Below are 72,089 nucleotides of genomic sequence, written 5' to 3' on the forward strand. Positions count from 1 at the left end.
AACATTGATTTTCATATGTTGGATGCTGTCGGGTTTGTTAAGAATATATCTGAGTACTTTGAGAGGAGCAGAAATGATGCAAAGTTTCAATCTTATTTAGTTGGTGCGATGTAGTGCCATCAGTATTAGATATGGATGATCCACTGATAGGTAATACAGTGCAAATTCGAAGTCGAAAGAAGACAGTTGCAGTACGAGGCAGAGGATGAAGCTATTGAAGATCCACAAACAAGATATGAAATAGATTTTTATTACAAAGTTCTAGACGTAATTTTGTTAATTTTGAGAAACGTTTGAGCAACTTACACATCACAGCGAGTATATCATTTTTCTTTACGATATAAGTACTCTTAAAGAAATGCCATCTGAACTTTTATCCGAGGAGTGTACTAAACTTGCCACCATTTTAACACACGAAGAATTAACTCCCATGATTTGAAAGACTAATTGAAAGTGTTAAAAGCTATAATTAAACCTAAAAGTTCACGAAAAGAGACTTTAAGAAACATGACTTTACTCCCAATGTCAATGTTACACTTACGATTTTCTTAACCTTACCGGAAACAGTGGTAAGTGGAGAAAGAAGTGTTTCGACATTCTTCCATGTCTGAAACGCGCTTGAGTGGCCTAGCGATGCTATCAATAGAACACGAACTGGCTGAAACATTAGACTACGCGAATGTGATAAAAAGTATTTGCTTATATCAAAGCAAGAAAATTTTCTTTCAATTAAGGTATGTTAAATTTGTCTTTATTGTGGTTTAGTACATTAAGACTCAGGCTCATCACTTGGTTTTGCCGTAATGTCTGATTCACTAATATAATTTTCATTCTCCATACTCTATTGGAAACACCTTTTGATATAAAATAAGCTTAAAAATTAAAATTCTTAGTCGTGACTAAAGCATATTTTTAAAAATTTTATTTTCAGTTTGCTCTGCTGTATATCACAAATATACCGCGAAATCCAGCATACTGAATATTGTGTCATGTATGGAGTTGCTTAAATATTACGTAAGCATTCGAGAGAGGTAGTTCAATTTTTTTTGTTTCCTTTTTCATTTCATACATGTTTTTAAATGGGCATCTTACTTTTTCGTGATACTTGAACGTCTTCTGTCAAAATAAAGTTTGCGGATTAAATGGGCAGCATGTGAAAGTACTGCCCAGGGCGGCAAAACTGCTGGCACCGGCCCTGATCTAGTACCTTGTGTCGTAGTCTTACCCACTTATTCTTATTGCGTGTCTTGTTCGGGCGTACCTGAGAGCCATTTTGCAATAGTAACCCAACGTTCTTGTGCGCGAGAACACGGGCGCCCCTGGCGGTGGGACGCGTCCCCCCACTATTTTGAAGTACAAAATATTCAATATTTTATTCGAATTTAATTTATTTACTAACGACAGAATATCATATAAATAATAAGAATAATATTTATTTGGAATATATTATTCAGGCTGTGAAACGATTGTAATCGAAAAATAAAATGAAATGAAATCTTTGAGTTTTACGTCCTATGGTTATGCTAGTGAGGCTAAAGGAGATGGTGATGATGAGTAATGAATGAAATGGTGGAATGAAAAAGTGGGAGAAAACGGGAGAACCCCGAGGAAACCCACGCACACGGTGTTTGTCAACCACAAAGGTCACTTTGCAGGGGGTGAGATCGAACCCGGGACCACAAGCACCAGAGGTGAACGCTCGACCACTGAGCCACGGCAGCCCCTACGATTGTAATTGAGTTCTTGATATACGGTACCTTAGGAGGTCCGTGAAGTTAAGCAGAAATGTAAGAAATAGAATCGAAGTTAATAAACAGGTTGGGCTAGGTAGTACCTTTTAAACCACTTTCTTTGATGTCCCCCCCCGAAATTTTACATGCAAGAGACGCCAGTGCGCGGGAACATACTATAACCAAATCTTTTTCATGCGCAGCAACAATTAACATATGTAAAACAACATATAAAATTGATGACAATTTGAAATGTATATGCATAATTTAAATTAACTCACCACATGGTTGAAGTGGAAGCACTGTAATATTTGGCGTTTCTATTCCGAAATGGACACAAAAATCGAATCAGCCAAAGAACAACAAAAGCAGAAGGGACGCAAGAGAAAGTAAAATTGTGAACTATGGCAAAGAATTGTCTGAAAAGGCCCTCACTTTGAGGGCCCTGAAATGGTGGGAAATCTGTGCGAAAAAGACGTTTGTTTTCAGTTTTATTTGTTTTTGACAATGTTACCATAACTTTCAGGCTCAGAAAAAATATATGTTATTCCTAAGGGTATAACAATTTTTTAACCAAAAAGTCAGGAACGTGTCCCCCCAAAAAAATTTTCTACAATTTTTTGAAATTGTCAACACGCAAAAAAGAAGAAAATATGCATCGATAGTTTTGAAAACAAATTCCACATTTGCATCAAAATAGTATCTACAATCTGTGAAACTTTCAAAATTTTTGGACCACCCCACTAAAATTAAAAGTATTCAATTTTGCGCATGTATGATACGATAATTCGGTAAGGGGTGGAGGTCAAACTTTCTTGAGGTAGTTTTAGGTCAAGGGTAACCTTTTGGGTCAATAGCAACCCAATTTGGATCAAGGGCCGATTTTACTATCCTAGGAAAGACCCTTTAACACGATACAAAAGACTACACGATACACACTATAACACTACATCTTTTCCTTCTATTTACAAAGAGCAAGGCGAAGAAAACAGCTTTTACAAAATAACATTACTATCGTAGGTTTTATGTAATTGCCCACGTGGTATAGCTAAAACTTACCTCTTCTTTAATTATAGGGTCTATATTTCTTCGTATAAGACGATGAACAATTACACTAGTTGCGTTCTCCTACTACAAACATAACTTCTATTTGATTTCACTTTTGGAATTAATTTGCTATATACATGCAAGCAATTATGAAGTAATAGAAACAAGGCATAGTGCATTGTGTATACTCTACATTTACGAGAATTACACGAATTTAAATTTATGGCTTGTCATCAGGAACAAGAATGGAATGCGAATATATGATTTTCCTGAAATATATGAAATTTGTAATACAGTAACTACTCCTGAGTGTCAAGTATAAAGTCGAATATTTAAGTGAAAAGCCATAAAAGTACACGAAAGTTTGTCGCATCTCTAGCACGATCGTATACTTAAGAAACAAAAATTTAGATAAAAAGAAGTTTCACTTTATATGATTTGACTATTTGCGTAAATCTGACATTTTCTGTGCAGCCAATGGAAGTTAACTTAAATTCAGACGTCGATTATTCCGATACCCTGTAAACAATTATTTGATTAGACATACTGTATCGTTATTTTATCTGACTTCTTGTTTATTTGAATATATATTTCCAAGACGACTTACTGCTTTTATCATCACAGTTACGAAAAAAAAGTTATTGTTGTACAATCTTTGAGGCACAATTGGAATATTGTTTTAACCACTTTCTTTGGTTTTAATCTGTAATATTTACATATTATACAACGTTAAGTTTATTTCAAATTTAGAATATAATTTGTTCCTTCTCAATTTCACTTCTCATTTAATGCATCAGAAGACTACAAATATGATCCATAATATTATCCCCAAACTTTATGATATTATTTTTACTTTTTTTTTTTAAAAAAAATGTATAAATATTATTACATTCTAAGAGGACTTGGCTGGTGTCAGCAGGTTTAACCCGAACTTATTGCACTATAAATCAAACTCACATATCCACTCCTATATAGATGTAGAAGCTTTTATTCTTCCTTTAAATCAAACCTTTGATCTCTAATCTCTTGACAATAATCTCCTTGAATATTTCCCAATTCATATACTTATATAACATTTCAAATCTTTGTCCTTAAGACATATGTTCAGTATCTTCATTACAACTTACTTATCTTAAGAACCTCTTGTCAATCTTAGCAACCCACAGACTAACTACTATTAACTTAAAGCGATATCGGCATGTACATTTTTTCGTGACCCTTCCTCCAACAATTGTCTGTCCTATTAACGTTTTGTACACACGAGTGTTGGAAATAACTCACGTATTTTGAAAGCATATGTGTTTTTCTTAGAGAGTATGTTGTGTTGACATTACATTTTCTGATTGGTTTAATCGAATAGTTATACGTATGTCGCTCAAACTAGTACATATTGAACATTCCATTTGTTCAATATACACGAAATGGTATATTCCAGAGCGCAGAGATGAATTTGGATAAAAAGTTGAGGTTCCTTGATCTTTCATGGAGCGTAGAACTTGTCTGATATTTGGAGGTATATCGTTATTGTTTATATTTCTTCAATAAAAAACTATTTCTTCTAAAACCTCTAGAATTGAAGAACATTACTATTATTATCGTTTTGTGTTTTTCTTTCTCCGAAGCTCTTTCTGAATTGCGATCCACATTATACTTTTGACTTCTTTGTTGTCTTATTCATATTTCTGTTACCCGGCGGGAGCTCATGTGGTTCGGATTCCACGCTAATCAGTAGGTCCACGTTTCATATAGCCTCGCTGTTGAACGGGGCGTTAAACTCAAAATCAACTCAACTCATATTTCTGTCACTACAAGAATTTAATAGCAAAATGGAATAATCTTTATTATCTTCTTTTCCTTCAACCAGATATAATAACGTACTTGGTATTGTGTTTTTGTAAGATGAATGATGCCAGGAATCAGCTCTCTTGTGAACATCAATATGAGTTAATTTTCTTTATAGACATGAATTCAATGGTCCAAATTTTGTTAATATATATATATATATATATATATATATATATATATATATATATATATATATATATATATATATATATATCCTTTTCCTTCTCAATTGTTAATATTATGTTGTTGAAATAAATTTGTTCAAATGTTCCTAAAATTAAATTAATGCATCCCTTCTATGTAGGCAAACTTCAAATCCATTATCTACTTATCACAGCAAAAAATTTACATTTAATTGGACTACTGCTAAGATCTTTTAAATAAAGGATTATATAGAAACCGGCGAGAATTGGTAACAAAATGATTCAATACTTACATCATTAATCTCTTTATATAATTGTAGGTATATTAAAATATGTGGATGTTAAAACAAATTTAAACATACTTCGTGGATTCATTGACAAAATATTTTCTGAGAAGAGCAAATATGTGTTTAAGAGTTACTTTGTTAAATAAAGACTATACATGCAACTAAAAATCTCTTCGTCTTTCAACATCGCATAATGTACAAGTTTACATAATATTGAAGACACACAGTCAGATATCTTGTTAGTTTGCACCTAGACGTGTTTATAGTACTGCCAATTTGTCCGTGTTGACTTTCACTTTATGTATTCTTAGATGTCCATATAATTGATAAGGCACATTATTGTAGCGAGTGATTTTATTTTTGATATCTTTAGGAAGATAACTGTTGAATAATTGTAGTAACACATTTTTGGTCTTCTTCATGACATTATATTAAGCTGTAGATGACACACTATATCTTTTGTGTTTTAAGATTTTAAGGCTTGCCTTTGTTTTACACATATATATCTTATTTATTTTTCTTTGTATTTAAAGTGATATTTAGCGCTAAAATATGCTCCTAATCAGGAAATCTTTATACAATTACCGGTAATAAAAGGCCTTAGCAAAACTTAAATCATATTTTTCTCTTCGATATGTAGATCATACATTTGTACTTTGTCTAGATGAAGGACATACGTTAATTAATTTTCAAAATCATGTGAAATGCTTACATTCCAACATATCATTAACAAAGAAGATTGGAAAAAGAAGAGAACACTATGATCTTGAAGCTTTGCTGGCGTCTACTATTAATCCAATGTTCTCGGGATTGCTGCCAGAGTGAGTGTTGCTGTGCTGAGCTTTCGTTACCATACAGCGGCAACATCTTCAGAGCTATGTGTTGGAGTGTGCTGGTCGTACAATTTATATTGTTGTCTTTAAGAATAGCTGTGTTTCTATTGGTTGTTCTTGTTGGCCAATGGCGTGCTCTGATTTTGCTGGTGGAAACTGCTCTCTGATTGGCTTATGGTTCTTTTCGTACTGAGAAGCTGAATCCAGATGTCAGGTACATGATAACCTTCGTCTCTGTTGATGGATGGCTTGTATGTACGGATGAATAGAGATTCATGTATTTTCCTGTCCCAGAACTGTTTGCTTTTCTTTAGTACTTCAATTTGGTCCCACATGGCCGTATGATTGTATTGTATGCAGTGTTCGGCTATTGCAGATTTTTCAGGTTGTTTAAGTCTGGTGTGTCGCTGGTGTTCTTTCATTCTGTCTTCAATGTTTCTACCCGTTTCACCTATGTAAGTGGCGTTACATTCACAGGTGATCCTATAGATGCCTGGTGTCTTTAATCCCAATGAGTCTTTTGCAGTTGGTAGTAAACTCCTGATCTTCGGTGGAGGGCAGTGTACAGTCTTGATGTTGAATTTCTTCAATAGTCTTGCTAGTTGGTTCGAGGTTTTTCCCATATATGGAATAACTGCAATATTTTCCTTGTCTGTCGTGTTGTCCACTTTTGTGGTGCAACTTCTGCTACTGTATTTTCTCATGGCTGTCTTGATCTGTTTCGACGAATAACCATTGAATTTGAATACCGTTTCCAGGTGAGACAGTTCTGTGTTTATATTATCTGGATCTGATATTTGATAAGCTCTGTGTATTAGAGTATTTAACACCCCCATCTTCTGTGCAGGATGATGAAAACTTGTCGCATCGAGGTAGAGATCAGTGTGCGTGGGTTTCCTGTAGATTGAATGGCCTAGACTTCCATCTGGTTTCTTGTATACGAGTACGTCCAGGAACGGGAGTCTTCCTTCTGTTTCTGTTTCCATTGTGAACTGGATGTTGCGGTGTATAGAATTCAGATGCTGCAGGAATTCGTCGAGTTTCTGTCTGCCATGGGGCCATATGACGAATGTGTCGTCTACATATCTGTAGAATACTGTAGGTTTGTATGTTGCTGTTTCTAGCGCTTTGTGTTCAAAATACTCCATATAGAAGTTCGCTATAACTGGAGAGAGAGGAGAGCCCATTGCCACACCATCGCTTTGTTCAAAGAAATTGTCTTGGTAACTGAAGTAGGTAGACGTTAGGGTGTGTCTGAAGAGATGTACTATATCCTTGCTGAAGTGCGATTCCAGGAGTTTAATAGAATCTTCTAGTGGTACCCTCGTAAAGAGAGAAACCACATCAAAGCTGACTAGTATGTCATCCCGAGAACATTGGATTAATAGTAGACGCCAGCAAAGCTTCAAGATCATATTGACAAACCTCTACGGGGAGGACATTTACAGGAAGATAAACAGACTCCAGACACTCCGCCGAACAAAAGGGAAGTTGTTATCTCGATTGGCCTTCCTACTACGATGCAGAGACCAAGGTATCATTCCAGATTTCGCCAAAGTAACCAGTCACATCAAGTCACAGAAGGCACAACGGGTCCTTATCAGGGCCAGCCACGCTCTAGTCAGAGAACAGATACAGGAACTTCACAGAAGACTAGACCAGCACGACAGGGAAATGAAGCATCTACTTCTGTATCTACCAACAGTGCTCCACACCTGGGACTGGGAATGGGTAGATTCCATCACGTATACATATGGTAGCAGGCAGCATGAATTACACACAGTTCATCTTAAGAAGAAATTCGAAAAGCTTAACCGAAGACAAAACCCGGAACCATCTCATCCGAGCAGAGAAAAAGCAGTGGTGAATCTCTCCAGCAAAAGACTAAGTGAAGCAGCTACAAGTCTTCTATGCAAAGGCCTGAAATTCGCTCCAACACCAAAACACATTCCCATCACGGAAACTGTAAGCGGAATAGAACAAGCAATAAAACACTTAGACCAAGAAGCAGCAGACCACATACGCACACAAGCCGTTACGGCCCTTATGAGGGCCAAGCAGCAGAAGCCGAAATACAACCTATCCAGAGAAGAAAGGAAAGCCCTCAATGACCTACGAGCAGATGACAGCATCATAATATTACCAGCAGACAAGGGGAACGCGACCGTCATTCTCAACAGGGAAGACTACCACTCCAAATTGACATGCCTACTGGAAGATCCAGCATATAGAAAAATTGACAGAGATCCAACCAAGGCCATCGAAAAGAAAACCTCCAAATTAATACAAAGTTCCAGTCTGAATGAAGAAGAAAAGAAGAGGCTTAAACCTTCCGGTTCAATACCACCAAGGATCTATGGCCTTCCGAAGATACACAAGAAAGAAGTTCCATTACGACCCATAGTTAACACCATAGGAGGCCCCACGTACAACCTGGCCAAGAAATTAACAGGACTGCTACAGCCACTAACAGGAGAGTGTACACACCATATCAGGAACTCCAGCCATTTTGTACAGCTACTACACAGCATCAAGACAAACTCAGATGACATACTAGTCAGCTTTGATGTGGTTTCTCTCTTTACGAGGGTACCACTAGAAGATTCTATTAAACTCCTGGAATCGCACTTCAGCAAGGATATAGTACATCTCTTCAGACACACCCTAACGTCTACCTACTTCAGTTACCAAGACAATTTCTTTGAACAAAGCGATGGTGTGGCAATGGGCTCTCCTCTCTCTCCAGTTATAGCGAACTTCTATATGGAGTATTTTGAACACAAAGCGCTAGAAACAGCAACATACAAACCTACAGTATTCTACAGATATGTAGACGACACATTCGTCATATGGCCCCATGGCAGACAGAAACTCGACGAATTCCTGCAGCATCTGAATTCTATACACCGCAACATCCAGTTCACAATGGAAACAGAAACAGAAGGAAGACTCCCGTTCCTGGACGTACTCGTATACAAGAAACCAGATGGAAGTCTAGGCCATTCAATCTACAGGAAACCCACGCACACTGATCTCTACCTCGATGCGACAAGTTTTCATCATCCTGCACAGAAGATGGGGGTGTTAAATACTCTAATACACAGAGCTTATCAAATATCAGATCCAGATAATATAAACACAGAACTGTCTCACCTGGAAACGGTATTCAAATTCAATGGTTATTCGTCGAAACAGATCAAGACAGCCATGAGAAAATACAGTAGCAGAAGTTGCACCACAAAAGTGGACAACACGACAGACAAGGAAAATATTGCAGTTATTCCATATATGGGAAAAACCTCGAACCAACTAGCAAGACTATTGAAGAAATTCAACATCAAGACTGTACACTGCCCTCCACCGAAGATCAGGAGTTTACTACCAACTGCAAAAGACTCATTGGGATTAAAGACACCAGGCATCTATAGGATCACCTGTGAATGTAACGCCACTTACATAGGTGAAACGGGTAGAAACATTGAAGACAGAATGAAAGAACACCAGCGACACACCAGACTTAAACAACCTGAAAAATCTGCAATAGCCGAACACTGCATACAATACAATCATACGGCCATGTGGGACCAAATTGAAGTACTAAAGAAAAGCAAACAGTTCTGGGACAGGAAAATACATGAATCTCTATTCATCCGTACATACAAGCCATCCATCAACAGAGACGAAGGTTATCATGTACCTGACATCTGGATTCAGCTTCTCAGTACGAAAAGAACCATAAGCCAATCAGAGAGCAGTTTCCACCAGCAAAATCAGAGCACGCCATTGGCCAACAAGAACAACCAATAGAAACACAGCTATTCTTAAAGACAACAATATAAATTGTACGACCAGCACACTCCAACACATAGCTCTGAAGATGTTGCCGCTGTATGGTAACGAAAGCTCAGCACAGCAACACTCACTCTGGCAGCAATCCCGAGAACATTGGATTAATAGAAGAGAACACTGTTTCTTGATATATTAAGGAAGAACAGAAGTTTGGAATAATTCAGTTATGGCGTAAAAAATACCAAACCAGACTCATCTCCGCTTAAGAGATAAATCCTATCATCACTCATCTCACAAAAGGGCAATAATATATTATTGAACGGGGCTATATTTATATATAATAAAAGCCACGTACAAGAACAAATACGTGATAACAATTGCGTTTTCTTACTGAATGGTTATACTGAAATAAGTGTCAAAAGTATTAGAAAGGCAACATAATAAGTGCAATGCAATTTAGAAAAAAAAAACACTGGGAGAAAAAATAATAAATGGATCAGAAAACTCAGATATACCATAATATACACTGAAACATGTGTAGTGATCTTTTGTAATAAGTGAATTATTATCATGAAAGCACATGTTTATTAAAAGATAAAGAGATGCACAACTTTGTCAATACCAATAAATGAATGGGTCAAACGAAACCCAATACATTTATGGTCAGAAAAACTTGACGTCACTTCAGCGTTCAACATTAAAAATATCATTCTAGATTCTTCTGTGTTGTTGCAGGTACCATTATGGTGAAATAAAATAAATTTCTCACGCTTTTTGTGAGAGGTGTGTTTGGTTGTTTATTTATCGGACATCAGCGTATCCTTTAAGCATCAAGACTGTACGACACGTTGATCTACAATATAAAGTGGAATGCGTACCACTGTCAAGTGTAAATATTTCGACACTTTGCTGCTGGGAATCCAACCGAACCCGGAAGTGTCTGCACCAAAAGCGCGCAGTTTAGCTACTAGTTTAGTGTTGTTCCGCAGAGTACCATGTATAGTATACAAAAGTACACGACCTGCAAGATAACACTATACGAACATTTAATTGATATAAGAGAATAGTCATAAGGAATGAGTATTATGACGAAACGGAAAGCAGCATCTCGTTCCTAATTAAAAACGACAGTCAAAAAATATATGCCGCATGCCCACCTTCCACTTTAAAAAATTAGTGATATTCAAAATGGTAGACTTTAAGATGACAGTCGTGCTGGTTAAGTGTGTTTTAGATTTTCCCACCCCATTCAACATATATGGACAATACGGATCTCTAGCTCAACAGATATTTCTGTTACAGGACTGTCACTTGAATTTTGGGTAACCTTTTAGATATTTTCTTTTATAATACACTTATAATTCAAGTTTTATAGTCTAGATGACAAAGTGCCCACTTATTCTAATCATAAGCGTGTGAAAGGGAAGTGTGTTGCCAGATTTTGACACTTGACAACTTTATACAGAAATTTTGGCAGGGTCAATTGAAAATATGTAACTTCTTAAGGGGACGGAAATTATTGTTGTGCTTTACGACTCTTATTAATAAAATTTGTTGGTTGTAATTTCGTAATCCTTTTGTTCAGTTTTAACTCAATATATTTTCCGTACATTGATTGATTTGATACATACATATATATATATATATATATATATATATATATATATATATATATATATATATAAATATATTCTGACCACCAGTTGAGTTAGAGACAGTAGGACATTTGACAAAACCACCCATTACAGGCTCTACCAGCATATGAAACACATCGCGCGTATACTGCCGAAGTGTGCTTCCTCTCTCGGTATCCGTGTCTGCGCAATGTGTGGTGGACAAGACGAAGGATCTGAGTGCGTTTGCCCGTGGTGAACTCGTAGCGGACAGAGGACTTGGCGATTCAATTTCAAAAATGTCTGCCCCAGTCGGTTTTTCAAAGGAAACTGTATCGAGGGTGTATCGTGGGTACCTGACTTCCATTGTAACCGCATCCACAAGGGCAAACTACCGCAGTCAGGGGCGTGTCAACTACAAGAGTAGGCGTCCAGAAACTTTTCGACGACTGACCCGCATCATAAGAGCCGAAGACGGGCCACAGTGCGTCAAATCGCAAAGTGGTTCAATACAGGACAACAATGCTGTGTTAGTAGTCACACAATCAATAACTGCTAACGCGCTATGGGGTACATAAGAAATCGGGCCACACGAGTACTTCTTCTAAACGCACAACACATGAAACGATGAGCAAAGGAACAAAGCCACTGGACCGTAGAAATGTGGAAAAAGATTGTCTGCACAGATGAGTCACGTTTCAGATTGGTGCATGCCGATGGACGGGTACGGGTGCGTCGCCAACAGCAAGAGGCAATGGATCCATTGTGTCAGTAGGGAACTGTGAACGCTGGTGGAGGTATTCTCGTCTGGGATATGTTTACGTGGACTGAAATCGGTCCCCTAAAACGTGTAACGAGGTCCTTCACAGGTGAACGCTACCGCGATTTTCTCGATGATCATCTCCTGTCATTTGCTCGGCTACAACATCCGAATAGTGACCTCATCTTTCAGCAGGACAAAGTGCCGGAACATCGATCTAGGATGGCCGCAGACTGCTTTGATGAGCACTCTCGTGATGTGGCCACATTTTTTCGCCCTTCACGGATACAGGAGCTCGATTGAGATCCACAACGCTTCAGGCGCCTCGTGGAGTTCATGTCGTGGCGGAAAACCACTGTTATCAACAGTGTTAGTGCTACACGGTATTAGGATGGTATTTCAAAGTCAACTGGTGATCAGTATATATATATATATATATATATATATATATATATATATATATATATATATATATAGAAGAGTGTATGTGCCGTAATGACATACATGAGAAGAGATGAGCTGACAAATATGTTTTCGTCTCGATTTTCGAAAATGTTTCTCGCCTCATTTTCTAAATTTATGTACTTTAGTTTCGGAAGTATTCTTTGTGCGATTTTTCAATTAAAAATTGGAAGAGAATATTATCTAGGGAGGGATAACTGTCGAATTAAGTATAAACGAGGGGACATGGATGATTTAGTGATATAGCGCTTATCTGTGATGCATAATGTCCCTCTTTCCATCCCAGTTCGTTTCAAATGAACTTAGTGGGGTGCCAGAAACATGTGGTGTGGGTTTTCTTGGGCTTTTCTCTCCAACTTTCTTCATTGCACTATTTTTGTTATTCTCGGATACCCTTAGTTGGACCTACCTTCAGTAGTTGTTTTTATACACCAGGTGCCATATATATATATATATATATATATATATATATATATATATATATATATATATATATATATATATATATATATATTACAGTTAATTGTAAAGGTTATCGTGTGTCATTGATGCGAGATCTAGTTATGTGCAATAGGTGAAACTCTATCTATAACGATAGGGAGGAATGCATGATATTACTAGAGTACATAGATTATTATTTATTTTATCAAGTGTGCTGATTTTCATAGGAGCAAGTATGTGTAGATATAAGGATTTTATTGGGAAATCTGAATCGAAAATGAACAAAAAATTTGGATTCAGGAACAGACGAAGAATATTGAATGCGATAGATAACTAAAATCATAGAAATGATGGTAACTGAAAGGAAGGAGAAGCTTTAGCAACGACAAAAGTTAAAGGGGAAAAATAAGTGACATAGCTCAAATTAAACAGCTAGATAGTACTGATAGCGAAGACTAACGGAAATGGAAAAGAAAGTGAGAACAAAAATGACAAAATAGATCTTTAAGAATGAAAGCGCGTTTTGTAGATAACTAAATTAAGAACTAATAAAGAAGTCTAATCGAATGCTTAGTGTAGTAGTGTACTGTACAAAACAGCAACTTGGACATTATCATAAAGCCAGTAAGTAAAGAAATAAAGCAACTAGAGGGTGGCAAAATGTCTAGGTGAAGAAGGACTAAGAAAATAGATTGGCCGAATAGCAAGTCAATGAGGAAAAATGAAATCTTGTCAGTTTAACATTCCATCATTGTGCACTTTAGGCTAAGGGGCACGAGTGATTAAGGCTATTGAATGAAGACGGAAGAGTTCAAAATGTGGGAGAAGACGGGAGTATTCCGAGAAAATCCACGGACACGATATTATCTACCATAAGCTTACTTGACCAGATATCGAACTAGGGACCCCACGCACCAAAGCTAAGTGCTTTATCACTTAGCCACTTTAAACCCCAAAGATCAATAACTAAATGTTAGGGGTAGTAAGAAAGCAGGAACAAATGTTGAATGTAAATTAAAAAATTAGGAACAGGTCAGGGCATTGTTTGGGGGAAAAGATCCTAAAAATTTGATAGATGATATGATGCAAGTACAAGAACGAGATGAAACACCAGTTTATAAATAGTATGAACATAGATAACACCTAGGCCAGGAGAAAACTTCAGCGAGCACTAGTTTCGTTTATTAAAGCTTATATATTCTCTATACTTTTTCCATTGCATAAACTTAAGTTGCTTGCCAGAAAAAGGCACATTACAGGTACGTACGTAGAAATTTATTTCGCAAGGTTTTAATTTTAATATAAGGATGACTTATATTAAAATTTATAAAATTAACATAAATTAGATTAAATTTACAGAAAAATTTGGATTTGGGAGGATCCAAATGCCTAGGATCCATTCCTTGCGTACGTCTCTACAGACTACATACGATGTTAATCAATGGTGTTACACAAACTTCTTTACATATTTTTATTTGTTATTAATTTTATTTTTGTATGATTACTTGTCACTAACCCTGTAAACGCTATAAAGTTTTAATTTTAATATCAAATAGTTTGTATATTATGTAATTTCATATTCGTGTTTTATATATTATTTATATCGCTGACTTGGATTGCAAGTGTGTACACTTTGAATAATTTCTTCATTGGATAAACTTAACTAATTTAAGTAAATTTCTTATATATTCTCTGGCATGTTGTCAGAACACATTCACGGTTTCGTGGACTTACTCTGGATACACTGTCAAACTGACATCATCCACATATAAGTAACTGTTTCAATCCATTTGTGATTTACAAATTCCCGAATCTCGTGTTGTAAACCGAAGATAATCATGTTAAAAGAACGTTTTTCTGTGCTATAAGAATATTTGACAATACCTTGTAATCAATCTCCCTCAGCTTCGGAACATTAAAGTGGGACGTTGCACTAAAATAAATCTTTTTAGCATTGAACAAAAATAACTTCAAGATATTGAGATTGAAAGTAGAGAAAGCTGGTTGACAAATATATATAAGGAAAACATATCTGGGAAGCTAGACAAGGAAACTAATGAAAGTGTTAATTAAAAAGAGAAATCAATCTATAACGAAATCAAAAATACATTTTATTTATGTATTAATATAGTAGAACATATGTGGAAGAGCAGGAACTATTTAAGATTGAATAAAATGATTCAAGAAAAATTATCCTTTGTACACATACTTTTCTCGTGTACTTAGTTCGTGGTTCTTTACTATATTTAAAGAATATTTCATTTGAAAACCAAGAAGATATAAACAATCCCTTGATCTTTCCATATACATCGGAGATTTTTGTCTGTAGGGTCTAGCTGAAACAAAGAAAAGAATAAAGGGTCCACACTAACCAACTACTCTATGGAGTTGAGCTGCCAACTTGGCAAGGAAATCAGTAACACAAAAATGCTTGATCGTGTAGCAAGTTTTGTTTTTCGTAGTGTACATTTCTGTTTAGTACTTTGTTTAGGTGCCAATTCTTCGATATCTATACATATTAGCATTGTACCATATTATGCATTGTGCAATAGTAACTTAGATTTTGAGAGATTTACGTCGTTTTTTTTATAAAGTATAAAATTCATTCCCTGTTTGTCAATTTCATTGTATGTATGTCGCGGTTACCAAAAGGGGATTTAGAAATTAGCGATAAAAGTTTGGAAAGATTTCTCTTTTTTATTTATAACATACTTTTTATTTTTTCTTGAAATATCTTATTGTTAATATGTGTTTTGTTCTACATATTTCCAAGAAGACGTACGCAATTTTCTGTCGTAAGATAGTAAGGTATATTTATGTAATCTTTACACACATACGACACAAATTTTGAACATTAGTTTACACTGGTTGTTTCCGACTCAAGAGATCTCATAAACAAATTTTACTATATAATATTCGTAATTCGTATTCCACTTTCGTATTAAGTTTGAACCTCGATAATCGAGGTGCTTCATGTGGTTGTGAAATTAAAATTTAAGACGTCACAAAATTTTACTTTTATTCCCGTAATGGTAACGGTTATTATACAATTGTGGTATACAATTCTATACTACATACGTTTATGTGTGAAATTCAATTTACATTACAATTAATTTTTGCTTAGGATGTTCTACATTTCATAGTATATCAGAAACGATGTAATACAATCTTCATAAAAATAGAATAGCTGCTCTGGTAGTTACAGAAATCTAATCATTGCATGAAACTTACAAAGCACATACCAAATATATGTTTTACAAAAGTCGTTTCTTATGAAATAATAATGGATTTTCCTAACGATAAAAGTGAAAAGATATAAATAAGATTCTCTGATATCGTAAAGCAAATTCCGAAATTACTTTACACTAACATATGGCAATTGAGGTGTATCATATGCAGAGTGGCCACAAGGTTCTATTACCCCTGAAAATAAGTAACAGAAACCACTAAATGTATGTAAATAGTATAAAGAAAGAACTGAATAACATGAACAACAATGCTTTCGAGAAGTTTTGTTGTGAAGGGAAGTGTCCAAAGGATCGGTCCGTCAGCCGTCATTCTCGTGACAAAGGAGAATGCGTAGCCAGGGTCTGTGCGATATTTTGCGGAGCATTGCACGGGTAACTTGATTGAAACCTTGTCTCGCACCTTATGGCAGTTCGGCAGTAGTATTACTATGGTTCTTTCGCAACGACGCTCTGTATGAACTCCCATAGAGCATTATTACAGGTGGTGGGGTCTGGGCTTCGTGGTTTCTCTCACGTACGCAAGTTGCAATAATACGTTCTTCAATTCCATAACTAGAGGTATAAGCCACCGTTAAAGTACGGAAAACTTTACATTACCATTTATATACGGGTAACGGGAAAACTTACATTACCGCTTATCAAGGGGTAAGGGAAAACTTACATTAGCGCTTATCAAGGGGTAAGGGAAAACTTACATTAGCATTTATCAAGGGGTAATAGAGCTCTGTGGTCTCCCTGACATTAACTTATAGTGTTCATAAAATACCAGTAAAAAATAAATTAACAATTACTTAAAATTACATCGAAAGAATAATTTCGATTTCCAAATAAATTACTAGACTTATCTAGTGATGGGCAATGGTAATATTCCCGGTGCGAAGGAATTTAAAAAATGGGAATATTCCGGGTTTCTTCCCTGACATATAAGTTCCCGGGAAGGAATTTATTTTCATTTCTTTACTTTATCTTCCAAATTATAAGAACCATATGACTAATTACTTTATTTTAATATATTATGTTTTACTTCTAGGTTTTAATGAATTTAAAGTTTAAAAAATTCAAAATTCTTTGCCTACTTTGTATAACTAATAATATGATTTTTTAAGTTCCATTTCCATTTGCACTAAAAAGTAGGGTAATTGTTTAGTATTGGGGGCCAAAACTAGCAAAAAGTAGGATGATTCACGGAAGAATTGAGTTGATAGTGGTGTTCGAGCAATCACGAAAGTATCAAACACATTTCGTAGGGCAGTAGGGAAATTGTAGAAACCGTAAAGGTAAGTGGAAGTGATTTATATGAGAAAAGAAAGTGAATTGTTGGTAACGAAGATAGAAAACAACGTACCCTGCGTAGCTCAACCCGCCTTCACTCGCTTACGCTCGCTTTGCAATGCTGTCTGAACTTAATGTTGCTAACGTAATTTAAGGTATGAAACCATAAAACAACCGCATGGGAATAGAATATCGCAAAAAAGTAGCTGCAAAATCTGGCCCTGCAAAGCTAAACAATAACCAAAAGTAACAGTGTTAATTTACAAATGATGAAAAGGATCCATTTTGTAAAATAATCTAGAATTATGTAAAAAATAGAGATGAACTGCTATTAATAAACCCTGAACCACCGTTTGTAATAGACGTCGGTCTGTCTCCCCTCTCTGACTCGAATTTCTGAAAGGTACTCGGACTTCTTTTACATGTGAATTAAGGCATGAAATTTCGAGAAATGGGCAGGAAGAAAGGTTGTGTGTTGCAAAGTTACATGCAAAATTATGAAGATAGGAAAGTATCTTGTAAATATTGTGAACATACATATTTATGTTCAAATGTTGACAAAATGGTGGGACATGAGTCATCTGGCAGTTACCCAACGTAATTTGTCTATAATATTTAAAAATTTAATATGTTTATAATATCAGTATTAGATTCAAGTTTAGAAAATCCACTTACATATAAATTTAAACTGTTTAGTGATATAAAAGTATGTGGACTTACTATACCATTTTTGAAACAGATTTACTTTTATAGAACATTATAAATAAATATTCATTTATGCGTACTTTCTAAATATAATAAAATATTAATAAAATAACATCGTTCAGAATATACATTTTAAAGACTCCTCTAGGGACAAAAGTAATATTTATACTGTGATATAAAAACGAATTTAACTTTGAAATTATAATATAGTAATAGAATGCAATTTTCTTTGTGATTGTACATAAATTCCCGGAAAATTCCCGAAAAATACCTTCCCAGGAATTTACCCATCACTAGGCTATCTTAATTACATTGTAATGTAAATTATTTACCATAAATTTCAAAACATATATATGTTCGTGGAAAATCTTTAAGTGAATCATTGAAGAAAGCGGCTAATCACATTCCTCTCTAATATATCATTTTTCACCTGTGTGAATTAACATATGGTTTTTAAGATATCCTAAATGTTTAAAGGATTTGGAACACTCACTACAAATATATTCCCTCGTAACTCTATGAGTTGCAATATGGCGAATCAACTTTGATATTTGGCGAAACGATTTACTACAAATATTACAAGAATGTGGTCTGAAATTCTTATGAGTCATTAAATGTGATTCCAACCTACCCTTGAAAAGAAATGCTTTTCCACATGTTTCACAAATAAAACGCTTTACACCTGTATGATTTAACATGTGAGTCCTAAGTGTTTCTCTACTTTTTAATAATTTTCCACATTCTTTACAGGAATAGTTCTTCTCATTGTTATGACTTAATACATGATACTTTAAACCTTGCAACTGACGGAATGATCTACTGCATATTTCACAAGAATACGGTTTTATGTTCTTGTGTATCAGTAAATGCGATTGGAGGTTTGACTTAGTAAGAAATGCTTTTCCACATTCTTTACATGAGTAACGGGGTTCACCTGAATGAATTAGTAAGTGGTGTTTTAACTGATGGTTTAAAAGAAATGATGCTCCGCACTCTGTGCAGGGATAGGGTTTTACTTCCAAATGAGTCTTTAGATGAGAATTCAAGAACTTTTGTCGAATGAATGATTTACCACACTTATCGCATACATACGAACAATGATTACCATGACTTTTCGTATATAAAATATGTTGTCTTAGTAGCTTCTTATCAGTAAATACTTTGCCACAAATATCGCAATAATACTTGGCGACTTCTGCGTCTTCTAGTGTATTTCTGTGCTTTAAAATATGTTTCTCCAAACTAAACAGGTCCACAAATCTCTTTTTGCATTCCGCACAACGATATAATTTAACATTCAAATGAGATAATCGATGATTTTTTAACGTCCACTTCGTACTGAAGCTTTTTCCACATTGCTTACAACAATACGGATGTTTTTCTGCGTGTGTAGATAGTATGTGAGCTTTTAGATTGTATTTGGACTTATACGACTTTTCACACATCTCACAAGAATACGGGTACACATTTTCGTGTGATAATATATGTTCCTTTAGTGACCATTTGGTTTTAAATGTCTTTGAACATCTCTCGCACGAATACGGTCTGTCACTTGAATGTACTACTAAATGACATAGTAACACAGCCTTTGATTTATATGATTTTCCACATTCCTTACAAGAATACAACCTCACGGTGTTATGTGTCATTAAATGTTGCTTTAAGTAAAGATTAGTTGTAAATGACTTAGAACATTTCTCACAAGAATACAGTCTTTGAGCTGAATGTAATATTAAATGCCTTTTCAAACATAGTTTTAATTTAAATAATTTTCCGCATTTTTCACAAGAAAACGGTTTTCCATAAGCATGTGTTATCATATGGGATCCTAAATTTTTTTTTGAATTAAACACCTTATTACATTTGTCACACACAAATGATATTATATTCTTCCTAGTTAATTCGTTTTGTATACCGCTGTCTTCAATTGATCCCTCAACATTTTGTTGGTTGTTAGAAACATTCACAACTGTACTCACAATCGTTCGTACTTCTTTTTCTGAAGTATTCCTAAAATAAAGAAAAAGTACAAGTTATCTAAATAATATATATATATATATATATATATATATATATATATATATATATATATATATGTGTGTGTGTGTGTGTGTGTATGTGTGTGTGTGTGTGTTTAAATAGTTTTATATTATCATAAAATCTTACTGACCTTTACACAGTTTAATACCTGAAACCATCCCAGAGTTTGAAAAAAAAAAAAAAAAAAAAACGTATGTAGACCTATAGTACTGGAAACGACGTAGTTCTGGAAATTTTTGAGTTTCGTCTACAACATTTGGAACAACAAGATTTTAGTAGCTTTAAATACAAGTAGTTATCGCAAATATAAAATAATAAGACGAGCCACTAATTTAACAATGTTCATGACATCTGTAAAATGATTTGAGATACGAAACTACTGTACACGGCATTATGCTTCCTAGATTTTTTGCCAGCCATCTGTGTGATAGGACGTGAAACTTTCTGAGCATTTTTCGAAATAAAAGTCTGGGAAAAGAGAAGTTCTAAATTCCTTGCAACTGATTTTAAGCCCACGAAGTAGAAACGATTTGGAAGGATTGGAAAAATATGCTATATTCCACAAAGGAGAAAGGAATATTTTTTATATTTAATCTTCACACTCAAATAGACGCTGACTGTATCATAATGGGAATGAGACTAAATCGTTTAAAATGAAATTTTGGACATGTTTACAACTGGGCAGGGTATGAAATTCTGTAATGTCACTTTTATTGAAATGAAAATCTTGAATGGGGGGCAATAGGGTAAAAAATGTATACCAAAAATGCATAACGATGGCGAAGTTAACAGGAAGAACTTGTAATATAACCACGTTATTAAACGTAAGTAAACATTCCAAGCATTTAAAACGACCCGCTTCTATGGCCGGAGGAGAATGAGTAAGTTCAATAATACTTCCTCGTTATAAGTATGATATTGATTTGCTATGTATCGTAATTATGGGAAAATACTTTAATCTTACGAAATGTGTATCGAGGCATAGTTAACATTAGGATAAATTAGTCTTATAGTTTCATTTAGATTTAAATATACAGCGTAAGAAGATCAAATACACTTTAAAATACTTCCTGTAAATGTATTCTTCCCTTGCGAACAACGAGCATTTTAAAATTGATATTTGTTGAAGACTACAACTTATATAGAAAGGGAGACTAAATTTTGTTTATTCAATCCAATGTGCTGAAAAAAAAACATTATATAAACTTGATATATCTTGTGATACTTTACACTCATGCGTGCGTATTCTTTGTTAATGTTAGATTATTTGGAAACTCGCATATGTGTTTGGTGCGAAATCTTTGTGAAAAGGAACTTTTCTGGCAGTAGAACGAAAAGTACAGAATATAAGTTTTATTTTACAACATTGTAGTTAAAAATTGATGCAGGTTTTGAGTTGCATTAGGGAGTTTCATAACAAGATATTCTACCAGGTAACTGGCAAATATATCAACGAAGAAATAAATGTATAGTTTAACGTTCTTGTCAGAGTAAACAAATCTTTTGTTATACAATTTCAAGTTTGTTATATTTATCAGTTAGTGTGTTTAATTCTTATATGTATGCTTTAGAGTTGAACCGTTTTATTTGATGTCTTATTTTCTTTCTTCATATTTTTTTCTTTTTTGCTTCTACTTCTCTCCTTCTCCTTGATAGTATGCGATTTAATGCATTTTATAAATATTATTGACAGGTGATTTTCGTTGGGATGTTTCAATGCCAATAGACCACAATACATTACTACAAAGAAGCGAATTATATTAAAACAGATTTCAGTTGATTACAAAGTGTTTGAAAGAAATGTTCCGTAATTTAAGAAATGCCTGGCTATAGACTATGCATAAAGTTGTTTTTATCTCTAGGCAATCATGGCGTATCGTTTACTAGTTAACTTTCTTCAAGACATATATAAGTCGCAGCTCTGTATTTTCTTAACTGAAGGACAATAATGTTAAACCTCTTGTTTTCTATATATGACAACCCTAGTGTAACAAAGATATTCCACTTTCCATCTACATTAATATTGAATTCTCCCACAGACTAACGTTTGAAGTCTGCTCAGTATGATGACCATGATTAAATTTCTAAGGTTACTTTGTTTACAGATTGTTTTCTTTAGGAAACCGTTTACGAAGTATTTTTTTTTTTAAAAAAGTTCAAATTAATTATCCTTTTTACTTTCTGCATCTGTAAAACTTTTACGTATGACAGTCAAATATTGTCAATTCACCGCTAGGCAAAAATCTCTCCTGGTTACTCCATAACAACACATCTTCGGTAATTCTTTTGCTGGTAGCTCTGCAGTGCTTAGATTTCCTCACAACACCTAAAATGAAGACACATACTAGGTCGTTACTTGTCGATATCTGACTTTCCAGTAATCTTTATGATCCATGTAATCCTTTTCCTATCGTTAGGATAATACATAACATATATCTCTCCACGTTTCGCTGGATGCTCTGGAAACAGTGAATGTCTTATTTTGTTAGTATCTACTCTAAGATCCATATGTTCAAACGGATAAATTATACTTAGTGAAATTTTACACTTTAGACACAACAGGATTTGAATTTTCAAAATAAAGCTCTGGCTTTCGTATTGGATTCTCGCCTTATTTAATGCGACTATTAACTGCTTCTTTAATGTCACCATTCATGAGTTTTATAAGAGAGATTTAGGTATACATTTTTTCTAATTACATCGTCTTTTCCAACTCAGTTTTTCACATCAGTTCCAGAATACCTTGCAAACATTCTTGAACATTCTTTTATATTTTCCATATTTATTTTCAACCGAATCTCTTATTTTCTTTAAATTAAGGTTTTATATTATATCTGAGTTGATGTTTGAGAAGAGAGATCGCACAAAACGAAGCAAAGATGATTCGGAATATATACATGAATTCAGGGGAAATGATTAAATGCTCCAAAGCTTCCATTATTTTGCAGTGAGAGATTTTTTCTGAAAGAAAGCTCGTTAATGAATTCATACAGCAACGCGAAACACTACAACAACCACAAGTTATATGCAAGGCATCATAATTCCCATGTAATATGTACTGACCTCCTATGGCCCACGAAAGAGACCTTCGGGTATACCGAGAAGAACTAACGACGTTGAAAATAAAACATCTTGAAGGGATGAGCTATAATCTATTATTCGGAAGGTGAGCACACTTTCTCAAAAACCGATTAAAAGTTTTCAAGTTTTCGAAGTCTGTTATTATTACAAAGTTTTTCAGGTTCGGAGAAACACTTATTCAATATAATTTTCTGCTCAATGTCCAGTACTTACGAAAGAAAATTGAAGACAATTATTTTTATAAATATAGTACATATTCTTTCCTTTTGTCTCTAACTAGGAACTTTAGTCATGCTCTAGTTGAGACAGGTTAATTTTCTATCTCTCTCAAAGGAAATACAATTTTGCCGATGTACAGAGGAAGTTTGTCTCTGTAACATATAGGTAGTTTCCCATCAGAAGAGAAAATTTCCCGTTGCTCTGAAGCAATTTGATTAAAAATGGACTTCCTTTTATTTTTGCATAATAATAATATTACACATAAATAACACGAGCATGTAGTAGTAATATTAATAATAAATCCAATTACTACAATATTCATAGAATCAACCGTTAAATAATTCGAATTGCACTAGTGGAAAAAATCGAAACCATTGACTCAAAGACTATGCTACAATGAAGATACAATATTGTAGTTTATTAAAAGCAGGTGAACGCTACAGCACTTGCCGAAGAAATTGTGGCTATTATGCTGATCTGCATTTTTACAATCCACAGAGAATGTATGGAAGACGTGAAACACGTATTTAAATGCATTTACGAAATCTTGAAATTAAATCTTTGGGTTTTACGTTCCACGAAATGTCAGTTAGGCTAAAGGAGATGATGATGATGAGAAATGAATGAAATGGTAGAATGAAGAAAGCGGGAGGAAACGGGAGAACCCCGAGGAAACCCACGCACAGGGTGCTTGTCCCCCACAAGGTTAACTTGACGCGAGCGGGGATCGAAACAGGGACCCCTCGGAACGCTCAACCAGTGAGCCACCGCGGCCTCCAAATACATTTAGGAAACTTTGCTTGTATAATGGAGAAGTGTCAATTTAGTTAATATAATAAATGTATTCGTGTTACATATATTTAACAGCCGAACACAATTTATAATTCTCTTACATTCGTACATAGTTCCTTATTCATGAAACGGTGATTTCAAAAAAAAAAAAAAAAAAATGAAGGACAAAACTTCATATATTACGTATGTCGTGCATGCATTAGTCAATGGTTCTCTCATTCTTGTCTCTTTAGATATTGGTTCTCATGTATTATCTACAGGGCTCCAGAATTTCTCACAAACTACATTTTTTTTCTTATTTCTCATGACTGATAACTATAGGGAAATTATAAATTATCGCGTTGGAAAAGCGAACTGTCTTGCTTAAACAGCGTAATCATTTCGCTGACATCGCGATAAGTGGGCTTTGTGGTGAACAAAGATCGTATGCATTGTTTTCGTGGGAATCTTCCGTTTCCTCCTTCTTTCTTTATTCCACCATTTTATTCCTTTCTCATCATCACCATCTCCTTGTCACAACTGTCCTACACCATAAAAAGATTGACTATTTATAAATTTTGAGTTCGTTTCTCACCCTGATTTCGTAGTTGTTTTCTTCGGTCAACGAGCTGCCTAAGGATAGAAGATTAATTATCATGATTACCATCTTAGGTTCATATTCGTTATTATAGTTTACAAAATCTAGTTAGAGATAGGAGTCATTTCGTCAATTCACATAGCAACACTATCCATGGTTTTGGATTGGATATTATAACAACGAAACACTGACCAAAGCTTCAAAACACACTGTACTCTAAACTATAATGTGTTACGATTTCAGACATCTAACCTGTCCTTCATCAGACACTCTTTTGTTTCAATTGACATGTGTGACAAATTAAGGTTTTTTTTTTATCATGGCATATTAAATATATATCTTTATTGGCAGCAATAGCAACAACTGAAATCTGACAAACGTATTGCTTAACAAAATAATTTTTTCTAGCTTGTCAATTAGTGATGTGGGTTTCTCTTACTCCTCCTTTTGAGTGAACATTAAATAGTGACCAAGACGAATATTATGTGACCAGAAGGTATACTTCGTACACTTCAGAAACTCAAAGAATTAACTCCAAGTGGCGCTTTTGAGAGTGAAAATGTACCCAAACATTAATAAAAAATACCTGATTTTTATTTCAGCGCCCTTGCAGCAAAGAGGCTATATGAGCGGTGAAGTTGCAGCTAACATGAGATCCGAACCATGAGTTTCTGCCAGAACTCATGTTGAAACCGAACCCGGGTCTCCCACACCAAAAGCGCATCCGCTAAATGTTTAGCCACAAGGAAGCTCAAATCAATAAAAATGTCCATTATGTTGAATTTGGAAACGTTTTTTGTTCAAAATTATTGTAAATATTACTGATAATGATGAAGCAATAAATTATATATCATTTAGAAATGTCAGTGAAATGAACTCAAACTCATAATTATAGGAAGAGATATGCGGATGTGGACAAAACACAAGTTTCCTACGTGCAATACGTTGTGAATACAGGTCAATGAGAGCGGATTCCCTTCTGAAGGCCACCTCACGGATTATCAATTAAAATTCCGCTGTTACTGTAGCAAATTGCACAGAATGGTTATTTGCACATATGCGAATCCAAATGTCGGTAGATGAGGATAGTGAAATCTTAAAAGAAAAACCAAGTTCAATCTTACATGCTAAGCCAAATATTGTTTATGCGTTACCCGCAAGTCCATGGAGACTGATAATTGACAAATGCATATATATATATATATATATATATATATATATATATATATATATATATATATATATATATATATATATATATATAGGGTGTTTAGAAACCACACCGACAAACTTTGGAAAGTGATTCCTGACACACCAAAGCAATACAAAAAGTATAGACCAACCTGATGCACAAATGCTTCGTTTCGGAGCTATAGGCTACCGAGTACATGAAAAAGTGAAATTTATGAACTCAAAACTATGTAATCCACCGGAGTCGGATCAAGACTTTACTAAGGAAATAATATGTTCCCTATCCAAATAACCATGTTTCAGAATCCTGCGTTACTTCCACAACAGTTCTTATAAACGTAGTTTGATGAGTACTTCAAATTATATTCCCGTAGCCGAACTACCTCTGTAGGAATCGTTGCGTGAGCACTTTAGGATTCTGTAAAGTGGATTTTTGGATAGGGCAAATATTAGTTCCTAAGTGAAGTCTTGATCACACTGTGGTTGTTCCCATACTTTTGGAGCTATAAACCGTTGAATTTCATTATTTCAAGTATCCTAAAGGAAGCATTTGTTTGTCTATAATTTTTGTCTTATCTTGGTATCAGGAATCACCTGTCAAACGTTGTCGATGTCATTGTGAAACATTACATATATATATATAATTGTGTTTACGTATACAGTTTCCGATCAAAACGCCACACGCGGAATTTACGCGAACTAAAAATTAATACATTTTTCATATTTCGTATGTTTTATGGCTACCAGTTCACTTTCTTCAAGCTAGTTTTTCTTTGTTATTTTGAATATGAGGAATAATATTTAAATTGACGACCGTATAAGTTTACTGTAGACAGGTGGTGGCTGAAGTCTGAAGAGTAGAAAAAGCATGGAAAATAATATGACAACCGTATACGATCATCATAAAAGGGTGGATGCCGCATTAAACGTAAATATAAGGGTTCTACAAGGACAACAGATTATATATATACACACAGAGGGTTGATTAATTCGTGTGTCAATTTCATTTGTTCACTGTGCAAAAGTGGTAGAAGGTAAAACTGTGCAGTTTGATGTAACTTTAGACGAAGGACATAAGTTTTGTTTCGCCATATAAGCATGTCACTTGTACTAAAGATTGAAGGGATGTAGGGTCAAAGGTTAAATTTCGATTTTTTCTTCTTCTTCTTATCTTTTACTGCAATGGTAAATTCTGAAAGTGTCTGAAAGAAACGTAAATCGAAGTGATAACAAAGAGAAAGCTGTTTGGTATGATAATACGTCGGAAACGGACAAAATATGCGCCAATCAAGTGTCAAGGTCAGAGGTCACCTTGAGAACCCATTTGAATACACTGAAAACAAAGCAATGTCCGTATCAAATCATGTTAAACATCAAAATGAAGCAGCGGAACAAGCAAGAAACACTCATATTAGTATGAGGTCAAAGGTCACAGCAAATACAAGGTCAAAGGTCAACCACAAAAATCAATAGTCGTTGGGAAAACAGCAGTTGTTATAATAAAAGGGGATGTTGAAGGACGAAAGAAAACAGCTGAACAACCAAGTCCAACACCTCTGTTTGTCGTACGATAAAGTTGCAAGTGTGATGGACGAGCTACAAGCAGGATGGCACCACGAGGTACCTTGACAATAGTAGGAGTGGCAGCCTCAGCCGCTGATAGAGAACACCATTTGTACATAGTCTTACTGTTAGAGACGCCACTCCTGTTAATATTAATCAGTCAAGTGCATTTGAAGTCGAATAAGGACAAAACACGAGAGAGACATTTTGTGTCTACACTCGAAGTGCATCGGTTTATTAATTGGTTTGGTCGTAACTCTGACATGCGTGCGTATCCACAATGACTTCTTTATCGGTAGAACAAAGAGGAGATTTACTGGTATTGGTGGAGTGGCATTGTGGTAAATCTGCTTCAGCTACACGACGAAGAGCTCATGCAGAATTGAACGTTGTCATAACGAACACCCAGATATATCGTCTCTATAAATAGTTTCGCAGTAACTGTTTCCATACACGCAATAGCTGTATCTATTCTTCAATCCCCTAAAAAGTCTCTGATCCGTCGTAGTCTTGCAGTTGGTCTTTATAGGTCAACGTTAAGTAAACTGTTAAAAAGAATGGAATTAAAACCATAGATCATCTGGGAAATTCAGGAACTGCGAAAAAGACTACGGTGAGCGTGTGTTCTTTTGTAATTGGTTAGTTGATAAGTTGAATGAAAACCCCATGTTCTTATTCCAATTACTTGTGACAGATGAAGCAAACTTTTTTGTTAATGGTTCCGTTTCGTCTACTCATGCTCGAAGTTGGGATCGTTCTCAACCACGTGTTCGCAGTGAACGTTCCATTGATCAGACTAGTGTAATTGTGTGGATGGATATCACAGCAACGCAAATAATTGGTCCCTTCTTCTTCGACGCAAATGACACAAGCATATTATTAGCGGATTTTACGTGAGTTTCTTTTCCCGGAGTTGGATTGTATGAACATGAACGAGAATGATGAAATTTGGTATCAACAAGATGGTGTGCATCGTACGAATGCAACTATGACTGTTCTGAGGGAACGGTCTGGACAGTGTGTGATCTCTATGGGAAGTGAGGTGCAATGGCCCACAAGAAGTCCCGACTTGTCGCCGTGTGACTTTTTCTTTGCGTTTTTTTGAAACAGGTGGTGTATAGAAACAGACTCACATCTGGTGAACAACTAAGGCAAGAAATCGAACGTAGTCCTGAGTACATCACTCGCATCATGCTTCAGAAAGTGTTCACTAAGCAGCTGATTTACAGAAATACTGTGGGGGATAGCTGATTCACGGTGGCGGACATGTAGAATAAGTAAAATACTGTTTAGCCAAGTAACATTAAATCCTCAAGATGGATCGTTGACGCTCATGCTAAATAAACCCAGTGCATTTCCGAGACCATAAATAACGCAGTGTTAAGCACACCCACATTATGCTCACGTCTCGTTTAGAAATAAATTTGATATTTGTTGTTCACCTTTGGCCTTGTAATTGCCTGTGACCTTTGACCTCAGCGTAGTGCGGATTGTTTTTAGATTGTTCAGCTGTTTTCTTTCGTCCTTCAACATCCCCTTTTATTATAACAAATGCTGTTTTCTCAGCGACTATCGATTATTGTGGTTGACCTTTGACCTTGTGTTTGCCTGTGACCTTTGATCTCATACTGAGTGTTCCTTGCTTGTTCCGCTGCTTCATTTTGATGTTTAACATGATTTAATACAGACATTACGTTGTTCTCAGTGTATTCAAATGGGTTCTCAAGGTGGCCTGTGACCTTGATCTGACCGTGACATTTGATTGACGCATATTTTGTCGGCCTGCGACGTAGAATCATACCATATAGCATTTTCTTTGTTATCACTTCGATTTACGTTTTTCTTAGTCTCTTTCAGAATTTACCATTGCAGTCCCATAAGGAAAAAATCGAAATTTGACCTTTGACCCTATATCTCTTCAATCTTTAGTACAAATGACATGCTTCTATGGCGAAACAAAACTTATGTCCTTCGTCTAAAGTTACATCAAATTGCACAGCTTTACCTTCTACCACTTTTGCACAGTGAACAAATGAAATTGACACACGAATTAATCAACCCTCTATATATATATATTTATATATATATATATATATATATATATATATATATATATATATATATATATATGTGTGTGTGTGTTTGTAGTAAAACTGAATTAGAAGCAAGAGTTAACTTGCTGATGGGAACTGCTCCATTTCGTTAAAAGAATTGGATGCATTTTGGGAATATGTTACATTCTGGAACCACTGGTACAAAAAGGTTGTCCTGGAAGTACTTTTAGTTAAAGAAGGGAAAATTTCCTTTGTATGACAAACTAATGTTCTGTAGCCCTTTCACTGAAATATAGAAGATTTTAAGATTCAAGTTTACAAGAAATGAACGGTCGAAAACACAAATTTGCTAAAATGCGGTATAGATTTGTTTGTCAGACATGCTACACTCCCGGTTAATGGATTATAATAAATGAACAATTATTAGAAAGTAAAGCTCGCTCTTGGTTTCTCCAGTACATGGCATGTAAACCTGATAGGTATCGACACAGGTTTTGGCTGGCTCTTGAAAATGAATCCAAATATATCACAAATGAATTTTCATACCTTGGGAAGATCAATAATGTAACAGATCGGAAAGTTTTAGTTCCTTCGTTTCAGAGAAACTAATAAAATTGTTCATAATTATGCTTAAAATTGGTAATGTTCAAAAATAAATTTAAAATACAAATTACATTAAAATGCTTCCCAAGACGACATTAGTTATACATAATTATTGACTATAAAGAAAAATAAAGAATAAGTACCTATTCTGTAAATGCAATTTTGATTTTAATATATTTCTTATAGAATAGAATTTTTAGCTTATAGTAAACATAAAAGACCATAACTTACAAAGAATGAAAAGTGACTTGATTGGAGACCGAGACTCGAATCCGGGATCTCCGGCATACCGTGCCGAAGCGAACTCCGCTTCCCAGAACAGCAAAACACTCTCTCATTCCTGCAGTCAGTGCTCTCCATTCAGACCACTGTATGGTTATCACTGTAACCAACCCATTGGTGAACATTTGTCGATCTAATGATTTGATCAACAGCTCCTTCGCCACATTTGGAACTTCTTAAATCAGAAGGGCACAAATATACAGATAATAAATTAAGAGCAATGATCTGAACGAAACGCACTCTCTCATACCGCGTTCCCATATCGGTTAACCTTTGATGTGACTGAAATGAGTGTCCCAATATGGCCTCTTAGTTAGAACTCCATCTTTCATATACAGGGAGTATCAGACCACACGTCCCGGGCATTTTTCTCGTCTCATAATGCAAGTAGACATTTCAAACAAAAAGTTGAATGATTAAATCGTGCGTGAGCAATCTAAAGGTGATGCTTTTATATCCGATGGCGTAGCGGGAATACCTCCACGTTGGATCAACTCCAAAATTTCAAATGGAAAGTGGTACATATTTCGATTTTTTAGAAGTATTATTGAAAAAGAAATAACTTTTATAGTAAAAACCTTTTCGTTAAATTCTACGGTTTGCCATCTAAATCTGTTATTTGTTGTTGAGTTGTTACTATCAGACCACCCGTTCCACGTAATTTTCTCGGCTCGTAGTGAATGTACACACTTCAAACAAGGAACAGAATGTCAAGTCGTACGTGAGGAATCAAGTGGTGATGTTTCGTAGCGTAACGGGAATACTTCTACGGGGTTCAACTCCAAAATTTCAAATGCAAAGTGCTATCAATTTTAATTTCTTCGGAAACATAATTCAAAAAGAAACAACCTTTAGTAAGACTGTTCAAACTTACGGACATCTCACAAGTGCTTTTGATCTGTGGAGAGGAAATATAGCTTTACAACTTTTCTTTCCTGCTGTCATATCAAAGTGCATGTTGTCCAAAAATGTACCCGAATGAGCTCTTCAAAAATATTATTTATTATTTTGAGGACAGGTACTGTAACCATAATCAAAATGTGCATTTTTTCTATTTTACAGGTGTTCAATACCGAATTTTTTCTTGTGAATGATATAATATTTACTGTACTTTGCACCTGTGATCAGTTTAGATGTTTTTAATAATTTGTAACACTGTATTTCAATGCTAAATAAAGCTTTTCATTAAAAATCTTGGAATCTGAAACTAAATCAGTAAAAAATGTACTGCGGTAGTCAATATCCCCACTTCGTATAATAAAGTTGTCCAAAAGCAAGCTAACGGGAGGGTTAACGAAAAGACTTTCCTACAAAAGTTGTTTCTTTTTCAATAACGCTTCCTATAATACCACTTTTCGTTTAAATTTTTGGAGTTGACCCCCCTACAGGTATCCCCACTACGCTACTGAATATGGAAGCATCACCATTTGCTTTCTTACATACGATTTGGTCATTCATTTTTTTGTTTTAAGTATCTAAATTTACTGCGAACCGACAAACATGCCTGGGGTGAGAGGTGTGATACACCCTGTATAATTTAAATATTTGTCGATGGAAGTTCAGTTTTACTGGTATTAGGCAGAAGCACATAAAAGTGCCAAGGTTCCATGCCTGATAATTTCGAAGATCTGCTGATGAGTGAATCACTCACTCAGTTTACAGAAATATCTTATATGCGAGGTGAACTTTTTAACCGGAACCAACTATATATCTTGTAAACTATTATATACAAAATTTTGCATAAGCAAATTTCAATAAGGGAAATCCTTCGCATACTGTGCATACTGGTAGATAAACACTGTTGCCAAATCAATATAAACTTAAATTTTTGAGTTATCCTACGTTAGATTATTACATATTTAAAACATGTGTTTCAAAAAAAAAAAAAAACTACTAGAACACATTTACTCCTTAGTGTTTCAAAGTAACAACACAACACTATCAGAAAATTACAAATTTCGTAGCCTCTACCTAAGTCCCAACACAACTGAGATGGATGGGTAAAGCACATCCGAAGTACTTCGAAGGTAAATAGTTTTAACCTATTTAATAGCGCAAACATTCACAAAATCTATTGCTGTAATATCATTAGACCAAAGAAAATAATAATCACGTTAACATTTTTTAAAAATATATGAATGCGTATTTAGGAATTGTTTATAAAATATAAAATAAAATAAACTATACCTTTCATTATCAGATTCATCAATATCCTGTGAATCAATTCCTTCTGTGTCACTTGAGAATGACCCACGTTGATCGCTTGCGCATTCTCCTGTCTCAGTATTATTTACAAAATTAAGTCGTTTGTTTCTTCCAGTTCTCGAGTTTAATTTATTTATGTCTTTTGGATTGCTTCCTTCTTTATAATATAAAGTCAATTCACTAGTTAACTCTTTGCATGCTCTGTCATTTTGATTATTTCTATTTGTATGTGCCGCATTTAATTTTGTTTCTGGCTCTAATCTCAATTCATCAATTTCTGAATTGAACCTCAACTGATTTACCATCTCATGGTCTTCCACTGTAGGTAACATTATTTCCTGTTTTTGGTGTACTATTGTGTTCAAATATAGTGGTTCTAATTTAACATAGCACTCTCTACACTTCATTTTCCTTTCGGAACTTAACAACTCTGATTTGCCTATGTACTTCGGATTGATTTCTCTTCTGTAATTTGAAATCAATTCATACGTTTCCGTTTTACTTTGTCCGTCATCTTGATTATTTCTGTGTGAAGTTGTCACATTTGATGTTGTTTCAGATTTTGCTCTCACATTGTCAATTTCTAATTTGCAACGCATCTTGTATTTCTTCCGATGTTCTTCTCTGGGTGAGGGTAATATCAGTTTCTGTTCCTCTTTGAACATGGATTGTACTTCTGTGTTCAAAGTTATTTCCTCTAATTGAACATAACAGTTTCTACATCCCAGTTTAAAGTTTAATTCAGTGTTGGCTAAACACATTTTATCCTCACTTTTGTATTTACGTTCCATCTCGAAGTTCAGCTTTTATAAAGTAAGTCTTGAAAACATATATTATAACTTGTTTCAATCGCTGCTACTTTGATCTCACCATTAGATTATTGTAATTGCTTCTATAACTGTTGTAACAGTATTCATTCGGAAGTGCCTGTTGAAGATATGAGAAAGCATGTTCAATCAATTACCAATATGCTAAGTACCAACTGAATTATTTATGAAATAAACACACTGAAACATAAATCGCTAAAGTAACTTTCGGAACATAGAGAAAAATTGAAATTATGATCTTTATGCGCCAGAAAAAAAAAACATACGTGAGATTCAGAATATTTGAGAGAATCTATTGTATGTAATACACTATACATTATAAAATGTTCCAAAGTACTTGAAGAATATCCCTTTGCAAGGAATGCATCGACGAACACTTGTAGGCCATTTGATAATGTACAGCTCGTAACTGCACCGTTACTGTGTTATATTTCCGAACATGAAGTAATGTGTAATGGTCCAAAATCCATTACTGCACCTAAGAAAGCAGCCTGGCAACATCGCAGAAATACTTGCCCCTAGAAAATGACTGCATGAATGGGAAGAGGTAGAATGAAGATGGTGTGTGGTCAAGACAAAACGCAAACTATGACGGATTTCACACCCAGGTGCGTTGTTTCTAATAGTCGAACAACTTTTGTCAGCGTGCCACGCTCTGGAATTTCACAAAATGCTGCAGCGCATGCAGCAGTGAGGTATAATGCGTCCTGGTAATTGTGTTACCGTTTGCATGGAAAGCAAGCACCAATACTCCATGCTGATTCCAAATAAAATGATCATTACTTTGGTCATTCAGAGTTAAACCCGAAGTTCCTTTGGTGGTGCTCCGTCGGTATGCTATCATTGGTTTGACTAGGTTTTCCCTGGTTTTCTTCATTTCCACTAGGCGAAGGCAGGAATGGTATTTTTTAGAAGGCCAGGCCTAGATCATTCCCAAATCCCAGACCTTCAGACCTCGGAGTTGGAGATCTGAACTTTTCCTTGAGTGATTCTCTTGCATAAATACACAAATGCACAAAGAAAGAACAAATAGCAATAGAATACGTTGCTTTAATAATCCGAAACAAAATTACGACCATTGCCGTACCAATTACTACAATGACAAGCTAATGTTTCAGCTGTCTGGAAAGCCGAAAATGTAAACCTTGGAAAGTCATAACAGAATCACATATTTAGTACTGTAGCACTAACTAAAGATTGAGAATAATACAAACAGAGCGTGGTATTTTGACAAAAGGTGTCTTCCTCCTGGAAAACGACGCACCCGTTCACTTTTCGAATGTTGGTCAGAAAGATGCACGACCCTGGGTACGAATTCCGCCATAGTTCGCGTATTCTTTTGAATGCACACCATCTCCATTTCACTTCTTCCCAAACATGCAGTCATTTCTTTGGGGCAAGTACTTCTGCGATGTTGATAGGTTGCTTTTTGAGGTGCAGTAATGAATTTTTTCTACCACTACACCTTACTTCACGTTCGGGAATATAACACAGTAATGGTGCAGAGTTACGAGCTGTACGATATTAAATGGTCTACATATGTATGCAGGATTACACATTAAAATTTCATCACTCTACTGTATGTGGATGTGGATCAAGGTGATTTTTTCTCGCGCACCTCTCCTTAGCCGGCAAATTTCAAAAAAATTACACATGTGCAAATTACTCAGAAATAATTAATTTGCGATCTCTGGTTCATGTAGGTGAAAGTGTTCCGAAGTACGTGTAGAATATCCCTTTGCAAGGAATGCATCGAATTACCAGTCACCCCGTATATATATATATACAGGGTAGCCGGTGAGGAAAGTCGAAGATTTTAGAAGGTGATAGGGGAGGACATTCTAAGCAAAATGCTTACGTGAACATAGGGTATATTCCCCCTGGTTCCGGAGATAGGGTGGGCTAACTTTCTTCCCTCTTGCGTTTGTCGAAATTCGTTTGAAACGTTCTAGCACATCCTGTATTTGGGGTTATCTTATATATTATACCTCGTTTGAAAGCTAATAAAACAGGCTTGCAGATGGTATAGAGATTTACTATTACTATATACAAGGACGAGTTAACGAACGGAAATTTTTCGAATTTCCCTATAAAATTCCTTTTCCTAAACAATTTTGACCTGTTCTTGAGTGGAAACACTGTCGCTAGAGGAACAGAGGAATCTGATTAGGCGAAAATGATACAGCATACCAAAGATCCAAGTAAAGTGTCAAGTTGTTAGCTTCATTAGAAGCCGTAAGGAAAGCATTCTTTTTAACTTCTTACTCAAATAACATATAAATGTTCCAAGTTTCCATAGATGACAGTAGACACGAATATGAATAAACGACTGTTTTTATGCAAAATTGAAAATACTTTACTATTCCGTAACATACGAGAGATCTACATTTCTATGCGGGAACACTAATTACAGTTCTGAACGGATGGTAGTGAAACAAAACCCACTTGAATTAAAGCTTTCGTACAGTACACTACGCCAGAATGCCCACTGCAATAGGTTTCTCGAAATCATAAATAATTCTAATACACACAAACATTTTGCTTGTCTTACTTGCACTCCACAGACATGTTGGCACTGTTATGCCCAATTTCCTTTAAATGCTTTTGGATTTTTTTCTGCTGTAAGTGGGGCTCAGCAACTAATCAAAGTCCTTATTAGTTATTTTGTGTCTCGTGTGTGCAAGTGATAGCAGGAGTTTCGTTGCCATGAGAAAGTGCAAAAAGGTTGTTTGTAGACTGTGAAAGAACTTCGACAATGTTGTAGTAGAATGCCGCTCCTATACACCTATGCTGAATATGCAGATATGATGTACGTCTACTGGTTTTGTGATGGTAATGCCGAAGGTGCGGTGAAAGAATACCAACGAAGATCTTCTCGCCAGAGAGTCCCTACTGTACAGGCATTTACACACGTTTTTACACAAGTCATTACACTAAACTGTGGGAAACTGGTGAGCTTCCCAGCGAGAAGGTAATATGTGATGGAGCCTCAAAATACACTCCTCAACAGGAAGACAAAGTTATTCATTCTATACAGCGAAATCCAACCACCAACATTAGAAGACTTTCTAATCGACTTGCACTTCCCACGTATGTAAATGATGTAATGCGAGGAGAAGGGTTTTATCTGACAAAGAGTGCAACACCTACATCCAGGAGACAGTGAATTACGTGTAGGTTTCTTCCAATTGGTAGAGGAGCATGCTAATGTTTCGCCATTCATCTTGTTCACCAATGAGGAAACTTTCACCAGGAATGGGACAAACATCCACAACTGGCACCGTTGGAGTAACGAAAATCCTACGGCAATCACAGTAAAACAATATCACTAACGATTTTCTGTAAATGGTTTGGCGGGGATTAGCTGTAATCAGAACATTGGTCCCTTTTTTCTGCCCCAGCATTTAACCGGTGAATATTATTTGTATTTCCTGCGCCATGAATTACCAGTACTACTGGAAGATGTCTATTCGAACTTGGGCGATGGACATTTTGGTGTAGTATATTGTACGAAAACTTTAAATCAAGTGGGTTTTGTTTCACTGCCATCTGTTGTTCAGAACTGTAATCAGTGTTCCCGCATAGAACTCTAGCGCTCTCGTATATCAGAGAATAGTATATTATTTCCAATTTTGCATAAAATTATTCGTTTATTAATATTCGTGAACATTGCTATCTATTCAACGTTGGAACATTGGTATGTTATTAGGGTAAAGAGTTAGGAAGAATGCATCTTCATGGCTTCTAATATTGCTAACAACGTGACACCTCACCTGGATCTTTGGTATGCAATATCATTTTCGCCTAATCAGATACTGTTCCTCTAGCGACAGTGTTTCCTCTCAAGAACAGTGCAAAATTGCTTAGAAAGGTGAATTTTATAGGGAAAGTCGAAAAATTTCCCTACGTTAACTCCCTCTTGTATGTAGTACTGGAACAATCTGTATACCACCTGCAAGCTTGTTATATTAGCTTTTAAATGAAGTTTAATATGTAACATAACCCCAACTACAGGGTGTGCTATGATGTTTCAAACAAAAATCGGCAAGTGCAAGAGTCAAAAAGGTTATCCCCACTCCTATCTCCGGAACGAGGGGGGATGTTCACATAAGCATTTTCGGTTAGAATGACCTTCCCAATCACGTCCCAAAATCTTTGAATTTCCTTACCGGACACCCTATATATATATATATATATATATATATATATATATATATCAATTATTTGCTTTACGAATGCTACATAGTTGAAGAAATCCCGGTCTAATAAGGAAGAGAAACTTCAGCTTTACGAAACATCAACAAGACTATTCAGGCAATTGGTACATCATCGAGACGGAATAACACAGACTAATATGCTTTATTTTTCTAAGAACAAATAGAAATGAAATTATTTTTTTTTGAGTTAGACGTTTCACGGTTATGCCGCTAGGCTAAAGGAGACGGAAACAATGAACAGAATGGAGACATGAATCTCACGCCAAAGATGTGCTTCGACAAGATTCATGAGGAAAGACAGTACTCATTATTATCATGGGGTAGACAGAGTGAAATAGTCAAAGCATCTAATCTTTGAAGGATCAATTGTACAAAACGAACAACTCGTCATACACGACCTTAACCAGCCCGTATTCGAAACAGTGCGTCCTGATCCTTTCCTTGAACCTATGATTCATTTGCGCCAACATGTCAAAACTCCACTCAGCATTGATCAAATTAAAAGGGGCACAAGAGATAATTGTTGAAAATTGCAACTCTTTCACGACTTGCGTACAGAAGTAGTGTCTGGACACCTGCTATGAAAATATTACACTGTAAGACAATTCAACCTATTCTAGGTGGCCCTAGATAGCACGAATGCTATTAAAACAAATCAGGGCACTGGAGCTTAATGCACCTGTTCGTAGTAATAGATAAATTCAATGTAAAGTATTTTTCGGGAATATTTCTAGGAATATTCCGGAAATCTATGTGCAAACACACGAAAATTACATTCCATAATTATATAATGCTTTCAAAAATTCCTTTCTTCATCACAGTATATTTATTACTATTCTCTTCAGAGGATTCTTTAAAATGTATATTCTGAACGGTATTATTTTATTTTGATATATTTAAAGAGTACGAATAAATGTATATTTACTTACAATGGTTTACGCGCGTAAATATATAGGAAAAGCACTTGGTATAGAAAGTCCACATACTTTTACACCGTTAAACAGTTTAAATTTATATGCAAGTGCATTTTTTAAAATGGATCCTAATACTAATGTTGTAAACATAATAAATTTTTAAATATTATAAACAAATCAAATTGGTAACTGCGAGAAAACATATGTAGTGTGTCGAAAAATCGTAAGTTGCTAGCGTATGGGATGGCATTTATGCAGAATGTTGATTTGATTGATTTATTTATTTTGAGTTTTACGTCCCGTTCAGCAGCGAGGCCATATGAGAGGTGGACCTACTGATTAACGTGGAATCCGAACGACATGAGCTCCCGCCGGGAGATGTTGATTTGAGGAACACTGTGATTTGTTACTCTCTTTTTACTGTGTACTATTGAATCTCTAATTTAGAAAGACAGGCTAATTTTGACAGTATACGCGATGTTACAAAAATTCGCCAACAACGCTTGGTACACGAATACACACGTACAAAAATGAAAACAAATCCAACATAGTTCCGGAAACACCGGTACTAACGAAACATCCTGTGAAGCTACCCTAATTTTAGTTACATAAACATTACATTTAAAAAGTATCTGCATTAACAAGTACAGAAATTTCTTTATTCAATATCTGGTTTTTACTCAGAGAGCAAAATGCATGTCAAAGACAGTAAACAGACCGACATTTATTGCTAGCGGTGGTTCGTAGTTTATTGATACTACTTCACCTCTAACTCTATGGAATATCTACATTACAAACTGGTTTATTTTCATCTACAACCCAGTATTTTGCTACTTTCTATTGCAAATGGATATGCTAACTTATATCATATTATTAACTAGTTATATAAAATGCAGTTAACAAATTTCAATCTTTTAACCTGCAAATTATTTAAAACCTAGAAGAATAATATATTAAAATAATTAGCAATATCGTTCTTATAATTTCGAAAGCAAATTAAAGAAATGAAAATATTTTTTTCTTTTCGGGGAATCTATATGCCAGATAAAAAAGCTGGAATATTCCTACTTTATACTTCCCTTCCCAACTGGAATATTCCCACTGCCCATCGCTACATGTACGGTACCATGCTCGTGCGTTCGAAGGGAGTAAGCGCGCTAGTGATGTTGGGTATACGCGCTAACAAAAGTTAAGACGCTTGGGTTTCGTAGTGATACGAGTTCGTACGGAACTTGTAGCGGTTTCAGGCTGGCGACCTTACAACCGTATACATAAAATATAGCTTGTGTGCACTGTCCCGTGATATTCTGTCAGCGGAAAATAACATCTATTACACTCATTATTCATAGGTACTCAGTAGTGTTAATCATCGTAAATCATACGTAATGACTTCACACTAGTAACTACACGCAGACATGAAATACACATATTCCTTAAAAACGTGTCTTTCCATGCAGAGTATTGAATTTTGCCTGTAAATTTTGTATAAGATTGTGTACCTAAATTTTACCAGCACCTACTATAGTTATAACCTGAACCGTGAATAAATAATTGTTTAACATAAAGTACGAATTAGTGTGGTACCGGTAGTGTTTTGTCCCACTTGATAGAAATTCTACGATTTTCTTATGCTGGTTACTTTCGTTTATGAATCATTGGTGTCAACAACATATAAACTTTGGGGGAACATACTACCGGCAGAACTAAGAAGTATAAAATACAACTAGGAAAGTGCGGGATTGGTTGCACTCATCCGGAAAATTAAGAAATATACTCTTAACAAAATCTCTTTTGTTGTTGTTTTATCTTTACCTTTGACAATCTAATTTTCTGGAAAAAAAAATGCTGTACTAAAACAAACACTGAGACACACTTACAGTTTATTTGCTTATTCAAATAGTAAACCTTGTTTTACGATTTTACTTAAACTTAAATGATACCAAGTGTGTACCAAAAACAAACTAATGTCAATATGTAGGGAGAAGTGAATACTCAGAAACAATAAGGTTTCGGAAACAGCTATTAGGCCTACAACTAATGTAAATACGGCTTCAAGGGTGTAGAGTTTAACTAAACTCGCTTTGCTGCTTGCTATCTAAACATGAAGTTACAATTTATTACTTTCCCACCAGGAGCGGATCCAGGGGGGCGATTGCGATTCCCCCGCAGAAGAAATTTTCGTTTTATATATATACATAAAATCCATCCCAGAGTTTGGTGCCTTTAAAACCCCCCTCCCCCAGAAGTCAGTCATGGATCTGCCCCTGTTTTACACTATACTCTGCTTTCACCTTCATAGGGTCAAAAGCTGCCTGGCTTTCCTCGGAATTGGATAATATTTTGTGCTACTTTTTTCATATCAACTTTGCCTAACATTGTTTTGTGAACGTAGCAAAATGCTAAATGGTTGACCCCTCTTTCGGGTCATAGTTCATAGTTAGAGATGAATAAATTCCCGGGAAGATATTTTTCGGGAATATTCCCGGGAAGATTCCCAAAATGGGAATTTATCCGGAAATTTATGTACAATCAGAAAGAAAATTGCATTCTCTTACTACATTGTGATTTCAAAGTTGAATTAATTTTTATATCACAGCATATTATTACTATTGTCCACAGAGGATTCTTTAAAATGTATATTCTGAACGGTTACTTTATTAACACTTTATTATATTTAGAGAGTAGGCATAAATGAATATTTATTTACAATATGTTCTATCAATTAAATATGTGTGAAAAAATTATATAGTAACAGTTTAAATTTATATGTAAGTACATTTGCTCAACTTGACTCTATTAAAGATATTATAAACACATTAAATTTATAAATGTTATAAACTAATTAGATTGGGTAAATGCTAGTAAATACATGCCTCACCAATTTATGTGAACAAAATGTGCAAGATACTTACTTATTTTATATTTTAGCACGTAACATTGCCATACACGACCTTTTATTCTACCTATTTCTCGAAATTCCATACGTTAATTCACATGTAAAAACAGTCCGAGTACCTTTTCCGAAATTCGAGTAAGAAAGAGAAGACAGACCGACGTCTATTACTAATGGTGGTTCAGGGTTTATTAATAGTACTTCATCTCTATTTCTACATAACTCTACATTACTTTACAAAATGGTTCCTTTTCATCATTTGTAAATTAGTACTTTGCTAATTTTGGCTATTCTTGAGCATTGGGGGCCATCTTTTGCACCTACTTTTTTGCGATATTCTATTCCGATGCGGTTGTCTTATGGTTTCATACGTTAAATTACATTAACAACATTAAATTCAGACAGCAATGCAGAGCGAGCGTTAGGGAACGAAGGCGGGTTAGAGCCCCGTATGGCACCTTGTTTTCTATCTTCGTTACCAACAGTTCACTTTCTTTTCTCTCATAAACCACTTCCACTTACCTTTCCGTTTTGTATAAATCCCCTACTGCTCTAAAAAAAAAAATGTGTTCGATACTTTCTTGACTACTTGAACACCACTATCAACTCATTTCTTCCGTAAATCATCCTACTTTTTGCTAGTTTTGGTCCCCCAATTCTATACAATTACCTTACTTTTTAGTACAAATGGAAATGGAATTTTAAAAAATCATATTAGGTATATAAAATAATGTCAAATAATTTAAAATTCTTTAACCTCCAAATTCTTTAAAACCTAGAAGTAAATCATAATATATTAAAATAAAGTAATTAGTCATATGGTTCTTATAATTTGGAAGATAAAGTAAAGAAATAGAAATAAATTCCTTCCCACCGGGAATATTCCCACTGCCCATCACTATTCATAGTTCACCTAAGATATTTGAAATATTGGGTGGGACGAAAACTATTTTACAAATATTACGGGCACACGTCGCCGGTGGGATTGACACCCGTGTTTTTAGTAAAATATTTGAACTTCGTTCATGAGTCAACTTGAGTAAAAGATATATACAAAAAGGTTAAAACTAATCATTGAAAATATGTCATTTATCGTTAGAACGATGTTAAAATTATTCTTTTATGCAGTCTCCTTTAATTGATTATTTTTTTCTATTTATCATCTGCATATAAAAAAAAAATACAAGTTTCGAATAATTTTTCATCACTAATGTATGAGGATGAAACACTGCACGAAAGTAAGAAACGATTTCATCATTTTTTGGCCCCATGCTTCAAATAGCGTTGGGCAGTTATTAAATGTATTAAACATATAACAAATTAAGAAAAGCTAATTTCTTACTAAAGTATTAAAACTATGTAATGGGTAAGTATACCATGGAAGGTTTTACCATTTTCCATGCTGAAACAAATGAAAACAATCAATACTAAACTCACCAGGTTGCACTGTTTTAAATGACGCTATCAAGTCTTAGCACTGTTGCCAGTTATATAGTCTGAAGTTTACTTCAAGAAAAAATAGAATATCCCGACTCTCAGAAAATTTTCACATTAAATAATTTTATGGAAAAATTAACCATGAAATTTAGGTATTACGAAATTAAACATGGTGCAGTTTTGCTATACGGATCCACAGATCGTAAAATGTACGTAAATGTTTGGGCAAGTCTTTAATTTAACCATTGTATGTCGAGGACAGAATAAAAACAAACCCCTGCTGAGCTTCTATCTCCTGTTTTTACCACCACCACACCACCACTACTAGTACTTTCACTATGGATCCGCATACTAAAACTGCACGCTATACAGAACATCACTAAGGAAAATTTATAATAAAATATCTGTATTTTGAGACCTAAAGAATTCCTGGAGATCTTCAATAAGCAAATCTCTATCAGGAATGAGCTGAAAATCTATTTTCCTAGACTTATTTCGTCTCATTCATTGCAAAATTTAAAATCGCAACACAGTGCAAAAAATGAGTTTAGCTGATTTTGAGTTTACCGTCCCATATAGCAGCGAGTCTACATGAGGCGCGGAGCTACGTATTAATGTGGTATCCGAACATATTACATCACGCCGTGAATCGAACTCGAGTGTTCCACTCAAAAGACGCATACGGTAATTGTTTAGTCACGAAGAGACTGTACAACTGGAGAAAGAAAGTGTAGTAAGTAATTATATGTTCCATGCTGAAGTTTTAGGTGTGTGTTAGCACTGTTACCTGTGGTAAATTTTTTTAAAAATCACAATTTTCTGTTATTCTCATGTTTCTACATTTAATTGTAAACATGGGAATATATATATATTGTAAACATGGGAATATATATATATTGTTTTTCCTTTTCTTTTCATTTAAAGTTTGCATGGCCTAGCCACATCTACAATTTAAACAAACAAAAGATGCCAACTCTAAATAAGAAGATGCTATGGTTTACAACATAGATTTCACACTTAAATTGAACTCCGATATATACCAGAAGCATCCTGCGCTTTCGTATTTGGATTTTGGCTGGAATTGTTCTTACGTTACCGTTCGGCTGAATTGATTAGAAAAAATAATTAAGATCCCTGTCAAGAGAAAAAGAATCTATAAAATCATTATAGTTTTTCTTCTAACAAACTGCTTCGTTTGCTTCCCATTTTCAGGTCGAAATTCAACTGTAATTACCGTATTCCTATAGTTTTTTCTTTTTCTTATTCAACTTTAGACAAATACAAGTAACTCATATTTCATAGCAATAGCATCGAGGATCTGCTACGGTGTTACTGTAGGTTTCGATATGCCTTATTTACCTCGTGTCATACCATATTTAGTCGACTTATATGTTATTTTTAAATTTGAATAATACGCAGCTTCGTAACTTAGACCTTTCTGGGGGGCCTGCATTAATATTTGGGCCCCCTAGAAAAAGTTGTTTTGGGCCCTCCCACAAAATACGGAAATAAGCCCCTTCTTTCCATCTTGTTCTTACTGTTTGTGGGCCCTCCCGCACTCTCCTGATAGACCCGTTCCGTGTCTAGGAAAATTCGGTGTAAGAAAACTTGGTGTAGGAAAATTCGGTGCACAGAAAAGTTCGGTGTACAGAAAACTCGGTGTGGGGAAATTTAGGTGTAAGGTAGATTCGTTGTAATACATATTGAATATTACCACTTATGATAATTTGCGACACTTAGTATTGTGAAAACGAAAACCATAAAATGTTATTTCCTATTTCAAGAAAAGCAAATTTATTTTTTTGCCTTCAGTCCACTACCTCTTACATGTCTTTCGAGGGATATTACTATAAACTACTTTTCATCACACAATGAAGCTGACACTTTTTGTCAGAAATAAAACAATTATAAGTTCAGAGAATAGTTACAGAAACAACTAAAAACACATTTCCTATAGTACATCATAGAACATATACAAGGTGATTCTTTTAAAACTCACGGATTTCATTTAGGTCTAGAATTTCTAACTGAAGTCCGATTTTCATGCGGTATGTGGCAAATGATCAAGCAACGTTGGGAGATTTATGGAACTATGTTTACTGGTTTAAATTCATTTGGGGTAATGTCGGCCACGCCTCTACAAAAACAGCAAATATTCGCCACTGTATCGAATTGGAATTAGGTGAGATGCGGTGTGGAGATTTGAGTTTCTTCATTAGATGGCAATCTCGCGACGATCAATAAGAAACAAGAAACTGGGCCGTTGTATTGAGAATTATGCTGTACTACTGTATCAATATGATCAGGACACAGTTACAATAATGCACTCTTTGGAGCAACGTGATTTTATCGTTAAACGTTTTGGAGAACGGGATCTGTTGTTGCTACGCAAAGGGCATTTACACGCAACTTTGCCTCACGTTCTGCCCCAGACAGGAACATAATATGATCGTTAGTGAATAAATTGCAGGAAACAGGATCGCTTCTGAGGAAGACAGGGAAGCATCGGACCTCGCTGGCGGATGCTGTGAAAGATGTCAGGTACCGACTCTAAGTCACCCAAGAAATCTCTATTCAGCATGTGATTTCGCTTCAAATATCCAATATCTCATTCGAACTGTAACGTACAATGGCGAATATTTGCTGTTTCTCTTGCGGCCTGCTCTATATTACCCCGGATGAATTTAAACCAGTAAACATAGTCCCATAAATCTCCCATCCCTCCTCGATGATTTGCAGCAAACCGTATGAAAATCTGACTTCAGTTAGAAATTCTAGAACCAAATGAAATCCGCGAGTTTTCAAAGAATCACTCTGTATATACATCTGTAAGATGCAAGAATATATTGATCAAAAAAAGTCTTACTGGAAAGGGAATATAAAGCAGGATGGTTTTATCAGATAATAGTTGTACAAATAGTTGACTCCTCCTCCAATCAGACACTTTAGTTTTTTTTGTTTTTTTTTTTTTGCCTTAAGGTAAACAAACTAAAGTGTCTGATTGGAAGACTTTGAGGACTAAAGTGTCTGATTGGAGGACAAATTTCCCGTCATGTAAAGGCCATAAAATGTTAAAATCCCTCGAAATCTAGAATTCCAATAATTTCAGAAACACAATTCAATATAAAGCAATATAAAGTAGACAGTAAACAGTAAAAATGATAGTAGACAGTAAAAGTACATTGTACACAAAATTTGAACTTCAAGCTAATACACTCATTTATCCTGAAAGTTGAGTTTTTAATAAATCCTACGACCTACTACAACGACCCTTTCTTTACACATAACATTCCCCACACCGAATTTTCCTACACTGAATTTTCTTACACCAAATTTTCCTACACCGAATTTTCCTGCTCCCACCCATTCCATACATGACAAATTGATTAAGGTTACAATATTGACAAACCTCAAAGCCATACCAATAAATTTTATTTTTAGGGCCCCTAATAGTAGACATTTTTTTACTAAAATCGGCCCACGGCTTTTTTATTTTATTTACCATTTGTGTGCTTTTTTGTTTATTTAATGTAGTGATTACTGTTTAAAAATCTTGATTTGAACATTTTCGTTCAACATTTTGCGCTATTATTTGTTAATCGAATAGTTAAAAACCGGATAAAGTTTGACGGTTAACCTAGAAACGTAAAATTATTTGCTTGAAATTGTTTAGTTTGAAAATACTTTGAAATTTTTTATGAAAATTTTTTCGTTTCCAAATTTTGTTTGAAGAGTTTTTGTTTGTAATTGGTTTGTTTGAAGTGAAATAAATAAATAAGAATATTGCCTTCTTATCTCAACACTAAACCTTTTTTAACTTGATGACCTATATCATACTGATTGATACAATAGGATTTGGGGGAGTGTTTATTTTCAACGCAGGTGTGTTTTTAAGGAAAATTGGTGGGGTGTTATTGGGTGTTGGGGTGTAGATTACTCCCTGTGTGTGTGTGTGTATTTGTAGCAATAGTGATCAGGAACGTGAATAATTTTCATTTTGGATATGTGGTTTCAGGCTTTCGCTCATAAATGTGTCCTCATTATGTGTGTTAACGTTCCTTATTTTAGCATTTTCGTATATAAATGATGGGCATGGAGAATAATGCGACTGTGCTTTGAAACGTGACAGTTCTTCTGTTTCTTTCTTCTACGTTCTTTATGAACATGGTAGACATTTATGATCATATGCAGAGTTGTTTGATGAATGATTAGCGTCATACTAAAAGGTCGACTACTGCTGGAAACATATGTAAGTCGAACTCTTTAGTATGATACTAATCACACCCAGAGCGACTCTGCATAAGGCCCTTTTCTTTAAAAAAAAGTCCTTATATTTTAAAAGAACTAAAACTTGCCGTACTCAGGCTCGAACTGCCCCCCTTCGATCACAAAACTTCAACAGCATTACTAAACAGTCTTAACCATGGAGGAAACTTACGAGATAATGCGTTGCAATACTATAAATAGAATAGCTCCAAGTGGAAGTTTATACTTGGCTTTTAAATAGCCATTTGCAACCTTTTTTCAGCAATTTCAATTTAAGATATTGATTGATCATGCATATTGGAAATATGCATGAAGTGTGAATTGCATGTTCAAATCACAAATACATATATTTATCTTCTAAACTTTTTTAAACTTCTCTTTGTTGGTGGTTGTTTTTTGTTTCCTAATACCTGTGCAATGTGTCAAGTCAGTTTCCCTCTAACTTTCTCCGGAATATTGTTCACGTGATTATTTGGCTGACTAAGGTTTCATACCAAGAAATGTTTTTATTTATAATTTTCCAATTTTGCTTTATTCTTTTCTAAAAAAAAACATAAATAAATATTCATTGCTACACTTCTTCGTTAAAGAAAGCACAAAGAACTAATAATATGTGAATTAAAGTGAGTTATTAACGAAAATGTGGAAGTTAAAGTATACGCGAACTTTCTTTTGCGGAGAACGAAACCTGCTATAGTTAGACCTGTGTCATCAGCGTACATAATTACTAATGTTACATCATTTGGCAACTCATTCACATATAACATAAATAATATGGGTCCTAGTACCGATCCCTGAGGAACAACGGTAAATTCTTCTAAATTTAGATTTATGAGTTACTGATTCAACTGTGTTTGACATAAATGATAGTTCGACAGCTTGAGCACGGTTTTCTGAATGAAATTTGATCCACGAGTTAACAGCGCCTCTTAATTCCCAACTGCCAACTTTATGGATAAGAATTTTATGACAGACAGAGTTGAAACCTTTGGATAAATCTAAAATCGTTCCCACCCTTTTTTTGCTATTGTCCAGGGCTTCCCTGACCTCGTTGATGTATTTATATATAACAATTCCAGTTGATTTGTGTTTTTGAAAACCAAACTATGTATGTGAAATTACGTTATGCTTAGATAAGAATGGTATAATTTGTTTGGGAATAACTTTAACTTTCTCTATGATTTTTTAAAAGGAGGACAATAAGGAAATTGGTCTGTAATTTTCGATTTTTGTTTTGGCCTCCTTCTCATATAACGGTTTGACTTTGGCGTATTTTAAGTTCTCAGGAAATATGCTTGTCTGAAAGGAAATATTAATTATATAAGACAAAGGTTCTTAGATCTGAACGCAGCATTTTTTGGCCATTGCTATTTCATCCAGACTAATGAAGATGATTTTAGTTTCAGAGCCATAGTTATATTATGTACCTCTCTCGTCGAAGTGGGGCGTAGAAACATGGTACCGATAGTTGTATTTAACTTACAAATGTTTGAATGCAATATATCATTAGGAATATGTTTATTATGTATGTTCATGTAATCAGGGCCGCAACTAGGGGGGGGGCAGAGGGGGCACGTGCCCCGGGCGCGTGGTTGGAAGGGGCGCTGGAAAGAAGATATATCAATTGTTTTAAAAATCGCACCCTTTCCCTTGAGGAACTTATTCTAGAGGTTAAAAGAAATCAAAAGTTATATATATATATATATATATATATATATATATATATATATATATATATATATATATATAGAGAGAGAGAGAGAGAGAGAAAGTCTCATCTAAATAGGTGTAATGTCATACATTAAAAACCTAATATTGCATGCATTTGTTCCCTTTGGCGACCACAGAGAATCCGCCCACTTTCCTTTTCCTACCACAAGGAGCTGTTTGTTTGTATAATTTTATTGAGAACAGCTCTGAAGTTTAAAACGCTGTTATCAATAGGGGCAGGGGCGAAAAGTTCCCGATTTTTGTTGCTTGCTGGTGATTGAAGAGTTTAGCTCAGACGCGCCCCCTGTAATGTTACGCAATTGCTGTAATGTTTTTAAACTAGAGGGCAGTTTTGTGGCGGAAAAGATAATTTACACGCCTCGGTGTATTTAATTGTTTCTTGTACGCCTACCAAGAGATTTTGCGAGTGAAGGCTGTATGAAGCTTTATCTAGTAGTTTTGCTTGAGAGCTCTTCGAGGCATTTTGAATTGTTATCTATTAGTCCAACTTATGCTTTATTATGCTTTATTGTTAATTTCAATCTTTTTTACATTAATCGTTTATAATGCATAATATTTACTATACATTAAATAATCTAAATATCTTGATCTATTTATTAATATTTTATGAAGCAATTTCTTTCATATTTAATGAACTTTCTAGTTAATGCACTGTGAAGAGAGATGCTTTGCTCGAATCAGTTTTTTCTATCACTTGTGTGCACCTTAGAGGTGCATATATATTGCATGCATTAATATATTGTATTGCGGAAAGAGAAAGTATACAGAAAGGTGCCCAAAAGGTAGAGAAAGTGCTCAAGTTCGAGAGGTACACATAACAATATAGTGTGGAGTTCTTGTGTGCTTCATTGTTGATGGAAAGTTTTCTTCTTTTCTCCACATCAAAGGATTACACCGAAAAATTTACAGAAATAAAAATAAGCTTTTCATTGTTGCATTGTTATGTTCTCAATGATTTTGGATCGTAAATATTGGTTTTAGAAACATTTCTCATCAGAATTGGCATTTTGCAAACTCATTGACCATCTGATCAACACTCAAACTATAATGAAAAAACTTTGACGCTTTGGAACACCCGTGACATCAATAGTCTCGCGGGCTACAGATGTAGCTCATGAAAAACTTTGAAGCAGAATAACAATGAGATCCTTTCGATTTTACGTTTGACCACACCCTAAACACGCAGAATGATAGTTGATAGAAAGGTACACAGACACCCTTTGAGTTATCATCTCGAATTACTTTGCGGCCAGGAAAATAAAAACGCTGGGCTACAATGGTAGCCCGCGCGCGTATTGGAGAGTTAAAGTACTTAAAAATCGATATAACCGGTTTCATTAAGAATGTTATTTACAGTTGCAATCCATAAGTGATACTTTTCGACTAAACCTTGGGGGGGGGGGGCGAATTGTGTGTTTGCCCCGGGTGACAGAAACCCTAGTTGCGGGCCTGCATGTAATAGTTCTTGAACGGTTTTACAATATGTTCTGGGTTTGTGACTTTTTGCCCGTTAAAATCTAATTCAGTAAATTCAGTGTTCGTTTTGGGTTTGTTTTCACAATTGTGTATATAATTAGAGTATTGGGATTTCTCAACAAATTTAGGTCACTTTTTGTAAATGATTTTGTAGCGTTGATTATATTTTTGTGTCTCCAGGTAAATTCCCTCTCTCATATGCAATATTTAGAGACTTTCGTGTCTTACGTGATGTTTTAATACCAGTTGTGACCCATGTTTCTTTTATTACATGTAGAAGTAAGAACGGTGTAAAAAAAATTTTGGAAACACTTCGTTGAAATAATTAACAAATATATTTCATATTTAATAAATATATTGTGTATCAGATACATTACTGTCTACCAAATGGAAGAATCGGGGAGAATTACTTTTACAATAGAAAGTCTCATTTTAGGAGGCTAGGAAACTGTTTTACCGAGTTAGGCACTCACAAATCTGAACCTTATGCAAAGTCGATCTAGATTAGAGTCATACTAAAGACACCAACTAACATTTGTTTACTGCAATTGTTAGGCTTTTAATAGTTTTTTAATCGTTCGTTAAAATGAGTTTGAAGAAAGTTGTCTGTGTTTCAGAACTAGAGTTTCCGCATCTTGAATGAATATAAATATGAATGAATTAGTACTGATTAGTACTAAAGCAAATTATTAAAAGGGTTTGACAAGCATCACTTTAGTGGTAGATGCTGAAAATTAGTCGACGGCGTATGGAACCAACCGGGCTAGCCACTCATGTCCTACCCGTACCTCCTATTGGTTCAGACTGGTAACTTCCTCTCCACGGTGAAACTTACAGGTTTCCCTAATGATAGGAAGGCAAACAGGAAGGGCTATCACCAAAATGCGTGACCGACACGGTGATTTTTGCAAATACTTCCAACTACATTAAACAATCATGATCGGACATATAAAGCAAGACCATCATTCTCCGGAAGTCAAACTGTATCTTGGCAAGAACGTTCAGAATCACATGTAGGCACAGGGTGCTAAGAATCCCCAGAGTTAAGGACTAGGTTGTCATTTAAAACTGACCATTGCTACGTACAATGTAGGATCCCTGGCTTCAGAAGCAAGATTCCAGAAGCTGGAAAAAGAGCTACAGAAAATAAACTGGGACATCGTCGGATTGAGCGAAGTAAGAAAAAAAGGAGAAGTATTAATCGAATTGAAGAACGGACACTTATTCTACTACAAAGGATCAGAATGTAGCAAGACCGATGGAGTGGGATTTCATATGAACGTAAAATGAAAAACAAGGTCCTTGAGGTATACAGTATATCTAGTCGAGTAGCAAGGCTTGTGCTCAAACTCTCCCAGAGATATACACTGCAAGTGGTTCAAGTGTATGCCCCTACCGCAAGCCATTCAGAAGAGGAAGTGGAAGATAGCTTATTGTGGAAAAGAGTTGGAAGAACCTTGATCCAGCAGTGTATTGACAATGGTTGACTATGATTATATGTATATGTATGCAGTGAAAATTGTAGAAACCGGAACTTGAATAAAACGGAAATGTGTCTATAACGGAAACTCCTCACAGTCCTTATCGCTGTTATTCCTACAAGTGAAATTCGAACCCATCGCCTTCCGTTTCATAGTAGTTTTACTATATAAGCTAAAATGCTAGTCCTGCGCACAGGATGACGAACTTTCTGAAGAATATTTGAATCCAACAACTCCCCACACTATGCTCATTTGAACGATTGATTAACCCGGTTTATCTCGAATGAATCTATTCTTTGTTCATATCATACTCACTGTGACTTTTTATTTTTAACCCCCCCCCTCACTTCCCTTACCAGTAGTGGCTATATTTTACGGTACGACATTGGGAGAACGTACTGAAAGATGATATATATATATATATATATATTTAAAAGCAATACTCACATTTTTTTCATTCAAACATGTCCGCTTGTATGACGTAAAACCCTTTGTTCATCCTTCACTTTTGATACGGAAGAAGTGATTGGCTGCTATGAATAGTGATATCATCAAGGGTGTTTTAAATAGAGGATCGGATCATATGTATCGTCATCCTATTAAATCGATGAAGCCAAAAAACAACCGAGCATCGGCACGCCTGATTCGCTACTCTCGTTTCCAGCATCATCTCATTGGTTACTTTCGTTTCCGCCATGAATGTTGGCTCAAAACTTTGCGATCCTATTGTGCGGAGCGGGCAAAGTAGAGGTGGCGGCACTGTGACGTATGGCTTCAAGATTTTGTTGTAAGGACAGATTCTCTTTTTATAAGATCCTTGGATATCATACAGCACCCAAACTTTGATAGTTTCTATCCTCTTGCTTCTCTTGATTGGGTGTGGATCTAAGCACTACCTTTACAATGATTATTACAATATGATCTGAGTTTGTGACTTTTTACCCGCTAAAATCTAATTCAGTAACTTCAGTATTCGTTTTGGTGTTATATTTTAACTCTATGTTTACTACCTCCCACATTGCTGCGGGTTTGTTTTCACAATTGTCTATATAATTTGAGTAATGCGATTTCTTAGCAAATTTAGTGCCATATTAAAGTCCATAGTAATTAGTGCCATACTAAAGACTTGGACTAACCTATGTTTCTTGTAATAGTAAGGCCTTTAATAATGCAGGCCGTTAAAATGAGTCTACATAAGATGGTCTGTGTTTAAGACCTGGAGTATCCGCATCATTGGTACTGACCAGTACTAAAGAAAATCATTAGAAGAGCCTGACAAGCATAAGTTTAGTGGTAGATTTAATTATGATAACCTATTTGAGGGCATGTTGTTTTCTGTCTTTGCCAGTGTTGCACCCACCATTACTAAACAGTTACCATGAAATTGTATACATCGTTAAGCAAATCTTATATTTTTTTCCTTATATACACAAAGAAAGATAAGAACTCATATAAGTTATTAAGATAAAATAGGTATTTGATATTGAAAATTACTAGTAATTTATAGTTTCTTTACTGTAGAATGTCCCTGCTAATAATAACGCACAATAATAATGTCAGTAATTTCCGACACATATTCGGAATCAATTCGATTGCGATGATTGTTAATGCAGTAAAAGGCTTTCAGTGCTGGTAACACATTTTTTTTAAATGAAAATCTGTTGCTTTTAGCTTACTAGGTACGCTGGGTTCTGCATGTGTTATATACCGTTGGAAAGGCCACACCGAGTATACCTCACATGTGAAGTATCTCGCTTGGATGGAGCGTGTAGGGGCGTGGCGACCATTTGAAAATCAGGGAAAGGCACGCTCCGAAAGACTAGAAAACGTGGACAAAATAGGAAACTATGATGTAATTGTTTTCAGACGCGGTATATATAGGTTTGAAAGGTAGCCGAATACGAATCTGACATCAAATGTTATAAATGAAAACGGCGGATCCAATATGGCGCACACAGATTACAAAAAAAAAAAAAAAAAAAAAAAACAAGGTATGGATCTAAAATTGGGTATATAGAGACACTTGACGTCGCTATGTATGAATCGGATACAGAAAAGTGTAATATTCAAAATGGGGGATCCAATATGGCGGACAAAATGTAAAACACTGGTATGTAACAAATTGGTTAGAAGTTTTCGTGGTCATTGAGTACGAATTGAATGTAAAAAGTGCAAAATGGAATATGACGGATCCTATGTGGAACACGAAAAATGAAAAAAAAAATGTACAGAACGGTCATATGTTATTCTTAGACGTATAGTAGAAAATACATATAGTACATAAGGTGGCAAATAGGGGCAGATGATGTTCTACAATAAACAGGGAACGTGTTTTGCTATACAATCATGGTGAAATTGAGGCACAGAATGCAGGGCAGGTTTTGTAGCGCATATGAAAATTGTATGATACAGACAGATTGCAATTATAGACAGTAATTATTTTACTATCAACTCCTTCCCCCGCCCCCGAAGAGATACGCGAGGATCGGGATGTGTTATATATCGTTGAAAAGCCCACATCGTCTCACATCGTACATTTGTAATATCTCACAAGAAAGGAGCCTGTAGCTTCCCACATAGCACACTACGTCCCTGGGATGTCCCATTTTGACCCCAATCATCCCATTCGGTTCCCGGGATTATCGGGATAATGAGAAGACATCCCATGGACGTCCTGAAGGATTCCCATCTAGAATGTCCACGGGACGTCCCAGATGGGACAGGAGATCCGAGGGAAAACCAATAGACATCCCTTCGTGGTCCCCTTGAATATCCCGTATCCCGGGATATTAGCGGACATCTGGATCTCCCGCGGAAATTCTGTGGATGTCCCGGGAGCACATTCGGATAATCCCGGGATGTCCCGTCGTCCGTTGCGGGCTCAGTCTCGGACATCCCGTGGACGTACTGGTGCTATGTGGGTTACGTTGCGATTAATGGCAGATACTATCTGAAGATCCGAACAGTGACAGTGAAAAGTGCGTGTATAAAATATAGTTATGCTTTCATAACTGTCTTTCCGATTTCATATTATGCCGTGTACAGTTGTGAGAAATATGTATGACAAATGTCCAGTCTCCGTAGTATGGATGGTACTGACATCGGGAGTAGTTTCGATCTTGTCTCTAATTGGAGACCGTGATGTGCTTTTCTACATCGAGACGGAGCCCAGGTTCGTCTCGACACATATACTTCTATTCTCTACTTTTGTACATTTTGTCCGTTATATGGGATGCGTCATGTTGTATTTTGCACTTTTAGCATTGGATTCGCACCCCGCGTGTAGCGCCTCAGAGCTGCTCAAGGCTGTAAGACACCACAATTTCTTCTCTCAGTACCGTGGCACCGAGATAGATAGAATAGGATCGCCACTCTGTGAGGGCCACCGAGCACAGGAACTCAGAAAATTAAAAAAAAAAAAAATAAAATGAGAAGATGCTCAAAACGAAACATGTGAGAAAGCGAACGAATAACGCCCGACCTTATCGAGGCTGCACCACGCTTAATCATACGAGTAGAAACAGGGAAGCCCTTTTCTCGCACACCCTTAATTTGTCACTATAAGCGATATAGCTTCATGCAACTGCATAGATTAATATGACCTAGGATGCATTTAGAGCTATTAAATACCAAAGAATAAAAATATGGTAAACCTTTCATTGTTCTAAGAACTCTGGTCAGCACTTTATACCAAGAATTATGCAATTCATTAACACAACAAACGAACTAAAGATTACATGTTAAAAAAAATTTAGGAATTACCGTGGGCAGGTTCTCACTCCTTCAACGTTGCTAAGACACCTTCAGTAAAATTTAATAGCTCGAATAACTGAAGTATGAGATTAGCTGATGTTCCAGCAGTACACTTAATAGCTGATATAAGAGATAACTATAGCTGTTGTAACAGTCTGGCGCTTGCAACAAAAGCAATAAGTCAATTCCTGCTACATAATCATTAGCAGACAGACAAAAGAAATTAGGGATGCGCACGAGTCGAGATTTAAGCCTGTCTCGACTCGTCTCGAGAAAATGTTGTCTCGACTCGACTCGAATTCCAGTCGAGACGTCTCGAAATTCGAGTCGAGACAAAATGTAGGAGTTAAAATATATGCATACACCAGCCAGACCATTATGACTACCTGCCTAATTATCAGTATGCCGACCTTTGGAACGGATAAGAACGGCGACGTGTCTTGGCATGGACGCAATGATCCTTGGTAGGTCGCCGGAGAGAGTTGACACCACATATGCACACACAGGTCACCTAATTCCCGTAAATTCCGGGGAAGGGGCAATGCGCCGTGACGTCACGTTCAATCACATTCCAGATGTGTTCGATTGTGTTCAGATCCGGCGAGTCGAGGGGCCAGCAACTCACTTGGAACTCGTTCCTGTGTTCCTAGAACCACTCCATCATATTCCTGGCATTGTGACATGGTGCATTATCTTGTCGAAAAATCCTACTACCGTTGGGAAACATGTTTGTCATGAAGGGGTGTCCGTAGTCTGCAAGCAGTGTGCGAAACGACAGGGCCGTCATGATGCCTTGCTCGAGCTCCACTAGACACATGGATGCTCACGTGAATGTTCCCCAGATAATAATTAAGCCGCAGCCCGCTTGTCTCCGTCTTGCAGTAAAAGTGTCAAGGAGCTGTTCCGGACAGACGGATACGACGGATTCGCACCCTCCCATCGTCATGACGAAGAAGAAGTATCGGGATTCATCAGATAATACCACACTGTGCCAAGGTCCAGTGGCGATGGTCACGTGTTCATTTCAGTCGTAGTTGTCGATGTCGTGGTGTTAACATTCGCACATGAATGGGTCATCGACTGCGGAGGTTCATCGTTAGGAGTGTTAGGTGCAATGTGTGTTCAGACTAGTGTTGTGAAAGCCTGGGGAAAAACGGAAATTTTGGGTTAAAAGAACAATTTTTTTACGGTTCTCCCGAGCTTGGAAAAAACCGGAAAAATTTGGGTAAAATTGAAATTTTCGAATATATTATTATATTATGCTTTCAAAATTAAAATTGTTTTATATTTACTAGTTTAGAGTTAAGAAAATTGAGTACCTATGTTTCTTGTATTAGAATAGGGAAATTTTGTGCACAACTCATCCAAACACTTCAAAGTTCGCACCGTGATAGAATGGAGTTATGGCTACAAAAGAAACTAAAATATAATCCTATTTAGCTTAATTAGTATAGACGCATTAAAATTATCTTGAGCAATATTATGAAGTTCTCCCTTGATGGCAGGGAAGCGTTAAAATAACGGGGCCAGAATCGTTTTAGTTAATATGTTAAATCAAACATATATTTTATAGAGATATCTTCCTTGATCTTTGTAAAATTTCCTGAAATTTTGAATCCATTACAAAAAATAATTTGTTCGGAAATATTGGCAAAAACAGGAAAATATAGTTTAAAACTATTTTTTGGCCTGACGTTAGTAATCTTACTTGCTGTAATATGTCTGCAGCATATACAGTAGGAAGTCGAAAATCCGAACTAATTGGGACCACAGGTAGTTCGGATTTTCTACAATGACAAAAAAGAAAAAATTCATTTAGGATTACATATATTGTACGGTATGTTCTTGAATCGATGCAGTGGTTATTCAGTACATACATTAAGTACAATACCGAACGTAGGGCTACTTACATTTAATGTTTCTGAAGAACCTGCTCGTACACTAAATTACACTGATTTTGTAAGTCACACTTAAATCTTATAGGCCTAAGAGAAAATAAAAATAAAAATATGTATGCCAAACAATTACATAAGAATGACCGGATTCGGATTATCGACGCCCTACTGTATATACACTGTATAATGTATTTCGCTAACGGAAAAATACTTAAAGCAACAGGTTTTAATTCCACTTTTTAGTTTTCTGATTTCTGGTAAAATCCCTCTTTATTATTTCTATATTTTTCGAAAAACTCAAAAAGAGAGAGGATTTTATTTACACATACACACATATACCGCACAAGTGAGTGAATTTGAGCAGCGAGAAATATATTAAAGGGTTGAGTATGTGACACTTCCGTTCGTTATTATTACAGACTAGCAGAATACCCGTTCTTCGCACGGGGAGAATACGTTTCATTTTGGACACAAAGGGCACAAAACTGTCACCAATGAACTTATGGAGCCCCAAAATTAGGAATTCGACATTAATACTGGTAATTTTCAATTATCTTTACATGTCACCATCCCCCCTTAGAGTACTAATGGAACTGAATTTCGATTTAAAATGCCGGAAGTGTCACTGTGCATCTCAGCGACCCCGAAAACTTTGGATTTGACAGTAATATCGATCATTTTCAATACTTTTTATATATCTTCTCCCTCCTCCAAGTTGTGGGGCTGAATTTTGATTTAAAGGGCATCGGAAGTTTCATTGTTCATTTCAGCGACCCTGAAAATTAAAGATTCGACACTAATGTCTGTCATTTTCCCTTCTTCCCTTCTCTCAAGTTTCATCTTCAAAGTAAAATAATAAAAACCATCCCGAACCTCATTTATGTTGAAACTTTTATCAAGGTCGGTAAAATATCCAAAAATTTTGAACCCATTAATAAAAAATAATTTGTTTGGAAATATTAGCAAAAATTGGAAAATATAATTTAAAATTTTATTCGTTCAACATCATTCTTAATACAACGCATATCTATTGCTATCCAACGTGGCAACGTGTCGTCGGTTCTTGGCACCTTACCACATGGAAAAGAACTAGATGAGATATTTCTTCTCTAACACAGAGGACAATACTGAACATTTGTACAACTGGACGACGTGCTTTGCAAGTAGGGTGTGGTGTCATTGGATGGCGTGGAAAGGCAGGCAGTGGCACTGGATGTGATGCAGTTGTTTCCTACCCCTTCCTTTGGTTCGACTATCGAAATATGTTTCCTGTTGACTTAGTTATTTTTTCTTAATTGTTTCATAAATTTATTTAATAAATGTGCCATTTTTATTGTTTGTCGTTTGCGCAACATGTAGGCTACATTTCCTGATAATTTTGTTTTCATATACAGTTTGTTATAATTTCATTTGTATTTCTTCATGTCATATAGGTCCATAAGCTTCTCATGTATTCTGGTTTGAAATTTACTCAGTTTGATTGTTAAAAAAAAAACAATTTAGAGTTATGTGTTTAAAAACGTTAAAGTTGTAAACAATTTTGTAAAAAGAGAGTACTTCATTTCTAATCATTATCATGACCGAAATGGAAAACTCCTTTTCATTATTTCTTTTACGATATTATGAATTTAATACTTAATGAAATGCTCTACATTTAAAAACTATTTCTTCGTCGATGCTAGTAATCTTACTTGCTCTAACATGTTTGCAGCGTATATACAACGTATTGTGCTAACAGGAAAAGTACTTAAAGCAACAGGGTTTAATTTTACTTTTTAGTTTCCTAATTTCTCGTAAAATCTTCCCTCTTTATTATTTGTATGTTTTTCGAATAACTTAAAAAGAGAAATGATCTTATTTACACATATACACATATACCGCACAAGTGAGTAAATTTGAGCAGCAACAAATATATTAAAGGGTTGAATATGTGAAAGTTCCGTTCGTTATTTCAGACTAGCCAAATACCTTGCACGGGGAGAATACGTTTCATTTTGGACATAAAGGGCACCAAAACTGTCACTAACGAAATTATAGAGCTCCACAATTATGAATTCGACACTACTGTCGGTAATTTTCAGTTACCTTTACATGTCCCCCCCCTTAGGAATACTAACGGGACTGAATTTGTGGATTTAAACGGCATCTTCTGTTCATCTCAGGGACCCTTAAAAGTATGCATTCGACAGTAATATCGGTCATTTTCAATAATTTTATATATCTTCTCCCTCCTCCAAGTTGTGGGGACAAATTTTGATTTAAACGGCATCGGAAGTGTCATTGTTCATTTCAGCGACCCGAAAACTATGGATTCGACACTAATGTCTGTCATTTCCCCCTCCCCCTTCCCTGAAGTTGCACCTTCAAAGTGAAATGATAAAAATCATCCCAAACCTCATCTATGTTCAAAATTTTATCAAGGTCGGTCTGATGATTCAGGAGTTATTAAGTTAGAAACATAGTCACTTTCATTTTGATTGTAACAGAAAATCTGTCTCACTAGAAAACATGTTTGTTTACATACAGGATTTTGTACATAAAGTTTAAATAAGTGTCTATATTAAATAATCAATAATAGTAATTATATGTTTAAGTGCTTGAGTATTAGTGAAGTTTGCCTACTGCTCTTTCTCTTAAGAAGTGATTTGGTTAAAATTAACAAAACTTCACTAGATTAAAGAGCAAATTATAAACTTAGTTTAGATCAAAGAGCAAATTAAAAACTTAGTTTCATTCAATCATTCAAGAGACCTATTTGTTGCAACAGAAACACTTCATGTTAGTAGGCTTGTATGTAACTGTAAAAGTTCTGTAATTAATGCACATAGACGAATAAATGACATTATAGAAATAATTGCAGACTATTAATTTTCAGCTAGCTGAACCTGCGCTCTCTACAAAGCACATCATTCACATATGAGCATGAATCTTCTTGTCATTCCTTATATTTAGAGGTCTTCGCGGATACAAAATATGGCATCCGATCCCTACCGCATCCGCAGCATCTCTATCCGCAACCGCAGATAATGAGATAGCAAATAAGTAGTAGGACATGGTTACTACGAGCGCAATTTCCCCCCTCTCAATCATCAGAAACACCATACCAGTAATTATCTTCAATCTGTTCATAGCAAATATCATTTAAACTAAGAGAATTATCCATAGTACTCATATTTATTATATAGAAAATCATTATTTTTAATTTTATTTCGTTCATTATCCTTATCTCATTTAAACCAGCCTTTTATGGTTATTATTCCATAAAAGACAACATTTATATTTACACTACAACATTACTCTTATCTACCCAACTATTATGTGAATCATCAAATCCTAGCCATTTAACATATACTTTGTCACCTTTCTTTCTCAACACCTTTTCCACCAAGTATTCATCTTTATGTTTCGTCTTTAATATTTCTGGTTCGTAAAATCTACCTTGCACATCTTCTTCTTCTAAATCTTTAATTCTATGTGTTGGAGGATTAGATGGAATAACTTCGCTAATAACAAATACTTCTGTTGACCAATTAGGTGTATATCCTTTCTCAAATAACCCTTTCGATTTACTTATACGAACAAAATCACCTAACTTGTGTTTGGGTTTAACACGCTTATATTCTTTGTTATACACTTTCTCCAATATTGTTCGCTCATTCTTCTTATTAACTTCTATAGGCTTTAAACCAATTGTTCTGTGTACTCTATTATTATACTCACTAACCAATGTTGGTAATATCTCTATTCATTTGTAATTCCCTTGTGTTGTAAACCTTTTCCACATGTTTTGTTTAAGTGTTCTATTAAATCTCTCAACAACAGAACCTTTCTTACCACTATAGGTTGAGTAATGATTAATCCTATTTTCCTCCATCAACTTCTTAAATTATTTTTTGTAAATCTCTTTGCCTTGATCAGTTTGTAAGTTAATAGGTTTTCTCGCTCTTAATATGAATTCAAATGCTTCTGTAACATTCTTACCACTCTTGTCTTTAACAGGAACAGCAAACGCATATTTCGAAAACACATCTATAATCGTTAGCAAATACACCTTTATTTAATTTGGAAACACCTTTTAATACTCCACTATCCATTTCCACAAGATCAGCTTGCCAAAGATCATCGATACCTTTTATAACCATACTTAGTCTGTCAAAGTTTTTTCTAGATGGTTTGTGAATTTCTTCTATAATGTCTTCTCTAACACCTTTACCATCATATAGTCAATCATTCTTTTTAATGAATTGAGTTTTAGTAACACCGCATACAGAACAAATACCTTTCTTTAGATATCTTCCATTGTTTGTTTGTTCAATTCTAATGGTATCTTTCTCCGTATCTGTCAATTTCTTACATTGAACACAATACATTATCATTTTATTTATTGTTGAGAAAATCAACGAAAAAAAATAAAATTTATCATTACCTAATACTATACTTTTAACATTATCGTCATCATCACTTGATTCGTTTTCATCTTCTGTTTCTATATACATAATAATCAATAATAACTTACCTTCTTTTAAATCAGAATCTTTGGTTGGTCTAATTGTTAACTGATCATGTATATAAAAGTGTAATGGAAAACTTTCAACTAGTGTCTCATTTAAAAATAGGTCTATAAGATGTTTATTAAGGCTTGATTCTATATGCATTAACCTACCTCTATAAAGAAATTTGTAAGCAGCAGCTAAATTATATACAAAAAGGCTGGTTTCCCAAGATCATCTTCTGCCAATCGACATGGTAATTCAACAATTTCTTTTCTTGTAAGTAAATTTAACTCTTCTTTCACTGATTCAAGCTGTTCTAATGTTACAACATTTTGTTTATCAATAGCATTAGATACATTAACCAATCTTTTATTCTTAAAATCTACCGAGGATGTAAAAACTTCTCCAGCTTCTTCTTTTTTACTTTTAATGTTACCAAAAATATCCATATTTATTATATAGCAAACGTCTTTAGGAAAGCTCTCTTTCTATGTACATTACAACAAACAATAATTGACCATCTTCCATAGCTAAATTTTTATTTGGTTTAATTGTGATTATATCGTTCTTGTTAAAGTTAAAAGGTAAATTTTCAATCAAAGTATCACCTAAATATATCTCTAGAAAGTATTTATCCAAACTTAATTCCATGTGCATTATTTTCCCATTATAGAGAAATTTGTAACCATTAGAGAGATTAAATATTCCAAAGATTAGTTCTTTTACATTCTTAGTCCTCAATCGATATAATAAAGGTATAGTTTCGTTCTGCATAATCAATTTAGTAGTATCCATCCTAATCTTTTGAAAATCTTCTTTCTTTATGTATGTGTCTTGTAACGTTTCTAATGCATCTTCAGATCTTTTCTATCGTTCTATAATTAAGCTTCTATTGATCTAAGTTGACTTACGCTAACAACATCATTTAAATTCTCCAACAATTTTAATTTTTCTTCACTAATATCAATATTACATTTTCTATCTTTAATACTACCAAATATATCCATTCTCATTCATTATGCAGAAAATGTCCATCCTAATTTTTCAAAACATTTCTTTAACATCTCTATTTGTCTAGGTGAATGTTTAAAATCAATATCAACATGAACATCATGCTTTTTCAACAGATAGTACAATACACATTTTAAGTTAATAAACAATACTCTTTTCGGATACAGTTCTTTAAAGGTCTCGTGTAAGTCTTCGAACTCGTTTATAAGTGTTTCTTCCATATGTCGTAAGTTTAATGGTTTTTGATCAGTAAGGTGATAGTGTATTAAATAGACATCATCATAATATTTTGTATATTTGTTTTTCTTTAGTACTTTTAGAACATCTTTTGTTGATATTAAATCTTTTGGTTTATCTCTAAATTCATCATTTAAAACCTTGAACACATCTTTGAGAATAATTCTATCCTGTAAAGTTTGTAAACGAGATAACTGTAACTTAAATCTTTTTGTAGTATCATACCATGGTTTTGTTGTGCAAGCAGCTCTCATTTCTTCATTAGTACTGTAGACCCAACCACTCGCTACAGAACAATCATCACAAATGTATTTACTCATACATTTTGTTAATGATTTACTACCACAATTATTGCATTTTAATGGTCTAGAACTATAATTTGACAACAACTCCTTTAAGGTAATTATTGGGTATAACTTTACCAACTCTTCTTCTGTATACAAAAATTTAGGTATTAACATTTTCCATAAATCAATAACATCATATACGTTGTTTTTATCTTTTAAGACTATCTTACTAACATACTGAAATACTGATAAAACTTATAACTAACTAGTGCATTTACTTCATCTTTATGCTTCTGAAAATAATCTAAAAATCTATTGTGTATAGCTTCCATATTTATCTTAAAACAAATCTTTTATGGATATAAACCATAAAAGCAGTTAAACTTAATCATTTTTAATCATATACATAACGTTACTAAAAGAATACCCTTGATTTAGATTTAAAACCTTAACACAAAGATGACCACATATAACTGAATTAAAGTCTTGTATTCGTTCGTCATTCTAAAATAAGTTTTTGGTACCAAGATATCGTACTAGTTGTTTAGGAGGAACACCACCATAAGAATCGAACACGTACTTTATGTTGTTATCTTTCCAATAGCATATCCAATGAGTACCAATGTTTTCTGATTTATCGAGGTTAACTATACCACACTCATTTACATAGGGTTTTTGTGGAAGTTCGTCACTCATAAATACACTTCTAAATCGTTTTATCTTTAATTCTTAGCCAACGTCTCTATATCGAAGTTGGTCAATGGTTTTAGTTTTTTGACTTCTTTGGTTTACCTGCCCCCTGCTTTTCTTCTATAGCCATATTGTGTCTTTTTTGTTCTTATAGTTCTTGTTTATTTTCTTAGCATCCAGTACAGTTTTAGTAATCGCTGCTGCACCACCTGCTAATGAGCCAACTGCTCCTAAAGCTGCTAGAATGGCTGGAATTGTAAAGATAAAACCACCCATATGCTCTTTCTTAATCTTTTTCATTTGTGCAGTAGTTAAAGCTAAATCCATTCCTTTACCTTCTTTAATTTTCTTGGATTTATCACTAAGTTGTTTCTTTCTTAATACATGATCAATATTTAAATCCTTCAGTTCGTTATAAGGAACACTAAACATACAACCTTTAATAGAACACATCTTCCTATTTATTTAAGAGAAAATCTTAGTTTGTAAAAGTACAGTTGTTGTAGCTCCACCAAATTCAATTAAGGAATCATTCTCATCTGTTATCCTTATCTCAAAATTGTCAACCTTGTCTTTAGATATAGGGAAAAATAATGGAAAAGTAGGTTCGTATATAATACTATGTTTAAACTCGGCACCTGTTTTAAATGATGCGATAATTCCTGTTTCTCTATGTGTGTACTCAGTATCTTTAACAAACATACCATCTGCTATCTTACAGTGAACATTAATTGTATCGAATGGGTGAAACTTTGGTGCTTTATCTCCAACGTGTTCTATGTTTTTGGATAAGTTTTTCTCACTAAAACCTAATACAGTGTTAATGGTATCTAAGGTTATATCACAATGCTCGCTAAATATTTTAACTCTATTTTTCTCTCTGTCCTCAGTTAATTTAATATTTTTAAAAGCATCGGCGGAGTATGGAAGATTTGATTTAATATATTCTTCTAATTCTTTTAAACTATATTGACCAGGTTGAACTATAAGTTGCTTTGTAAGATTAGGATGAAGGTTACTACAAAATGTTAATTTATTATTTCTTTCTGTAATGTTTGGAGTTAAGTATGTTGTGTAAAACCCAACTAGTCCTATACTTAAATAGTTGCTACTGTTGTCTAATTCGTAATGGAGTTTCTTCTTTAAAACAGAAGTATCACTCGTTAACTTAAATACCTTAGCCATTTATTATATAATAAATGAATGAGTTTGATTTACCTAGAGATATTCCAAGAGAGAAAGTAATCAAGTTAATAGAAGATATCATTCGAATGTTAGAATACAGCTTAAAGAAGAAAAAGAGAAAACTACGAATTGTTAGATATGCATACTACACTTTGATTACGTTATCGGTTATACTTTCCGGAACAACTGGGTTTATTAATATTTTTATACCTGTAACAATTTACTCAATATTAACAACGTCTCTCGACACTGGAAGTGCTATTATAACAGGTTTGTCTTCTAAGTTAAACATAAGCAAAAGAAAAGACGAATATAAAACCATTGTCACTTGTATTTACTCATTTAAAGAACAGTTAGAGATGATAATAACATTAAATGGTGAAATGGATAACGAATATATAAAGATACGTTGCTTAAGATCAGAGAACAACTTAAAGATATAAGATCATAAAAGGTGCTGGCAACCAGGGCTTAACTTATCGTATAAGGACACAACGATTTTCTCTATAATAAATGAGTAAGAAAACTATTAATTGGGATGTAAAAGAGATGATAAAAGAAACAACTGCTAAGAAAAGAAATGGAGAACTTATACCTGATGATATTCGATGTCTTATAGTGGGTCCATCTGGGTGTGGTAAAACTTTTTTGTTATTTAATTTTTTATTACAGCCAGGTTGGTTAAACAATAATTACTTCTATATATATTCTAAAAGCATGAATCAACCAAAGTACGAGCAATTAAAAGATCGATTTGAGAAAGCAGAACTAAAGTTCAATAAACAAATAGCAACGTTTTTAAGCAGTAATGATTGTATTGTACCTATTGATGAACGTGAAAAATACTCTGTTGTTGTGTTTGACGTTTACATTTTGGAGAATCAAGATACTGTTAGAAATTTCTTTACGAGAGGTAGACATAGACATTTAGACTGTTTCTATCTTGCACAGACATGCTCAAAAGTACCTAAACAGCTTATACGAGATAACGTTAACTTCCTATGTGTATTTAGACAAGATGATACTAATCTTAAAAATGTGTATAAGGAGTTTGTTGGAGGAGATATTCTTAGATAAATTTAAAGAGATATGTTCAAAATGTTGGCAAGAAGATTATGGTTTTATAGTAATTGATATGACAAGGAAGGTAAACAATGGTAAGTAAAGGAATAAGATAAAACACTTCTTAAACGTTTGACGTTCTTTCATGTTTTTACGTTTTAACGGTTCATGTTCTTTGACGTTTTTTCACGTTTTTTCACGTTTATTGACGTTCTTTACGTTTTTTCACGTTTGTTCGTTTTCTATATAATAAATGGATGAGAAAGAAATTAATTAGAATATTAAGTTAAAGGAGTTCTTGATAAAGGGCTTCAAATCTTGGAAGAAAGAAAGAGCAGGTATATACGATAAATTTAAGACACAAGAACAAACTGTAATTGATGCTTTTCAAAATTTAGGAACTGAAATTAAAGAAGTAGCAGAACAAAATAAAAATCTAATAACTGAACTTGTTCCAGTTGTACATAAGACGGCTTCAATAACTTCTAGTCTACTAGAAACACCTAAAAAGATAACTTATGATAGTCCTCCAAGTAGTAGTGATACACTTATAACAGGAGAAATAAAACAAATGAGAAAACAAATTAAAGACAAGATCGCAGGAGTAGAACCTTTAACAACAACACAATCATTTGGTAAGATTGCAACTAAATATTATAGTAAAAGAAATGATAGTGTATTTGGAATAAGAGCTGTAGAAGAAGATGGAAAAATAATAAATAAGATAGGAAATTCTGAAGTTAAAGTGAGTGGTGATGATTTGATAATTAATGGTAAAACTTATAAAGGAACAGAAGGTCTATGGGAATTGTTAACGATGAATACTAATAAAGCCATTGAAGATTATGATGATGACGATTTTGAACAGTACAAGGAAATAATAATAGAATCAGATGCTGCCTTCCAGAAATATAATCGAGATAAAAAAGTAGCATCTAAGAGAGGTTCTAAATACATTAATATTATCAAGCCTATTTAGAAAGAGGTTATAAAAGTATTAACCCATTAGATGAGGCTTGTAAAGAACACGATATATACTACAGAGACAATAAAGATACAGAGTCAAGACATATTGCAGATAAGGAACTAGAAACTAAAGCATGGAAAAGAGCATTTAGTAGTGATGCATCAATTGGTGAACGATTAGCTGCTTTTGTCGTTGGTACTGCTATGAGTGCTAAGGTTAAGTTAGGATGAGGATTATAATTTTTTAAATGTTTATTATGTATGATTCTTTTATGGTTATTATTCCATAAAAGCGTTGTTTCAATATTTTCTTTATAATAAATGGATAGTGTTGAGAATTACGAGTTACAGAGTTTTAAAGCTAACACAAGAACATTTAATAATTTGAATGAAGCTAACAAAGATATTGAGTTTGATTTCGATGTGGGGAATGGGTTCATACATCCACACAAAGCAGATTGTCATATGACTTTTGAAGTTGTTGGTGCATCAGTTGGAGGAACATTTGGTGCAAATTATACTATAAAACTTGTAGATAACTTCTTACCATTCTTCTTTTCTCAAATTGAGGTTAGAAAGCATGGAGTTGTTATAGATAAGATTGAACTACCAGGAATGACATCTACAGCTATTGGAACATTAAAGATTTCCAAAGCAGAAGTTGAATATCTAAAACAAGCAGGATTTGAAACGGATGATAAACTTGCTCTACAAAAGGACTTTAGCGTTTTGTATCCATTAAAATTAATTCCAGGCTTTTTAAGTGATTATAAAGAGGTTATGTGGAAAGGTGGATTAAGAATAACATTTACAAAAGCTAACAACAATAACGATGTCTTGTACAAGTGGGTTGGAACAGGAGCAGGTGCAACAGTTCCTCATGATGGAAAAATAACAATAAAGATAATGGAGATAAGAATGCTAATTATTGAATACGAATCTAATTACGAAAACAAGTTAAAGTTGAATATTCTTAAAGAGCCTAGAATCATGTTTTCATTCCATACTTATCAATATGTTCAGAAGACTGTTGTAGGCTCTTTCTTGGAGTTCGATGTTACTACTCAATTTAATTCTAGACAATTTGATATGCCTGATTTCGTAGTTGTAATGTTCCAAACTGATAGAAGTGGTAAACAAACAGCAGACGCAAGTAAGTTCGATCATTGTAAGGTAAAGAATATCTATTTTAAGAATGGAAGGAATGAGGTATTTCCTAAAAAATCAAGAAACTTAGATATTGCTAACAGGTATTATTTTAAGATGTAGGAAGATTATACTGCATTTAAGAGAATAACATGTGGCAATACCGAAATGTACTATGATCCTAGAGAGTTTATAGTTTTCAGACCAATGTATGTGATTAATTGTAGTAAGAGGAAGAATGTATCGGTAAATGAGAGAACAAACATAAAGATTGTAGTAGATTTTGCAGAAGCTGTGCCTGCTAATACTATGTTATGCGATTTTAATTGGAAAAAAGAACTTTACATATGATCCTAAGAATGAGAAAGTAGTAGAAGAGTTTTACATAGTTAAATGTATTTTTGTGGTGTTTATGAAGGTTTTTCCATAAACGAAATTAGCAAAAAATGATTAAAAAAGTTTCTTGTTAAAGATAAAAATTGAAGAGTGTTCATTGATTTTCTATATAATATATACGATGGCAAGTCATATTGAGGTTTTAAATAAACTTGGAAATCTTGAGCAAAAACAAGTTATTGGATTAAGAGAATTAAAATTAGGTACAGAATATAAGATTGTGAAAATGAAAAAGTTTAAAACTAAGTTTCTAAAGAGCATTTTAGTTGAGTGTGAGGATTGTAAGGTCTTTCTTCCACCTAGATTTACAAAACACTTAACAGATAAAATGATTGATAAGATCGTTAAAGATGGAATAAAAGTCAAATACACTGGTCTAAAAGATAATTATCCAACTGTCGAGTTCTGTATGTAAATTTTAAATGGAAAGTGGTTTTATGAAATTTTCATAAAACGAACATTTTCCTTATAACAAATAAGCCATAGCTAGCTATTTGAATAAGAAAAATGACGTTAAAGCATTGAGATTCCTTCGCATAGATGAGTTAGAAAAAGGTAAAGCGTACGAGATAACATTATGAAAATTGATTCAAACACAACGTTATGGTCAAAGAGTTTTAGTACATTTAGATGAGAAATATAAGACGTTATTACCACAAAGGTATAATGACGAAACTGAGCAACTGTAGAAAGATTTGAAAAAATATAAGCTGTTTCTTAAGTATGAGAGTGTGAAAGATTTAGATAACGGTTATAAAATACATCAGTTTTACTTTAGAAATGAATCAAAAAATAACAAAAATGATCAAAATATGTCATCAGAAGTAAAAAAATTAGTGGTTATTATTGATCCTCAAAAAAAGTTCATTCTTACTAATAATTTCAATGTAATTGTGAAAAATGTGCAAACCGAAGTTCAAATAGTTTTTGATATTAATGGCTGTCTATTCAACTTGAATTATGATCAGTGGACAGAGTTTAAGAAATCATTATTTCCTATAGAGAACGAAGTTAGCAGAAGATTCCATTATCAATATCCAAACTTGTAATTGTAAGTATGTTATAAGTGTATAAAAGTTAGAAAGTAAGTTTTCTGGTAATATCATAAAAGCTAAGATCTTTGAACATACAGAACAACATACCATTTGAATTTTAAAGATACATGTATAAATAAGTGATTTATTTGAGTTTTTTGTAATTATATCCTTAGAGTTATGCAACCTACAAGACATTCGATAGATAGTAAATTTATTTCTCTATTGGTTGCCGTTTGAATTTTGAAAATCGGTTAATAAACAACGGAGATATAACAAACTCAAAATTTCGGGAATTTTTTACGGGTTTATTTTTGAGTTTTCCCGAAAATGTTATTCTGTAAAAACGTCTTAGAATTTTATGTAGATTATGTCGGTATTTTTTATTTTTCAAATATCTGATTTTTTACTTTTTGCAGTGTGCCAACTCATTTTTTCTGAAATTTGCCAACTTTTTATTTGATGAGTTAGCACATTATAACTATGGAGGGGTAAAACTATCCTCTTAAAAATATTTTGGGTAAACACTAATATTTGGTAAGTGGGTTGGTAACACTGACATTTTTTCTTTTTTTGTCTTGCAACTTAGGGTTTAGTTCTAATATTCTGGTATCAGTGAGTGTTGATGGGAAGGAAAGAGGGACAGCAGTAATCCTACACGCTTTTCTGACTACTATAATTGATTGACTTTGACTCATCTGGCGGGAGTCTCTATAACCAGTTTCTCTCTCATACAACTAACAGTAGCGAGACATTTGTATAGTTAAAGTTGTCCGTTCAGAAATTTTCATAAGAAATAACCTTGAAACAAGATTCACAAGAAAGACACTCCGCCACAAAAACTGTCGGGGATAAGTCTTTCTCAAACTGAGCAGGGAGAAAAGCGTGGGATACATTTGGATGAAGTCCAAACAGCTGCTAAAAAGAAAGAAAACATGTTGCAACTGCTGTAAGACTCTATGTATATATGTATGTTGACGTGAGGAGAAGGAAAGAGAGAGGTTATAAATCTAATGCATATATGTATACTCTTTGCTTCTCTCAACTGAAACTGGCTTGTAAACTGAATATATGTATGTGTGTTTTGCGTAAGTGTATATATGTATGTAACAGCGAATCCTCATTCTTAATTTTAAGTTGGCATTACTCAGCTATTACTACACCGATTTCGATCAAACAAAAACTATTTTTTCAATCATAGACAGCACTATAAGTTTTTAATTTTAGATGTAATTTTTTTTGATTTGAAATGTTAGAAAAGCCTATGCGATTTCACTTTAACATTGTAGTTATGGGAATAATTTGCACTGTGTAACTTTGTATAATTAGTTGGGTCCTTCTGCGCTGGTTAAAAAATATTGAGAAGGGGGAAATTGCGCTCGTAGTAGCCATGTCCTACTACTCAAATATATACAACTTACATATTCTATAGTACATGTAGTTTTCTGAATCAAACGAAACAATATATAAGATTCCTCGTGATCAAATACCAACTACGATAAATAAAATACAATATAAACCGTACAGATACAAATTAGAAATTAATGAACGATTTATGTACTTACCCAAGATCTTCAAATGCAGATACCGGACCAAATTAGTGCCACGTAGGTAATATCCCCTCAATCGACTAATTTTAGAGCACGTCATTAAGTTTTTAAACTTCATTATTACTCATGAAAAAAGGGCATTTGTTCTAAACACAAAGGCGAAATAGAAATAATCGTTATTAAGAAATAAACATTAATCACAGGACCGCAAACACATCCACATATCCCGAACTGATACTAGCACCAGTAATTGCACTAAATTTTAAAAAAAATAATTGACGAAACTAACAAAGCAATACAATGCATGCTTTCTCGACCGCTCCTTCGTGGCTAAGCGGTTAGCGTACGCACCTTTGGCGT

General features: G+C 34.6%; 1 protein-coding gene across 5 annotated transcripts; it reads right to left on the reverse strand.

The window, feature by feature from the left end:
• Positions 1-15,786: 15,786 nt before the first annotated feature.
• LOC145684387 (uncharacterized) lies at positions 15,787-43,119 on the reverse strand. Of its 5 annotated transcripts, none has more exons than XM_081756647.1 (3): positions 43,071-43,119; positions 32,765-33,709; positions 15,787-20,185 (listed from the first exon to the last, which is right to left on the reverse strand). In XM_081756647.1, exons 2-3 carry the CDS (start codon positions 33,571-33,573, stop codon positions 18,595-18,597), a joined length of 2,400 nt encoding a protein of 799 aa, XP_081612773.1. In that variant the 5' UTR covers positions 33,574-33,709; positions 43,071-43,119; the 3' UTR covers positions 15,787-18,594. The 5 variants fall into 5 exon arrangements, with proteins under 5 accessions (XP_081612773.1, XP_081612774.1, XP_081612771.1 ...); XM_081756648.1 differs by having other exon boundaries at positions 43,025-43,080; XM_081756645.1 differs by lacking the exon at positions 43,071-43,119 and adding an exon at positions 43,010-43,069.
• Between the last annotated feature and the right edge of the window lie 28,970 nt (positions 43,120-72,089).

Source organism: Thermobia domestica, chromosome 4 (genome assembly GCF_964235325.1).
Source record: "Thermobia domestica chromosome 4, izTheDome1.hap1.1, whole genome shotgun sequence".
In the NCBI taxonomy this organism is placed as follows: Eukaryota; Metazoa; Arthropoda; class Insecta; order Zygentoma; family Lepismatidae; genus Thermobia; species Thermobia domestica.

Excerpts from the sequence above, each read along its gene's own strand:
- LOC145684387 (XM_081756647.1), bottom strand. The coding sequence starts at position 33,573 with ATGGAACGTAAATACAAAAGTGAGGATAAAATGTGTTTAGCCAACACT. Across the intron at positions 20,186-32,764 it reads GATGAATCTGATAATGAAAG|GAATACTTCAGAAAAAGAAG; the intron begins GTATAGTTTATT and ends TCTTTATTTTAG.